This window comes from Vulpes vulpes, chromosome 4 (genome assembly GCF_048418805.1).
Source record: "Vulpes vulpes isolate BD-2025 chromosome 4, VulVul3, whole genome shotgun sequence".
Taxonomy (NCBI): Eukaryota; Metazoa; Chordata; class Mammalia; order Carnivora; family Canidae; genus Vulpes; species Vulpes vulpes.
Genome location: NC_132783.1, coordinates 23,004,084 through 23,068,341, shown reverse-complemented (window position 1 = coordinate 23,068,341; position 64,258 = coordinate 23,004,084). Strand labels below are relative to the sequence as shown.

Here is a 64,258-nt window from a genome sequence, read left to right as displayed (position 1 = left end):
GCTTATCTCATTGGACAAGCATATTCTCAATAGCCGGTATCTCTTTCTCCATATATGGAACACTAATCACATAGAGTTGAAAATCAGGAGGAAAATTAGCATTCTGTAAACACCAGTCACTTTCTTTCATGGTGCTTCACTTTATTTACTATAGAGATTTTATTGATATTGCCTGGAGTGACTTGCTCTTTTGTTGAGTTTATGGTTGATTTGTATCTCAACAGACTGTAAGTTCCATGAAAGCAGAGCCATTTTCTGTCACGTGTTCTTCTAGAGCCTGAGCCCCAAAGAGGTGTGCTTGGCACATAGTTTTGTTTTGTTTTTGTTGTTTTAGAGAGAGAGAGAAAGCTTATGCATGGGGGTGGGGCGGGGGGGGGGCAGAGAGAGGGAGAAAGAAAATCCACGCTCAGCATGGAGCCAATATGGGGCTCCATCTCATGACCCTGAGATTATGACCTGAGCCAAAATCAAGAGTAGGACACTTAACCAATTGACACTTAGCCCACCTGGCTGCCCCAAGGTATTCATGTATTTTAATAAACTCCAGGCACAGGACTAGACACATTGTGGACATTACCTCATTTAATTCTCAGAGTGATCTTGAAATGTAAATATATTAGCCCTTTTTCACAATGAGGAACCAAGGCTTAAAGGAATTAAGTAACTTCTGAAAAATCAAACAATTAGGAATTTAGGTGTGCTGTGTGTTCTGTTTGGGGACCATGTTACAAGAAATGTTCCCAAAGTAGGCCATGGCTATAAACAAGATGATATGGGGACTAAACAAAGTGGCCTTAAGTAACAACAGCATCAGACCATAAAAAAATTATTCCCTTTAAAACTTCTTTGTAATTAACTTTATTACATCAAGGACAAAGTCTCAAACTGGTGCCAGTTTGTATGTATTGCTCCCGCAGTAATTGCTACTCTCTTCTTCTCTCTCTCTGTCTCCTTATTTCACTTAAGGGCAGGGAAGAATATAAACCCAGATTTTGTTTGCAGTGTAGAAATCTTCTACAACTTACTTAAGGCAATTAGTTCTGGTTTCTGATTTGCACTAGTAACAGAGTTCCATCATCAATAAAATTTTAGATAAAAGCCTTAAATTTACTTAAGGAAAGTATTAATTAGATAAGAGTACAGGTGGGCAGCCCTGGTGGCTCAGCGGTTTAGCGCCGGCTTTGGCCCAGGTTGTGGTCCTGAAGACACAGGATCAAGTCCCACATTGGGCTCCCTGCATGGAGCCTGCTTCTCCCTCTGCCTGTGTCTCTGCCTCTCTCTCTCTCATAAATAAATAAATAAATAAATCTTTAAAATTCAAACAGGGATTTTGTAATTTCTCCAGAGAGGCAACTTTCACATACCCTCTGTTGAATCGGTCTGGAATGTTCTTCTCATTTGCCACTCTCTTCTTTAGCTGGCTAGGAGTTAACATTTAATACAATGCTTGCCCTAATCTTTTTATAGCCACTAACTGCGGCTCCCTGGAAGCTTCCACATTTTGTTTCTGATAAACCACATGTTAGACATTTGCCCAAACAAAACATAAAGAAAGTGTTTGAACTCAGCCTGTGCTATTTTTGCATACTTTTACTTTATAGACAAGTGCTACAATAAAGACAACGTGTAAGTTTAGGGAGATAGAGCATGTAAGACCCCCAGACTTATTGGCCTGTGTACAGAACAAAATGTTTAATCCTTCAGAATATCTATCTGGAGGAAGAATCATTCCTGAAATGTTATAGTTTCAGTTGTGTGCTGAGTGTGAAGCAGGCCCCTAGTGGCTGTAGCCATCTGGCTTTTGGAGAATCAACTGGACCTGAGAAACCGCAGAACTCTTTTCTTTAACTTGTTTTTTTTTTTAATTTTTTTATTATTATTTATTTACGATCGTCACAGAGAGAGAGAGAGAGAGAGAGAGAGAGGCAGAGACAGGCAGAGGGAGAAGCAGGCTCCATGCACCTGGAGCCCGACGTGGGATTCGATCCCGGGTCTCCAGAATCGCGCCCTGAGCCAAAGACAGGCGCCAAACCGCTGCGCCACCCAGGGTTCCCCTTTAACTTGGTTTTTAGTGGTAAAAGCCTGAGGCTGGATTGTTCAAATCTCCTTAGATTCTCAACATTCCAGAGTCCCCTTATTGTAAATTCCCTCTTGGGGCTTAAGCAATCATAAGTGGGTGTCTGTTACATATATACGAAAGAATCCAACTTTAAAACTGAAATTTTAAAACTTTTAAGGACATTAAACTGGTCACTAATATATTAGGCATCTGTATGTCTTAGTACATTTTTTTTTCACTATAAAAAACTCATCTACTCATTTCAAGAGCTAACAGGTAGGGTTAACTGCCTCTAAAAAGTATCAGTAAAGAAAAACACTCTTATTCAGTGAATTTATCAATGTAATGGGGCATATAAAACATGCACATACATAGCATTTCAGATTTCATTTTACCTTCACCAAAATTATGTTCTCATTAAAATGACCTAAATCTTTTGAATTAAAAGAACAGGAGTTTCTTAAAATATTCAATATTCTTCTGATATTAGTAATATATATATATATATATAATATATATAATAATTAGTAATATATATTAGTAATATATTACTATTAGTAATAGATAACATAAAATATATATTAATATATATATATATATATATATATATATATATATATATATATATATATAATGTTAACTCTAGGATTTTCGGCAGTAACATATTAGCCAGATTTTCAGGAATTTGTACTGGGAAGTCACAATAGCTGTTTTACTTCTTTTTGTAATGTATATCTTGAGAAATTTAGTACCTCTATACTTCCTGAAATTCTTCTCTATTACAATTATCCTTCCAACATACCACACACTTTCCTATGGCTTCATGTTTTTTTGATGCTATCTCTCCCCTCAAGTAAGTTTGCAAGGAAAACTTCTATTTATCTTGCAGAACCTGATTTAAATACCACCACCTCTGACAAGCATTCCCTATTTACTTTCTATCTCTACCTCTTGGAGTAGAAGCAATTTTTTACTTTCCGTTTATCTTTCATCATATCACTCTGTAAAACCATCTAGTATTTTTATGATCTGCTCTATTAGTAATTTCAGGTCTGTCATCCAAAGTTATCTAGAAGTCCCTTTATGGCAAAAAACAGGTCTTCTTCATAATTGTGTCTTTCTAGCACACTAGACAATTTCTGATTGTTTAGTACACGTTTGTTGTTGTAAACAAAGAAATTTCAGCTCAGAAAAATGTGATGAAAATTTCAGGTGATCCTAGAGTAATGGTTTTGAGAATTATTAAAAGGTTCTTAAGTACAATATTAAGGCTTTTTGTGGTTTAGATGTATTTTTTTTTCCATTTATGATTCTATTAAAGTTTTAAAAGTGTTTCAAAGTAGTTTTATCAATTTCTATTCCAAGCAACAGTGTATGAGAGTTCCAGTTGTTCCATATCTTACCAACACTGAGGGTTTTCAGATTATATTTATATATTTATATACACACACACACATTGCTTTTTAAACTATTTTGTTTTCTTTTTTTTCTTATCTTACAAACAGTAACAGTAGGAAATACTACTAGAAATAATCTTTTTCATGTGTGTATTCTATTTCATTATTAGCTCAGTACTATCACAAAAGCTACGAGAGAAGAATTAAGAAATCAGACAAGTTTCAACGTTATTGGTTGTTACATTCTGGTAAAAAATGTTATTAATCTAAATATATTTCTGAGACCATATACTTTATAGAAAAGTACTCATATATCACACACAACATGTTACTACCCTAAAGGAAAACTGATATAATCCTTATATAACATTTGTATATCATATCCAAATTAGGGTTTTACTTTCTTCCATTCTGATGTTGTCGGTTACTGATATAATTAACCATAGTAGTTCATCCTCAACAGGTAATACTGATTTCCTTTCCTGATTGCCCAAAAGCTCGGACATGAGGCAGAGGCCAAACACTGTTTTTTATAATAAGGTAGGGCAGTTTCACAGCCCCATGAAAAGGACTGTACCAGGAACTCTAATAATGCCTCAAGAAATGGACTCAAAATATAGCACAAAAGCAGCAGCTTTTATTTTTTAAGATTTAATTTATTTATTCATGAGAGACACACATAGAGAGGCAGAGACATAGGCAGAAGAAGAAGCAGGCTCCCTGTGGGGAACCCCATGTGGGGCCCGGTCCAGGACTCTGGGATCACTCCCTGAGTCAAATGCAGATGCTCAACCACTGAACCACCCAGGCATCCCATGGAGCAGCAGTTTGAAACACACCGAGGACAAACATTATATGTTCTCATTCATTTGAGGAATATAAATAATAGTGAAAGGGAATAGAAGGGAAGGGAGAAGAAATGAGTAGGAAATATCAAAAAGGGAGACAGAAAATGGAAGACTCCTAACTCTGGGAAACGAACTAGCGGTGGTGGAACGGCAGGAGGGTGGAGGGTGGGGGTAAATGGGTGGCAGGCACTGAGGGGGGCATTGACGGGATGAGCACTGGGTGTTATTATGTATGTTGGCAAATTGAACACCAATAAAAAATATATTTATTATTATAAAAAAAAAGAAAAAAATGAAACACACGGAGGAGATTGATTTCCTGATATCGCAACTTGTGCTGGGGGTGTAGGGATCTTCAGGAGCCTTCTCCAAGAACAAAAGAAATGATGGATGCAACGGCACTCCCCTACCCCTCAGCCTGTATATCTGGACAACTGCAGGATTCAGCATGAGTACTCTCCATTTAGCTTGCTAACACTCCATGCCTTACCCCAGTATTCTCCTGTGGACCTGTCCACTTCAACAAACCCTCAGCAGGAGTCAATCCAAAGCTGTGTCACAAGAGTGGCAGTGTGCAGGCAGCCCTAACAGGGACCAGCACCACTTCATAATGACTCCTGCCCTGGGGAGAGGGAAAGCAACCACACATACCAGTTTGACTGCAGCCGCAGCAGTGGGCTAGGGCCAGACATCTGTTCTGACTATAGGCTCCACCAACCAACCAAAGCTTCACAGGGCACAATGTAGGGAGCCTGCCCTGTAGTTCAGTGAGACTGAAGCTCTGGAAAACTGCTGGTCTGAGTAAACTCAAGCCCAAGGTGGGCCCCAGACTGACCTCTTAACAACACAGAGACCAAGCCCTAGCCACAACAGGCAAAGAGAACCATTGCAGACTACTGGACTAAAGACAAACACGAGTGAGCCTCAATAGTAGGGCACAGACAACCCACATAGGAGACACTTGAGAAGCATCAAGTTCTGGGGAACAGGGGACATTGCATTGCAAGGCACAACAGGACCTCTTTTTCAAAAGGTCACTATCGTTAAGGGCAGGATATGTAGCTGACATTCCAAGCACACAGAATCAGACACAGAGAATTAGACAAAATAAGGAGATAGAGGAATATGTCCCAAATAAAAGAACAGTACAGTATCAAAACAAGAGAGCTAAATGAAATGCAGATAATATGCCTGATAGAGAATTTAAAGAAATAGTCATAGAGATACTCACTAAATTTGAGTAAAGAGTGGAAAACCTCAATGGGACACTCAACAAGGAGATAGAGAACATAAAAAAGAACCAGTCAGAGATGAAGAACTCAGTAACTGAAATTAAAAACACACTGGATAGAAGAGAGGAAGCAGAACTCAAGGAGGCAGAAGAATGAGGTCAGTGACCTGGAAGGCAGAGCTACAGTAAGCAATCGAGCTGAATAAGTAGGAGAAAAAAATAATAATAATAAATGAAAATAGATTTAGGGAACTCAACAACAACATCAAGCATAGTAACATTTGCATACTAGGAATCCCAGAAGAAAGAGAAGAGGGGGTTGAAAATGTATTTGAAGATATAGTAGCTGAACGCTTCCCAAATCTGAAGAAGGAAACAGAAATCCAGATTTAAGAGGTACAGAGAGCCCCCAACAAAATCAACCCATGGAGGTCCACACCAGACACACAGCAATTAAAAACAGCAAAAAGTAGTGGGAAAAAGAATTTTAAAAGCAGCAAGAGAAAAGAAAATAGTCACAAACAAGGGAAACCCCATAACACTATAAGCTGATTTTATTTATTTTTTGTAATATGTTCTTATTCTTTATTGCAATAAAGATAAACCATGTATTCAAACAAAAATGTAGTAAAAGGCCTATCCAAAATGAAATTCTCCTATAGTTAAAATTCTTTTTTTATAATAAATTTATTTTTTATTGGTGTTCAATTTGCCAACATACAGAAAAACACCCAGTGCTCATCCCGTCAAGTGCCCCCCTCAGTGCCCGTCACCCATTCACCCCCACCCCCCGCCCTCCTCCCCTTCCACCACCCCTACTTCGTTTCCCAGAGTTAGGAGTCTTTATGCTCTGTCTCCCTTTCTGATATATCCCCCACATTTCTTCTCCCTTCCCTTATATTCCCTTTCACTATTATTTATATTCCCCAAATGAATGAGACCATATAATGTTTGTCCTTCTCCAATTGACTTACTGCACTCAGCATAATACCCTCCAGTTCCATCCACGTTGAAGCAAATGGTGGGTATTTGTCATTTCTAATGGCTGACTAATATGCCATTGTATACATAAACCACATCTTTATCCATTCATCTTTCGATGGACACCTAGGCTCCTTCCACAGTTTGGCTATTGTGGACATTGCTGCTATAAACATCAGTGTGAAGGTGTCCTGGCGTTTCATTATAAGCTGATTTTAGCAAAAATTTTGTGGGCCAGAAGGGAGTGACATGATATATATAAAGTGCTGAAAAAAACATCTGCAACCACGAATATTCTAACCAACAAGGCTATCATTCAGAATAAAAGGAGAGAATTAGTTTCCCAAACCAAAGTTAAGGGAATTCATCACACCTAAACTAACTTTACAAGGAATGTTGGAGGGGAGGCTTTGAGTGAAAAAGAAAGACCATAAGCAGGAGTAAGAAGAATAAGAAGCAAAAAGCAGTGAGTCTACAAAAACTAGTCAAGGGATTCATGAATTAAAAAGATGTAAAGTATGTCACCATACACATAAAATGTTTTGGAGAGAGTCAAAATTAAGTGCTTTTAGAATGGATTCAAACTTAAGGGGACCATCAACTTAAAATAGGCTGCTTTATGCATAAGATGTTATACGTAAACCTGATGGTAACCACAAATCAAAAACTGGCAACACATATGCAAAAAAGAAAGAGAAATGAATCCAAGTAATCCACTAAAGAAATCAGCAAACTGTGAGAGATAAGAGGTATGTTCTCTAATGTCCCTACTTTGTTGAAGGTTTTTATCATGAGTGTATGTTGTACTCTGTCGAACACATTACATCTACTGAAATTAGTGTTATTATTATTTTTTAAAGATTTTTATTTATTTATTCATGAGAGACACAGAGAGAAAGAGAGAGGCAGAGAGATAGGCAGCGGGAGAAGCGGGCTCCATGTAGGGAGCCCAACATGGGACTTGATCCCGGGTCTTCAGGACCACACCCTAGACTGAAGGCGGCGCTGAACCGCTGAGCACCTGGGCTGCCCTATTATTATTTTTTAAAGATTATTTATTTATTTATTCATGAGAGACACACGCACACAGATAGAGGCAGAGGCACAGGCAGAGGAAGAAGCGGGCTCTATGCAAGGAGCCTGACATGGGACTCGACCCCAGGTCTCCAGGATCATGCCCTGGGCTGAAGGCAGCGCTAAACTGCTGAGCCACCCAGGCTGCCCTCTACTGAAATTTTTACATGGGTTTCATCCTTTCTTTTATTGATGTGATGTATGATATTGATTGATATGTGAATATTAAACCACCAGCCTCCCTGGAATAATATCTTACTTGATTATGGTGAATGATTTTTTAATGTACTGTTGGATTCTGTTTGCTAATATTTTGTTAAGGATTTTGCATCTATATTCATCAGAAACAATGAATTGCCTGTAGTTCTCTTTCTTTTTCTTTCTCTTTCCTTTCTTTCTTTCTTTCTTTCTTTCTTTCTTTTTCTTTCTTTCTTTCTTTCTTCTTTCTTTCTTTCTTTCTTTCTTTCTTTTTTTCTTTTTGGTAGTGTCTTCATCTGGTTTTGGTAGTAGGGTAATACTGGCCTCATAAAATGAACTTGGAAGCTTTTCTTCCTCTCTTTTTTGGAACAGTTTGAGAAGAACAGGTATTAACTCTTTAAATGTTTGATAGAATTTGCCTGTGAAGCCATCTGGCCCTGGGTTTTGATTCAAATGCAGACCTTTTCCCAAAGTCCTTGCTCTTAACCTGTATCATATACCTAGACAAGAAGATGCTGTGGATAGCAGATATAAATGTTGTGAGACAGAAGAATATTCAAGCTTCACCCTTCGCATTCATATCTTCATCCAAGTCCATTATACTTAAATGAAAAGGCCCCATTTCAGATTTGTGAGGATCTTCTGGGGCTTCTTTTACCTATCAGTAAAATTTTCCTACAATGGTGGAGGTTTTGTTTTTGTTTTTGTTTTTTTTATTCAAAAGAAGTTAGAAATGGAAATGATAGAGAATAGTTTTCCCTCTCTGTCTAGACAAATGCATTTCTCTTAACAGCTCTCTTGAATCTTGGTGAAGATAGAGACTCTAGAGCGAGTAAAACTGCTACTCTTCCCAACACCTGCTCTCACTGTATGAGGACTAGGGATAATCAGAGAAGTAGATCTTAATGTGCATCATATGCTTCACTAGACTGGCATTGTTCCAGACAAATAAATTACTTGACTACAGAAGGTGCAGTTATAATGGAATTTCAACTAAGCAATAACAACGATAATGGCAAAAAATAACAATATTAATAACTATGGATTTGTGGGCTTTCTAAATTGTTCAGAAATGTGAGGTCCACAACTGATGTGTCTGCTGTCCAATGCTTGATTTGTGGTATAGATCAAAAACTTTTCCTTGGGTGGCTCAGTTGGTTAAGCATCTGCCTTTGGCTCAGGTCATGATCCCAAGACCGTGGGATGGAGCCCATCAGGCTCTCTGCTCAGTGGGGAACCTATTTCTCAGTCTCCCTGCTTACCACTCCACCAATTTGTGCGCTGTCTCTGTGTCAAATAAGTAAATAAAATCTTTTAAAAACATTTTCCTGGGGGATCCCTGGGTGGTTTTTTTTTTGTACAAAATTTTCAGTTTTATTATAAAAATGCCCACACAACAAAGATTGTCATAAGTCATTTCTTGGCTCTACTTGCATTCAGCACTTGCTCTTGAGCAGCTTTCTTTGCTTTTCCCATCTCGACAAGTTCCTTATATCGCTTCATGCAGTCCTTCTTTGTCCTGCCAGGCACTGCTTCTGCTATTTTTTCCCACCTTTCAGGTGTATTTACTGGGTACGTTTTTAAATCCTGTTCCAAAAGCTTCTGTTCTTCTGTTGTCCAAGGGGTGAAATCTGTGCACGGGCCTTCAAATCGTTCTGAAGGTGTCGCATTGTTGGCTTGAGGCACCACTCCATGCTCTTTTTTAAATTTATCAAAAGCCCTTTTGTTTATGTCATCTTTTTGAAGAGGGTCAAGTTTTTGAAGACTCTTTGCTTTGCCAATAACATCTTTGGCAGTTCTCTTGACTCCAGAAGAAGCGTGTATAGTCTTATCATTAGCGATAACTTCCCATCTTGAATTTGTTCCAGCAAGGAAGAGGTTCACAGCTTTAATTAGTAATTGCAAATCATCTTCTGACCAGTTTTTACTGCCATTTCCACTTCCACCAGTTCATTTCTCTGCATTCTTGGATGCTTGTCGCATTCGAGCCTCACCTTCCTCTTTCTCTTTTCTAATCTGCTCATTTATTTCTTCTGTTTTTTCCAGAGCAGCCTTTCTTACTTCCTTTGTAGATGATGTGAGTGTTTCATTCAAACACTGTAAACTTAGGCACTTAGCGCCTGCCTTCTGCCCAGGGCATGATCCTGGAGACCTGGGATGGAGTCCCATGTCGGGCTCCCTGCATGGAGCCTGCTTCTCCCTCTGCCTGTGTCTCTGCTTCTCTCTCTCTCTCTCTCTCTCTCTCTCTCTCTCTCTGTCTCTCATGAATAAATAAATAAATCTTAAAAAAAACTTTTCCTCGAAAAATCATGTGAAATTTACATACAGGGAAATTCACAGAACACAATTTTTTTATTGTCCATTTGGTCAGGGACTAATTGCCATATTAAAATCACCCTCTGTCAGCTATTTTTTTTTCTAATGTATATTGATTGGTTTCTTATTTAATCAGACTTACACATTTTATTTCCATTGAATATGGAATTCTAATTCCTTACTATTTAACCTTAACTCAAATCTTACCCTCTCTTTTAATAAATTAGGACATACCAATCTTGTAAAATATTATTTCTAATTATCGGTTAGTACATTCCACTCTCTTCTTTCATCTGACAGGTGAGACACACAATCACTCAATCTTCATGCAAAGATATATGACGATGTAATACAGTTTTACAGAATACTGTGTATGTTATTTCTATTACATAATTCATTTTAGTGTTTCCATCCATCAAAATATAGCGTTCATCTGAAACTTCTCTAATAATTCTTTTGCCTCTTATGTACAGAGATAGATAAATGAAGTGACTGTCTTACAACATGTAATAGGTTGACTTATTTGTTTGTATGTGGGGATTTATACAGTGATTTGTCTCCAAAGAGGAAGTGAAATAATTTTTTTAAATGGAAAACATAAAAATTTTAATGTGAAGACTACAGGGAAGGCTTTAATGAAGGAGAAGGCTGACATATTTTCCTGATAATGACAACACAGACATTGTTAAATTTCTTTGCGAGGACAATGAGAAAAAAGTTAGGAGGGTGCTTTTATAAAGTCATTGTTATTATTACTCAAGTCAATGAGCTGTTAAGTACAAGCTTAATTATGACCTATGTTCATCATCTTGATACTTAATAACGCACCAGATGCACTTTCCCTGCTTTGTCAATTGCCTGATCTGGGATCCCTGGGTGCCCAGCGGTTTAGCGCCTGCCTTTGGCCCAGGGATCCTGGAGACCCGGGATCGAATCCCACGTCGGGCTCCAGGTGCATGGAGCCTGCTTCTCCCTCTGCCTGTGTCTCTGCCTCTCTCTCTCTCTCTCTCTCTCTCTCTCTCTGTGACTATCATGAATAAAAAAAAAAATTGGCTGATCTATCAGTTGACTGAGCATTCCCTGCCAAATGTGACTGTCTTCCATCTCCAGAGGAGATAGCTGGTTTACCCACATCTAGACTTCATCGTTTTCTTCCCAAAATATTTGTTCCCTGAGACAGGTTCCATCGGAAATTAGGTCGGAAATTAGGTCGGAAATTTGTTGTTTACTCAAATTTGTTACTCAAATTTGTTCCATCGGAAATTAGGTCGGAAATTTGTTGTTGACCACATCTTAGGTCAGAAGAAACAAATGAAACAATATCTCATCTTGATAAATGATTGAGATACGGTCAGATGACATACTAATTTTAAAAGTGTGTTAATCCCACCTAAATATAGATGACGAATTAATTTAAACGTGGGCTAACCGGCCTGCTCTGCACTGCATCCAGGTGATGCCTTTGCTCTCAAGTTAACCTGATTGCGCAGAGGTGCCCTTGTTCCCTGACTTCATCCCCAAACCATCAGGATTATTTCAGTTTACCTTCTCCTTTTCCCAGAACATCCTGTTTGGAGTCATGCAAAGGGAGTGTTTGCTGCAAAGAAGCCTAATTCATAGTTAACATTGTCCTTATCATGGACATACTACGTAGGGGAATGCCTCTGCTGGAGGTCACCCACCAGGACCCACAAACCTGTGGCCCACACCCAGGCTGGCTGGGCTCCAGACAGGTTGATTTGGCTCCTTCCAGACCCAAGCCCAGGGCGCTGGGCGGTCGTGGTTCACCCAGGGTGGGGGCAAAGTGCCCAGGGTAGCAGCACTTCTTATTTTTGGTGGAAACTGCCCCTCGCTCTGGCTTTCAGGACCTGGGGGTGTGCGCACTCATCGCGACAGTCCCTCTCTTAAGTGAGGCACTCCGCGCCCCCCCCACCCCCAATCACCTCTGCGCGCCCCCCTGCAGCCCTTGCAGCGCCCAGCGCACCCCAATGGCGGCCACTGAGCTTCCTGCAAGCTCCCAGTTGCCTCCGTCGCCGCCTGGGAATCTGGGGCCCCAGGGGACTGCGAGCCCTGGTATCCGTGGGACACAGGGAGGACGCAGCCGCTGTGCCTGCCCCACCCGCCACCCCTGGGAGCGGGGAGGCCCGGAGAGGCGGGGCGCGGCCAGCAGCTGGCCTGGGGCAGGAGCAGCGCCGCCCACAGCCCGGGCCTGGAGCCCAGCGGAGGGGGAGCGGCGGGGGCAGAGCTCTCCTCCGCGGGGGAGGGCCCCCAGCGGGGGGCACAGCAGCACCAGGCAGCTGCCTGGAGGCCGCGGGGTCCTGGAGCGGGGGTGGGGGGGGCAGCTGCAGCGGGAACAGGCCTCCGTGGAAGCGTGGCTGGTGATCACCGGGACTTCACCTTCTCTTACTTTGTTAGGAAAGCCACCAGGTAAGGAGGGGACCCCCGGAGGACGCGCCGGGCGCTGAGTGGCCTGGGGCTCAGCTCGCCCCCTTCCTGAACCTCCCCCCTTCCTTCACCCTTAAAGGAGCTCTGTTCCCAGGCCCTTTGCTTTCCAAGGAGGGCTTTGGTCCCGCTGGGCCATAGAGATCTCGACTCCGCGGCAGGTACAGCCCAGACGCCAGGCGTGGGGTTCCATGCAACTTTCTCACAAAGTTAGATGCAACAGTGCACAGGCTGGACCCCCTCCCTCGACCCGCCCCCCACCCCCTGCCCTGGCATCCCCAGGGCAAGATTGTTCAGACACCCCGCTCAGAGGCCTCCCCCCCCTCTAGCCTCCGGGGCCCCCTAAATCTTAGCGCCCCTCAAACCGTGTTGGAGCCCTTCCCTGCAGCTCCTCCGGGAGCACCATTTCCAGCCTGGTCGCAGCGGCTCCGCTCCACCCCAGGCCCCTCGCCGGCCCTCAGGGGGGGCGGGGAAGCCGGCGGGGGAGAGCGCGGGGAGCCCTAAGGCAGCACCATGCCGGAGTCCTCCCGGAGTGAGTGGGGTCGCCTCCGCCCCCGCAGTCCCTCCTGGGCTCCGCGCTTCCTTCCACTCTCTGGCTGCGCCCAGGGCGGCGCTGGGGAGGGCGGCGGCGGCGGAGGGCAGGTGCCCTTTGGGGACCAAACAAGGTACTTCCCGAGCATCCCCCCTCCCACTTCCCTTGGGGGCGCGGGGCTGGGTGCGGGGTGGGGGCGTCGGGGTCAGCCGGGGGCGGGGGTGCTCCCCTGGAAGCGGACTGATAGGGTTCTCTGCCTTCATTCTCTTCGTGTAGTCCTACTTAGGGACCTCAGAAGCGGCTCTTGTTTTTCTGTTTGTTTGTTTTTTCACAAAAGGCTGTTTCTCCGAAAGCTTTGGTGTCCCTGTCATCCCTGTTGGGGTTTGGGGACAGAGCCGACCTCTTCGGGCAACTCTGATCTCCAGGGTTTCGTTACTCCCCGTCCTTGTAAAGTCTTTAAAAAAAGACTTTTTTTAAAGCTATGGTTATTAAAACGTATGTGTGTATATATTCTTATATACTATCTGTAAGAGTTCATGTTGAGTAAAAGTCAGAAAAGGAAAGTGTAAAATATTTAAAGAGTAGCACAGACCATTAATTGTAAGAGTTAAAAAGCACCAAAAGCTGTCAGTTTAAAGAATATAATCTAAGAGCTTGTGTGTAGTCAGGGGTTCTGGTTTGGGCTGATATTTGGTGGCATTAACTGGGTATTTAAGAGATTACTCAGTTGTTGATTATAAAAATTCCAAATTTCTAAACCCAGCGTGATTCATATGGTTGTGGTAAAAACTTATTGCAGACATTTTCACTTTAGAGCTAGGATTGTTTTTTTAACTAGAAGCTCACATTACTTTGCTTTTTTCCCTTTTGTTACACGCTGTAAGTGTAAAATGAGTCTGTGATTCAGAACCCCATGAAACAGATCGTTCTGTAGAAACATTTAACATTTTTTAAATTTAAAATAAATTTGGATTCACTTAGATTGGGCATCCGTGCCTGTAAACAGGCATGTTGATGGAATATTTCTACCTTATTTGATTTAATTGTTGTCATTTGACATTCATGCGTGCTTTTTTATCCTATCCCCAGACTGAATGATCTGTCCTCACAAGTAGTCCCTGAACAGGATGAAGGTTTCTGGCATTCCTAAATTCTTATTTATATACCTGTGAAGGGGATCCCTGGGTGGCTCAGAGTTCAGTGCCTGCCTTCTGCCCAGGGCATGATCCTGGAGACCTAGAATGGAGTCCCACGTCAGGCTCCCTGCATGGAGCCTGCTTCTCCCTCTGCCTGTGTCTCTGCACACACCCCCCCCCCCCCGGTCATGAGTAAATAAATAAAATTTTAAAAATACCTGTGAAAATTGGTTGACCTTGAAAGGAGTTCTGCTGCTATATTACATTGATTGTTATAACTTATCTTCAAACACAGAGCTAAGCACCTAGTTTAAAGAAAGCTACAAGCTTGGGGCATAGATGCTTTTTAGGAATCGCAGCCTCAAAGGAAAAAAAAAAGGAATCGCAGCCTCTTTATGTGAATTTGAGTGTCAATTGAAGAATTCATAACATAATCTATAGGCAGAAAAATTATTTTGAGACTTGCAAACTACAACGTATGGAAAATCCCACCCTCACTGTTCTACCTGCCTGTGTACATACCCTGTGAACTAAGGGCTCTAATCTTCATGCATTTGCAAATGAAGGCTTCTGGTGCCAGTGCCACTTTAACAGCTCTTCTTCTTGCCATCATACTAAAATAATGTTACCTTTCATTATTTACTAAACTTCTCTGCCAAGGAGGGTGATGTTTTACATCATTTAGTATTGTAGGAGTAGCATGGTTGACTTTTTATTGCTTTGTTTTGTACGAGGCAAAGAGAATATTCAGAATATTTGGCATTTAATGGAAATAGGAATTACTAAGTGAGGACAAGTTTTTATGACCGCTTGGATCAAAGTCCAGAAACAGAAGTCTTACACTTCCGTGTAGCTTTCAGCGATAGACTTTTTATTTGACACTGCAAAACTGTGCTGAATTAGTTCACATTCCTGGTCCTGTGTCTAGGATTTTTTTCACTTCTTTTCTTTTCTTCTCTCTTTCTTTGTTTCTGTCATAATTTTTCTCATCTCTAAAAGCTGTAATATTCTTATTTGCAAAATAGTTCTATTAAAATCAGATGAAATAAATTTAACACCAATAAAAGATAAATGTATTATAAAAAATTCAAATGAAATAAAATCAGATGATAGATATCAAATAAATATTGCCATCCACTTTTTCAAAAGATACTGTTTCTGTGAATATATAGGAATATAATTCCAATTATCAGATAAATGATTTGTGAGGCATATGTTATTAAGTTGTCACTAGTGTTGAAGATAATAAAACTCTATGGTTATTGACTCAGTCTGACTTCGGTCTTATTTATAATAATTTTATGGTGGTAATTCTGATGCGGTGATGACCTTTTCTTTTTGTATGGTTTATAAACAGCGTTCATATAGCCAGCTTTAAGCTGCTCTTTAGTACTCACCTCAAGATGTGCAGTTTTTAGTATTTTGAATATGCTGTGCAACAAAATTTTCTTTTTAGTAATTCCACCTAAATATTTAAAATATCCGAAACTGGCTTTTAAGTTTCAAAGGTAGAATTTGTACCTTCATCCTTATCTGAATACAGAGAAGGTTTCCTAAGGTTTGAAACACAAAATAACTTAGGACTTTGCTTGAACTTCCTACTGCATTTTAAGAATCCTCAAGAAAGATTTCTTCTGTAGTTGAAAAGGCTACACAGAACTGTTTGGTGTTTATTAGTTTATCCCCCAAACATTTTTCAACCTAATATTTTATTAAACCTGTAACTGTTATGTCGAATTAGATGTGTTCTTTGTTCTCAGAGCTGATTGTAGGATGACAGCCTCTTCCTAGGAGGAAAGTCTTCCATAAGGACCACTGGGCAATTAAACAAATCACTGAGTTGATTGATCGTGGAGGGTTCAAAACGACTAATTTCTGAATTTAGGATGCAGTCTAGTTACTGACTTTGCAGGACTTCCTATGAAATTAGTTTAGCTGGATAGATGCGGATTCAGTTGACCAGTGTTTACAGCTGATTGATGTGGTCGCGGTGATATCTGTTATATCAGGCTCTGAGTAAAAAGCGCCTGTGAGCTACATACCTAGGAATAAAAAATGAAGGAAGGCTTTCCAATATAGGAGTCATTCATTTGATATTTAGCTCTGTAATCTTATTTACCGACTTGGTATTCCCACTTAACTTGAACTATATATATATTTTTTACGATGTAAGTGCTTTATTCATTTTCTCTAACTGGTAGAAATTTACGCTTACTGCCAAGCAAATGTTTAAGGCAGGTAAAGCCAAGTACTCACTTGGCTTAAGTTTTGACACTGCAAAACTGTGCTGAATTAGTTAAGAACTTGAGTTCTTAAGAGTCATTTTGCTAAGTATTCTAAAAACCTTTTAAGAAGCTCTTAAGGATATCTATTTATTTCTCTGGTTTGTAGTTTGTACTGAACATGCTATTTAAAGTGTTATGTGCCATTGGTAGCTTCTGTTTTCCTCGAGACTTTTCCTCTGATTCTGAATTGTAAAGTCAACCTTTTGGAAATTACATTTTCTGAATAATTTTATTAAAACTAAACTTGGGACTGAAAAGATCCTCTTCTAGTATCATATCTCTAGTGATAACTATAAAAAATAGCCATCCTTATTTCTGCTCTCTGTACATATACCGAGGTATAAGAAAAGATCCGGATCTCTTAAGCTGATGAAATAATTAAAACACACACACACACACACACACACACACACACACACACACAGAATTTTTGCACTTTAGAGTTAGAGAGGATCATGAAATCCGGTGTTTCTCAGACTTAAGTAGTGTTCCCCTGCTAAAGACAGTCTTATTCATCTCTAGCATATTAGAAAGCATTTGGTCATAAGTAACATAAACCCTACTTGGATGCATATAAAATTGACTTACATGATTAAGTGCCTGGAGATTGGTTTGGTTATGAAATTGAGCTGATCAAATACCCGTCAAGATTCTGTTAGTCTGTATGTCTGTTTAATCTGTTTGTCCTTCCTTCAGTCCATCCATTCACCTCTTCTTCCTTCTTTCTTTCCTTCTGTCCATCTACCCTTCCATTTTTTGGTCTTATGCTGTGTTGGCTTTATTCTGTACGTTTTCTTTATAGGCTGGAAGCCTTTTTGGTGCAACTTTCGGTGGCTCTTAATATTCTGAAACTAGAGAAATACCTTGTTATTTGTGTCAGTCCTCTCAAAATTACTCTGGCCCTGCTTGGGTCATGTGCCAGCTCTGGACCAATCACTGTGTCCAGAAGAATAGGTTTATCCAAGGGGTGGATAAGCCACAATCTGAAATGCCTTTGGGGGAGAGGGAATTTCCTAAAAGAAAGCGATGTAGACACAGCAAGAAGTTCCAGATACCTACCATCTAGTGCCGGGCTTCCTTTTATTTAATGTTAGTTAAACGTGGAATTCTTAAGAGCTGGTATAATGCTGCCATAATTACAGCATTTTTCCAATTGTAATACCGAAATAAATTTGTGAGTTAATTACGAACTAAAATGGTACAACCCCAGCCAGATACAAGTTGACAGCATTTATTAAATCACCCTTTTAGAGTGAATCTGGCCCTGCCTGCCCAGTAAAGGGTCTGCTGAGGTCAGCTCACCTTTGCTACAGTTGCCTTAATGATGATTGACTTCTTCCCCTGGGTCTGCTCAGTCAGGAAGCTTTTATTCCAATAGCACAGCATACCAACTTTGGGTTTTCCTTGGTCTGAAAGCATATTTGCATATCAAGGTGGTCTCTTTTCAAGATTTCCCTTTGTTCTGCGACCACTAAACTGCAGTGTGATTGTGAACACAAATATATACCTGACTGCCAAAATTGCAGGACAGTGCTTGATTCCAAGGTGGTCATCCCAGTATTTTAAAGTATACTTCTTTCACCTTCTTTCTCTCCTCCTCCTCCTCCTCCTCCTCCTCCTCCTCCTCCTCCTCCTCCTCCTTCTTCTTCTTCTTCTTCTTCTTCTTCTTATTATTATTATTATTATTATTATCATCAGTGTGGAAACACAAAATTTAAGACACTTTCATAGAAAAATTACAGATCTCCACAACACACTTGTTTGGGGTCCCTCCAATTGGAGGTGCCCCCAAGTGCCAAACCAGCACAGTCTTTCCCATATCTCAGCTGCAAAACAAATCAGTTTACATATTTACAGCATAGACGTCAGTGACTATGTTTTCTTTCAGAGATAAGTAGGATTTCCTTTAAGGAATATTTTTCACACATGTGTTTGTGAGTGCACGGAAATTTACAGAACACATCTCTTTCAACTCTCAGTCAAGTGTGAATGTAAAACCACATGAAGCAGTTATGCATTTAATTTGTATCGGGTCCCAGTTAGCTTCTCAGATGTTTTCATAGCTGGAGAAAACTTGGAAATACTAGATAACTTCAGGCAGAGCGTTCATGTCCTTTCCATGCCAGATCCAAGAGAACTAATCACTGTAATATCGGAGTAGAGGTTATTTGAGGATATCACTTGGAGGTGCTCCGAATCTCCCCAGCTTCATTTAATAGCCTATTATAGTGTAGTCATCTTTTCTTTATCTAAAGCAGTACTCCTCAAAGGGGATGCTGTGGGGGTACCTAGGTGGTCTAGTTGGTTAAGTGTCCAGCTCTTGATTTTGGCTCTGGTCATGACCTGAGGGTTGTGAGATCAAGCCCCACCTTGGACTCCATCCTGGGCATGGACCCTGCTTAAGATTCTCTCTCTCTCCCTCTCACTTTTTTCCCTCCCCAGCTTCTCTCTCTCCCCCTCTCAAAAAGAAAAGGTGAGGGATGCTATTGGAGTTCGATGGTGGCTTTTTTATGTTGTTTTGAGACACTGTACAACACATTGCAGGATATTTAACATCCCAAGGCCCCAGACACTAATTGCCAGAGTGCCCCCATCATACTGACCCACATTTCCAAATGCCCCCAAGGACATACTATTACGTACATACTACTTGGTTAGAAGCCATTGTTCCAAACTCTTTCATATTGATTTCTACTGATGAATACTGTGTAAGGGCCCCAGATAGGACAAATCTTAGCTTCAAACCCTGGAGCTATCTCTTTCAAAGATTATGACCTTAGGTGCTTCATTTGCCTCCTCTGTAAAATGGGGATAGCATTTACTTTGTAGGGTTCTTAAGAAATTTAAAGGAAATAATGTATATTTTCTTCTCTCTCCTAGAATGAATTTCAGTAGTTTACTCTTTTATCTTTATCTTGAGAATCATCAACACCTTAAATATAATCACAGACAGTCATTGCTTTATTCTGGCAAGTGGGAATTAGAACAAATGAATGGTGATTTTATAGATTTTAAGAGTCCTTATTTTTTACATGAATGTTAATTAATGATTTGAACAGAACCATTTGTGAATTCTGTGAGGTACTGGAAAAGGAAGTGGAAGGGGAGCTCAGACCTCCCAGTGCTGTCCCCAGCATTGGAATTGGCCCAAATTAATAACCCTCAGCTTTAAAGTGAGAGAGGGTAGGGAATCAAAGCAGAGACATTCATTAGTGAGCTTAAAAATCTCTTTCAGGTCTCCTAACTCAGGGAAAAGAACTAGGGGTGGTGGAAGGGAAGGTGGGTGGGGGGTGAAGGTGACTGGGTGACAGACACTCAGGAGGGCACTTGAAAGGATGAGCCCTGGGTGTTATTCTATATGTTGGCAAATTGAACACCAATAAAAAAAAATTATGAATAAAAAAATCTCTGCTCTAAGCATTCTTTTTTTAGGCTTATTTGAGAGAGCAAGAGAGAGAGCATGCACACAAACAAAAGAATACAAGCAGGGGGAGCTGCAGAAGGAGGAGGGAGAAGCTGACTCTCCCCTGAGCAGGGAGCCTGATGCCCATGGTTCCTTGCTCTATCCCAGGACCCTGAGATCATGACTTGAGCCAGAGGCAGATGCTTAACCGACTAAGCCACCAGGTGCCCCAGCACTAAGCATTCTTGATTCTCACAAGGAGAGCAGAGTGTCAGATTCTCAGATTCAATAGTTTTCTTCTTTAACTACTTTCCAAATATATGAGTAGTGGATGCAGGTCAAATCATTCAAACAGTGTAACTCAAACTGTAAAATTAGGATTGAAGGGCAGGAAAAATATCTAATGTTATATTTATTTTTGTGAGTTATTTTTGTGGTTTTCCTACAGATCATTTTAGCAGATTTCCGTATAGGTGTTTAACCATCCCTTTCCAGACAAATAATTAGTATAATTTTTGTAATTCTGGTTTTAAAGTGATTAATTCACATGACTTATGGAAAAAAGCACTGGACAGAAAGAAAAAGGGATGACACTTTAATAGTAATCTTCAAAACTTGGGAATATGTTGTGTTTTGTGGATTACTCAGGTCCTGCAACTTTTTAATCTACTTGTCTGAAGCATCCTGCAAATCTCCCCAAATATTACTGCTCAAAAACCTGGTGCATAGCCCTCCTGGAGGCCCAAGCTTCAGCATACTTAGAGAATTTCCTCAATTGAGCCCCTTCGGTAGGAGCTATAACAGACCAACTTTAGTTTCCAAATCTGTATCAGAGTGTTAAAGTATTATGTTATCTAGTACTAAAAACCATTCTGCGATTTAGAATTATGATTATTGTGAAATATTGCAATTGTTTTCATTATAGTTATTTATTTTCTCACATTTGTTGTGAGTTTTATCTTTGATATTTTGAAAAAAGGTCCCCCAAATCTATAACTTATTTCTGCAAAAAAAATTAAGTTTTTGATAGTAATGGGAAAACAAGATATGTTCTTATATTTATTTTTCTCAACTAAATATTCAGCTCTTTATTTTTATACATTATTCAGAAAATTACATCATATATAGTGTAGTTATTATTAGTCTAGGGAGTCTTAATGGTTTTTCAGTACTAAATTGAGAGAAAACAAGCATTGAAAAGACCATTTTATTCCTTTAAGTGTTTCTGTACAGATATTAGTGCTTTTAAAACAGGAGCCTAAGAAGCAGCAGTGGCTAACATCTAGTTGTTCTGTACAAGCCTCTTGAATAATTTTTATTTTTACAAGAAATCACTTTTGAAGGTATACTCCATTTAATAATGTTTGATTAACTGAAAAGTAATATCTATCATGTATTAAAGACTGTATTAGGCATAAGGCTTGTCTGAGACTCTATGCTGTCACATTATATGTCTCATTTCCTTAAATTTTTAAAAAATACTTATTTATTTATTTATTCTACTTTACATTTTGTGGCTTTTTTATTTTCATGTATCTATTTTTTATTGGTGTTTAATTTGCCAACATATAGAATAACACCCACTGCTCACCCCGTCAAGAGCCCACCTCAGTGCCTGTCACTCAGTCACCCCTACCCCCCGCCCACTACCCCTTCCACCACCCCTAGTTCGTTTCCCAGAGTTAGGAGTCTCTCATGTTCTGTCTCCCTTCAGATATTTCCCAATTATTTTTCTCCTTTTCCCTTTATTCCCTTTCACTATTTTTTATATTCCCCAAATGAATGAGACCATATAATGTTTGTCCTTCTCTGATTGACTAATCTCACTCAGCATAATACCCTCCAGTTCCATCCACGTCGAAGCAAATGGTGGGTATTTGTCGTTTCTAATGGCTGAGTAACATTCCATTGTATACATAGACCACATCTTCTTTATCCATTCATCTTTCAATGGACACTGAGGCTCCATCCACAGTTTGGCTATTGTGGACATTGCTGCTAGAAACATCAGGGTGCAGGTGTCCCGGCGTTTCATTGCATCTGTATCTTTGGGGTAAATCCCCAGCAGTGCAATTGCTGGGTCTAGGGCAGATATATTTTTAACTCTGAGGAACCTCCACACAGTTTTCCAGAGTGGCTGCACCCTGGAATCCCCTATCTGCAGTTCATATTCCCACTAACAGTGCAGGTGGGTTCCCCTTTCTCCGCATCCTCTCCAACATTTGTGGCTTCCTGCTGCGTTAATTTCCCCATTCTCACTGGTGTGAGGTGGTATCTCATTGTGGTTTTGATTTGTATTTCCATGATGGCAAGTGATGCAGAGCATTTTCTCATGTGCGTGTTGGCCATGTCTATGTCTTCTTCTGTGAGATTTCTGTTCATGTCTTTTGCCCATTTCCTGATTGGATTGTTTGTTTCTTTGCTGTTGGGTTTAATAGTTCTTTATAGATCTTGGAAACTAGCCCTTTATCTGAGACATCATTTGCAAATACATTCTCCCATTCTGTAGGTTGTCTTTTACTTTTGTTGACTGTATCCTTTGCTGTGCAAAAGCTTCTTATCTTGATCAAGTCCCAATAGTTCATTTTTGCTTGTGTTTCTCTTGCAAAAGAAAAGAAAAGAGAAGAGAAGAGAAGAGAAGAGAAGAGAAGAAAGAGAAAGAGAATAAAATAAAAGAAAGAGAAAAAAAGAAAAGAAAAAAACGGGTGGGGGGTCAGAAACAAATCAAAAAACAAAAAAAAAACAAGGGGGAGTACCCTCTGATTCTGTGTACTGTAAATCCCTCGACCCCCCCTGGAACTTTCCAGTGCTGCTTGGTGAATAATTTGTTTTTCCCCTGTCCCCCTAGCTGGTCTCCTGGGGGAAGGGCCTGCTGTGCTGATTTTCAGGTGTTAGCACTTGGGGGAACTGCTCAGTCCCCTGCCTGCTGCAAGGCTCAGTGAAAGATGTTTAAACTGTTTATCAGGTGAGGCCACTGTGAGGCTCAGTGGGGGTTGTTTACCCCTTGAGGCCCCAGGAGGAGCAACCAGAGTAGTGGCAGCCAGCTCTCCAGCCCTACAGTCAGCTCCCGCAGTAACTCGGGAGCTCTCAGTCTGCAGGGGCCTGGAGACTCCGGGGCGGGGGCACTCATCTGCTCAGCTTGTGGCAGGAGCCTCCTTGTTGTCCTTGGCCCTCGCGGCTTCTACCTGTCAGCGAAGGAGGCCAGATACTGGGCTGTGTCCCCGGCGCCCTGGGCTCCCAGGCCTGTGCTGTTGGAATCCTGCTCCTGCCACGCAACCCCCTTCACGCGGAGCCGCAGCTGGAGCCCCTCCGAGCTACTCCCCGGTCTAGCCAAGTGCACTGCAGCCCTTTAGGCAGCTTGGCTCTGGGGTGTGGCGTGCTGTCCCCGGGGCGCAGGTGTCTGTTAGTGCCTCTGGGAGCCTGAGGGCATCCCCACCCTCCTGGGTCCTGCTCCAACTTCCTGTGAGCCCCTTTCCATCTGGGAAGATTGGTGAAGCTCCTGCTTCTCCGGGACGGAGCTTTCCTGTCCTGGGGACACCGTCCCCAGCCTTAGCCGGCTCCACATGGGGCCCCTTCCCCTTGGATGCTTTTTGTTTCTTTATTTCTTTTTCCCCGTCCTCCTACCTTGATAGATGCATGAAGTCTTCTCACTGTAGCGTTCCAGCTGTTCTCTCTTTAAATCTCAGGCCAAATTGGTAGATTTTGAGGATTATTTGAAGGTTATCTTGGTAATTTGGTGGGGAGAGGTGACTTGGGAACCCTACTCTTCCACCATCTTGCCCAGAATACTTTTCTGACATTCTTCAGCTACACATATTTAGGGCACTAATTACTTGTAATGAAAAACTGACTTAATTTTTCACATCAACTCTTTTAAGTTATTTAACTTCCTGTGTACTGTATTCTGAATGCTGTTCAGTTAAAGAGACTGCGATCTGTAAAAATATGTGTTTTCTATCTGCTTTTCAATCTGGAGATAGGGGATTCCATGGGTCGGGGTTATTGGATAATACCCCTGGAGAAGATATAAACAGGTAGGCCTCGGTGATATGTGTATACGTGTGTATAAGCCCAAAACAGCAAGAATTTTTAACAGAATCCTTTGAAAAATCACTAGGGGTGGTGAAAGGGGAGGAGCGAGGGGGTGGGGGTGATAGGGTGACGGGCACTGAGGGGGGCACTTGACGGGATGAGCACTGGGTGTTATTTTGTATGTTGGCAAATTCAACACCAATAAAAAATAAATTTATTATTTAAAAAAAAAGAATCCTTTGAGAAATCAATAGAAAAAGCCCTGTGCCCTTTGCTGAAAAACTATAAATCTCTACTGTCCTAGTGACTATCTTTGTTGATTTCTAAAAATGTGTCTCTCTTGGGTTTAAATCTGAGAACGGTGTGCTGTCAGAATTGATTACATGAGCAGACTTTTTTTTTCTTTGTGCTTCTAAGGATATCCTGAGATCTGTTTAATTGGACACTGAAGGCAGAGCATCTGGCCTAACTTCAGTTAAAAACAAAGGAAAAAATGCCTGTAATTTAATATAAACATATGGTGCCATCTGATTCTCCAAAGATATCCCTACCTTAAATATTAGTGCTTAAAACTAGCTTCTTTTTCTTTTCTTTTCCTTCCCCACCTTAGCTACATTTTTTTTTTTTATGTAACTGGCTTAGGAGGTCTGTGCAAATCAAACAGGGTTTGGGATCGAGATGGTTTTCACTGCAAGATGAGAATATTCACTCATTACAGGCCCCCAGACATGTGGGAGATGATCTTCAGTAGGACAGTAACCAATACACTTCATCTTCATGAAAATTCAAATAAAAGATGATGCTATTTGGAAGACAAGTTTTGACAGGAAAAAATTATATTTTGGCTGCAAAGGTTAGTTAGATGCAGGAAAATGATACTAAGAGGAATATCTTCCTTATTCCTTAGACTTTAAAAATGTTCAATTTATTACCTCAGGGTTTGGTATCAAATTAAAAATAGATAAATGGAGACTTTAATAGTAGCCATCTGTCTGGAGAGTTTTTATTTGGTTTGTCTGGAGAGAGGAAGGATGGCTTAGATTATCTTTGAATGTCTCTTAGATATTTCAAGAGGGGAATGCTGTGGGTAGGGTGGGAAGATACAAATCACATGAGCAGATGATCTTACAGCTTCAGGGAAGTGTTAAGACTGGGAAGGGGAACAAGGCACTTCAGAGTAGGAGGGAACAGGTAGCCTGCAGAGAGGAACTCAGAAGTCATTTGGTTCAGGGTGTTTTGAATAAAATAAATAGTGGTTCTGTTAATGAACAAAAAGAAGTATCTCAGCTATGAATATGTAAGCAACTCTACAGTACACTGCTGTCTATGATCTTGTTGCTATGAGAATATAAGTAATCCTGAATCGATATGTAAAATGGATGTATTGAAAGGGACAGGTTTCATCAGAAGTTTAATATAAAATTAAATGGTGCTTGTCTCCTAAGCTGTGATGTGGTGTGAGATGGTTACAGACAACCAGAGTGAATACATCTAATGGACCGGAAATAAGTCACTAATACTGAATACTTGGACCTGGTTGGAGGCAAAGGGCCTGGGAAAAAGCTGAAATATACAAAGAGCCAACGATGCCCCTGGCCGAGTGTCCTTACTCTAATAAGTCACAGAGAAATCTTTGTTACATTTCACATCTTTGAAGAAAGAATTCCAAATGTCAGACACATCTGATGTATATTGTACTTCCTACTGGGCAGCCAATGTATGACTCAGAGGTAGTTTCTGTGAGTAGTGCTGTCCTCTCCAACGGAGATATGTCCCTGACAGAGCCATTGGGGTTTCCCTACATAAAAAAAAAAAGTTGGATTGTGTGGATTCCAACAGTAATGGTGTTCTGGAAGAGAGTGTCTGTTTGTGTAAATGGAGGTCTCAGTCCTTGGATTCCCCAGAAGATTTATGTGGGGATCTGCACTCCAATAAAGATAGCCAGAAAGAATGTAGTAAATGCAAAGCGGTTCGTTAAAGCAAAAAAAGTGCACTTTCAAGGTGGAAGAATAGGCAGGTTCTGAGAGGTGGAACCGGCTCCTAGGTTGTTCTGGAATTGGGTATTACTGGGCCTCTCTGGGCTGGGAGGAGCTGTGATCTGCAGTGAGGTGGTCTCTTAATGGAGGCTGCCTCCAGTCATTTGGGAAACTCCTCCCACAAGTTGGGAGTAAGAGTTTGACCCTCTGAGGTTTGGCAGCCTTCTCTGTGGGGGGGGGGATAGAGTGTTGTAGCCATTATGCAAATACATTATAATGAGTCTAGGGGTTACCTTGGGGTAGGGGTGGAAGGGGAGAGAGCATGTTCTACACCTGAGGCATTTGATCTGCCCACCCCAAGGTCTTAGAAACTACAAAGGAGGCCATTGTCTTCCCAGGATTTTTTTTTTAATTTTTATTTATTTATGATAGTCACAGAGATAGAGAGAGAGGCAGAGACATAGGCAGAGGGAGAAGCAGGCTCCATGCACCGGGAGCCTGATGTGGGATTCGATCCCGGGTCTCCAGGATCGCGCCCTGGGCCAAAGGCAGGCGCCAAACCGCTGCGCCACCCAGGCATGCCTCTTCCCAGGATTTTAATGTGTAGCTTATTTATCACCAGCCTTGCCTCTGCTCCTCTCCCCATCATTTCCCTTTAAAGACTGGGGACCGTGCCTTAGGGTGTTCCTTCCACTGCTTCAGTCTCCCTTCTGCAAAACAGTCGCAGATTTTAAAATCTGATTCTAAGAAAATTTTTGTTTCAAGAATCTAATGGCATTGCTGCTCATTCTGCTTCATTTAGCTCTTTGTCAAGGTAAACAGTTTTGTTACTGTAGCTACAGAGGAACCGGGAAAGGAGACTTCATACCCAATTATCTAACGTGACTTATTTAATGATTTATTCACTGTCCTTAAAGAACAGTGAGTTGATGTCCTCTTTGAGGAGGGGCATGGAGAGTTCTTTCTATGTATCCCAGCAGTCTTTCTGGACACTTCTGACGTTACCCAATGGGCAGTGAGGGGTAAGCAGCAACATAGCACAGTTTTCAAGTGCCTCCCAAAGGAGATCTCAGTATGAGCTTTCCTAGTGAGAAGTTACAAATTCCCATGGCTTCTCACCTAAACATATGAGATATAAATAGTAGGTGTTTATAGTCCTGAGTTCTTCTTTTAGCAGTTACAATATCAAAAATTAAATTTCTGCTTCTCATGGAGGTCTCGCATTTTGTCAGCAAGATTTTTAAATGATTATTGAGGATCCTTTGGCATTTAAGAAAACAGGAATTGTTTGAGACACATGGCAGTGAATGGTATAAAGACAGAACAGGAAAACTGCATTTTTTCTGGACAATATATGCTAAAATCTTGACATATCAGTGTTTGGAGCTCATGTAGCAGATGTTTTGATGTAACAGTCTTTTGGAGGTAACTTGACCTCTGCAGATGGCTTCCTAGTCTGTACATCAGTATGTGGCTGGACCTGTGCAGTTTGTTTGATGTCCCTGCCCCTCATTTTCTTGGTTGCTTCTGTGCCACTCCCGGGGCCTTTCTAATTGCCTTCTATGTGCTGTTCTCTCTGGGTAGCAGCACTCTGTCTCCAGCCCTCCACTGGCCACTGGCCAGTCCCTACCTTCTTTAGAGCTCCTCTCAGGTCAGAGAGGCTGTATCATCTCTTCTGAGATTGCTCAGCTCCCCTCACTCTGCCTCCTTCTGCTCTGCTTGAGTTGTCTTCACAGCTCTTACCTTTACCTGAAGTGATATCCTATGCTTGTTTGTTCTTAAGTGCTGCAACGATGTCCAGTTCCAGCTGTCTTGTTCACTGAAAGATTCATAGTGCCTTAAGTTGTACCTGGCACATGGTAGGGACTCAGTGAATTATGTCCAGTGAATGCATGATTGTCCAAATGGATCATTGGGAAATTCAGACATTATTAGGCTCGTGGTGCTTTATTTTATTAAATGAAGTTTTGGAGATGTAGAATTTGTTTATCCCCACCCCAAGTCTGCAAAGGTGAATTTATATTCTTATATTTGTGTTACTTGGTATTAGAGATCTGAAGTGCTGATCACTCACTCCTTTCCTCCTCCCCTGGATTCCAATGGAATTTAAACACACAGTGAGTTGGATGGAGATTGATTTTTCCATTATTAAACTGAGCACCGCCTGATAACCTACAGCGTGGGGGCCTTGGAGAAGCTTGAGTTGAAGCAACTTGGTTTCCAGAATGTAAAATGAGCTACCCACTCCTTTGGCAGTTACCTCTCTCCCTCCAACTGAATGTTGAGTGGGTCTGACCAGGAAGCCTTATGGCATGAAACAAAAGACAGAGGGCGCACTGACCTCAACAAGCCATGAGCAGGCCATGAAAAGACAAAATGGAACCTATTTTATTTATCTACTATTTAGAAATGTGAAAATGTGGCTCAGTGGATGTCAGATTCTACTGGTTTCATTGGCAAGTTCTCCTCATATGGAAAAGATTCAGGAAACAGGTGGAGAGTGAAATTGAAAGGATTGCTCCAGCTCTGCCCCCCTCAAGTGGGAACCAAGCAGTATCCCCTTTTCAGTGGGAAAAGGGGGACAGGTTGCAATTATGGTTGTCCCCTGGGTGGTTGCAGTTGCAACACGTCTATTAAAACATACCAACTAACAAATAATTTGAACCAGAAAAGAGCTATCAACTCTGAGAGTTGCTGCAATTGTGAGTCGTCTAGACATCTGCCAAATAAAATAGTAGGTTCTATTTGTACGTATGTTTAAGGGGGAGAATGGATGTTAATCCAGCATCTATTCAACATCTGTCAATAAGAAATGTGTATCCTTATGAGAAAATATCATATCCTACTCTTGATATGTTTAGTATGACTAATACTAACTTCATGTCCAAACTCAGCAGCTTTTTATGTTTCAGGTTCGTGGGAGTAAGGGAGAAGTACTATACATTTTGGATGCTACCAACCCTCGACACTCCAACTGGCTTCGCTTTGTTCATGAGGCACCATCTCAGGAGCAGAAAAACTTGGCTGCCATTCAAGGAAGCTTATTTGCTTCTTATTTGTACTATGTACTGTGAGAGGAATGAACCAATTTATAACTGCACTCCCTGTTTTAAATTTATTCCCAATGACCTGCTTCAAATAACAGTAACTAACTCATAAAGCAGAGAAATCTCATGTATTCAGCATATGCAGAAAAGGGTTAAATCTAGTTGTAAATTGACACCAGATCATTCTCTTTATGAGAATTCTTGAGGGAATGAATTACATGCTCTGATAATGTCCTTGGCAGATCTTGTTTTCAAGTACTTTTGATTCATTCAGTGAACATTTATTGATAGTTTCTTTCCTTGATGGTTTATTTGGCTCATAGTGCAATATTCTGTGTTATTACTTGGGAAAGGCTTCATGGAGAAATTTTATTTGGGTATATCCTCATGACTAGATTTTGAGCTTCTCGAGGATAGTGTATTAGCCAGTGTTTCCCAGAGAAATAGAACTGATAGGATCTAGATATCTGTCTTTCTGTCTATCTATTTATATATATCTCTATCTATCGAAAGATTCATTCCAGGGAATTGGCTCACGTGGTTATGGAGGCTGGCCAAGTCCAGAATATGCAGAACAAGTGTCCCACTTTGAATCTAGAGGCCACAGGCTGACGTAGAAGAACCAGTGTCCCACTTTACACACCGTTAGGCTGGAAGAGCAGATATTCTAGTTTGAAGATCATCAAGCAGGAGAATCCTCTTATGTGGAGGAGGATCACCCTGTTGTTCTGTTCAGGTCTTCAACTGATAGGATGAGGCTCACCCACACTGGAGGACAATTTGCATTAGTCAAGTCCATCTATTTAAATGTTAATCGCATGCCAGAACACCCTCACAGAAACACCCAGAATGATGTTTGAACAACTATCTGGTGATCCTGTGGCCCAGTCAAGTTAATACATAAAATTAACCATCCTCAGTAGGAACCGTATTTTATTGAATTCCATATCCCTGTATCCTTGCCTAGTGCTGCACATTACATTGGGCTCTGACAGAAACTGTGAGTTGAACATAGCTGATTCCTCAGCAGAAATTCCGCCAAGATGAGAAAAAGTTAAGCAATAAGTTTTTAGAGGAGTCCTCTAATTAAAACTCCTTTATCAGATGGTTAACAGAATGAAGAAACATTGCAATTCACTGGGAAATTGGTTGATTGCATGTGAAAGCACAGCTCCTGGTACCTAAGCTGCAAAAAAAAAGCAAAGCTATGGTTGGCAGAAGTAAGAGAGAAGGGAAAGAATAAGGAAACTAATATTTTTTTAAGAATTTACCATGTGCGGGCAGGCCCAGTGGCTTAGCGGTTTAGCACTGCTTTCTGCCCAGGGCGTGATCCTGGGGACCCGGGATCAAGACCCATGTCAAACTCCCTGCATGGAGCCTGCTTCTCCGTCTGCCTCTCTCACTCTCTCTCTCTCTCTCTCTCTCTCTCTAATAAATAAATTAATAATCTTTAAAAACAAAGAATTTACCATGTTTATTGTTCTAGAAGCTTCATTGTACATCATGTCATTTACTCTGATCCGAAAGACTGTAAATTTAATAATTTGCTGAGAGTTATGCTGATTTCACTCCATTCTGAGTGTAAAGTCCACAGTCAGAAGAGGGAAAATGCACAGAATTAGGTTTTAAAGTAACCAGAAAGGATAGTCATCTAGAATATTCCATTTCCTGATGTTATTAGCTAACCATATTTTCTCCATACAGATAAGCATTGGATAACCAATGTAATTACTGTCTTTTTTTTGTCTGGATAAATGAGAGATGCCTCTTACAAAAGGCTAGATTGGGCTGGAAAATAGAATCTTTTTGGCAGCTGGAGATATTCAAGCCACTTTTTAGGTTATTCATGATATAAGTTGATCCAACCACAAATTTCAACTGATATTTTTAAATGTGCATACATTAATTTTTTCCAAGCATTTTGTATTTTTTATGGCTTCCTGATGCAGTCCTCTTCCAGCACCTCCAGCATGACCTCACAATTTTAATTTACAAACTCAGTTCAAGTGTCTCCTTGTGAATGTTACTGATATCAAAAAGCCTACATGTAGACTCATGGAATTTACTTTAGGCAAATCCACTGTTTTGTGTTCTTTCTTTATTCTGTGTTTTAGAGAATGTTATTCTGTTTAATCTACATTTTTTCCTTATGCTTAAATAGTAACTCTAACCTTTGCTCAGCTGCCTTTTGTTTGTGACCTTTCTTCCTATTGGTGGTTATGTCTGTATCATCGATAACACTCTACGTTTGCCCAGACTCCCAAAGGATTGGCTGCTCAGCTTTGAGTTCCCTTTAACTGTATATTTTGCTTGCAATGATCCCTTTAGGTAATGGAATACTATGTCGGTAAGTGTTTATCTCCACCTTTACCCACATCACTCCTCTAGGCCCTACTTATGTATTTCTTTATAAGGGAACCACCTGCACGTCTCTCTTGTTTAGTAGCCGGTGTTGCAAAGACTCACACAGTTCTCCCGGTCATTCGGTCATTCAGTGTGATACCTGTCTTCTGCTATGTCAGGTGCGCTTCCTTCCTTGAAATAGAGTAGGAATCTACAGAAGATGACTGTTGGCAACTTTGATACTCTCAGAAATTATTGTTCGATTTAATAGGAGGTGAAGTGGGGGTGCGACTGGAAGAGGATTCATAAACTAGAAGATCTGTGAAGTTTCATATTCAAATTAATTAGAATCTGTTCAGAGGCCAGTGTGAGAGCCTTTTGGTGCACAAGTGATGACAGTGTCTTTAATTCCTTTTAACATTATCTTGGCTTTTCCTTAGAGTGGGATCGAGTGCACTCTGTGTTCCTTGCCACAGAGCACAGTATGGATCTTTGTTCACTCCCTTGGCGGAACGTCTGTTTTCCTTGAATGCTAGCTGGAGTAGCAGACTGTTCAGGGTTCAGAATCACATCTGAGCTGGGAGCAGAGGACCCAGCTATAATGGGTCACAAGGCTGAGAGTGATGTCAGCCTTCTGATTTGGTGGAATAATCTCCTGAGGGTTGCATTCCAGAAACATCGAGCTGGTAGGAGAAGACCATAATGTTTCCTGCTTAACATTATGAATCACTTACATTCCAAATTGTATCTGAAATTTGGGGTATTCAGGAAATTTCTTGTTTGAGCTGTATGTCCCAGGATTGGAGTAAATGAGAAACATTTGTGGCTATGTGGCTTGCTTGGTGGAAAACATCAATAGTTGGTCCAATTTTTTTGGACAAGGGATTAAGAATTTGAAGTCTGTTTTGGCAGAGAATTGGAACTCCTTTTTGGAGACTTAGTTCACTGGTAGTTTTGCAATTTATTTGATTTTGGAAGATTTGCTTTGGAAATGATGATTTAAATATATGAATTATTGAAGGATCTCATAAGCAAAAAATTCTTCCTACATGCACACATTTCAGAACAATTCATTGAACTGTATGTTCAGACTTCTGAAAAGTATTTCCAACTGAACCAGAAAATTCTAAGTGTGAAAGATGTGGCTTAAAATGAACCAAAAGAATTCTTAGGCTCCATAAAAAATGGGTGATTCTTATGACTAAGTATTAATTTCTTTACACCAAAGGAAAAATGTAATATTGGAAGAAATATTTGACCTACTCAGATTTTACAGGCTTTTAAAAATTTCTGATCTTTTCATAGAAAATTATTTATGTACAGAATTACATCATTTAAAGTCAAGACTTTGATTCTTGGAATATTTTAGATATAGTGCTACATCTCATGTTCTTAAAGACATAGTTCCAGGCATCCCTTCCTGGGACTTTTTTGCAGCATAATATCAACATAAATGAAAAGGTGGCTTGGTGTTATAAGAAAAAGGAGCATATAGAAAACCTGGGTTTTTGGAACACCTCATGAGGGATGTCAGGTTGTGGGGATGGACTGAATATGTTGAGAGAGCACTAGGTATTGAGCCAAACTTGTGATGTCAACAAAGCTTTGTCCCAATTCTGATGTCAGTTTCGTTTTCCCATTAGCAGGAGAGCTATTTTATTACATATTATTTTCTCTCCTTTCTCTGCCTTGTGCAAGGCTGGGTAGTCTTAGGCAGTTTATCTTGGAGTCTTCTGGTGACACATGATATTTCAAAATGGTCAAGCCAAGAGATCAAATGTGGATTCCTGTGAGAGAAGCAACTTGATTGTTTCTAAAGCACAGACAAGACTTTCTCCATTGTCATGAAGACATTGAGATCCATGGGCTTATTAAATGTTGTTGATGCAGCATTCAGATCGCAGGGGCACCAACCTAGCAACCAAAAAAAAAAAAAAAATCAACTGGATTTTTCATTTATACCAAAAATTATAAAGACTTTTCTCTAATTCAGTTTCTTTTCTGTTTTTTAAATCAGATTTATATAAATTTTTTTTAATAATTTTTCTAGACTCTGTTACAGAATATTAGGGAGCAGCTATCTAATGATTTCTTTAGTAATACCATAATAATATCAGTTAAATATCTTGGAGATCTTTTAATGGATTATTTTATAGTAAAGTACATATTTGTCTTTCCTTAGTTAAAAGTTTAAAATAAGTACAATTAGAAGCAGTAGGTCCTATGAAATTTTAAGTACTAGCTCTACTGTGGCTACATATTACTATAGGAAGTTAAATTATTATATTACTTATAAATATATTATTTTAATTCAATTGGAGATTATCCGCAAGTCAAACGACTATTTTTAGAAATATCCTTAAGCTGTATAGATTGATAACTTTGAAATACATCATTTAATCCTTAATAATGATGATGGTGACGGCAGCTAGCACAGAATAGGTACTATGTGCCTATAAGTGGTCATGTGTATTAGAACCTTAATATGTACCATGAATATGTGAGGAAGGCACTAGAATTGTCCCCTCCTCTGTCAGGTGAGGTTGCTGATACAGAATCTAAGTAACTTGCCTGAGCCACACAGCCATTGAGTAGCTGGATAGGAACTGAGTCCAGGTAATTTGTCTTCCCTGTCCACCGTGTAAACCTCTGTGCTCTAATACCTTAGAGTTAATTTGCAAAAGAGTAAACACAGATTTTAAAAGCCTTCCATGCTTCTGAATTTACTATTTAGATAGTTTTGAAACTACTGAACATTTGCAAACAGTTTCATTTAAGAATATACATAGTTTAGAGTTATTTAGAACTCATGTTCCTTGATATTTTTAAGTTCTCAAAACATCCTGAATTCATTCAAAGGCATTGCACCTTCTTTTCTTTTATACAAAAGTCATGCGTAGGCAATATGTGTTTTAGCCTCTTTTTCCCTTTGGTGAGGGAAATTAGCTTTGTTGGAGGATGAGGAAAAGTTAGAGTCAGTGGACAAAACAAACACTTGATATAGAAGTAGAAAGAATGCAGAACTGAGCCCAGTTTGGATTCTGTTAAGAAAGGCAATTTAAAGGCCTAATTTCTGGCCCTGACCCTTGTTGGCTGAACACTTCACTTGATGCATTCATTCAACTGATAGCCCTCGAGCATCTGCTGTGGGCCAGGGCCTGTACAAAACTGAGCCCAGTTTGGATTCTGTTAAGAAAGGCAATAAATGCCTAATTTCTGACCCTTGTTGGCTGAACACTTCACTTGATGCATTCATTCAACTGATAGCCCTCGAGCATCTGCTGTGGGCCAGGGCCTGTACAGAACACTGGACATGTTATAGTTCAAAAGATAATCTAGTCACTGTTTCCATAGTGGTAAAAATAATCTTGGAACTCTTGTTTCTGTTGTGAATTAATGATGATAATACCTACCTCATTGGATTTTGTGAAGATTAAGTTAAATAAGATAACATAAGCAAAACACCTGGCCCCTATGTGTGCCATATAAGTTAGCAAGTATTTTTATCACCACTCTGCCATGTGTATAGTTTTTGTCTCTGTAGTTTTGTTTCTATATAAAACAGAGCAAAGTCTGTTTTATTTCTCTAACATCTCAAGGTAGCTGGTATAAATCCCAAGCATGCCAAAGACGTTTAAGTAAATAATCACCACTCAAGGAACAACGTGCTATGTGGATGACAGTCCTAACGGGCCTACTCCCAATGAAGACAGCAGCAGCCTAGTGCCCTGTTCCTGGGCTCCTCAGTTGGATGCACAGGGAAGCATGTGTTCACTTAGGCCACTTGAATATTGTTTACCGGGGCCATCGTACTGGCTATGGCTGGGTGGCCTGTCTTCTCTTTGGAAAGGTTGCTAGGACTTTATAAATGTAAGAAATGTCCTGTAGGGAAGATATCTTGTTGTGCTGTGCAGAGACCTTTATTAGATATGGTGGTTTGGCAGCTTTAGAGATAGGTTTAAGATCATTATTATTATGCTAAACCGCTTTCAGCTTTTTAAGAGAAGCAGGTTTTGTGCCAGCTGATTGTTTCTTAGTCAACCTTGTGCCTGCAGTCAGCTACCTTTCCGAATGGGGAATGCTGGATGTTAGTAGGTAGGGTCTTTAGAAATCATTTCAGTGAGCCTACACCTTCATAATTTGTAGGGCAGTAAAGCCTACCGCTGAGGCATCAACCAAGGAGAAGCTAGAGTGTTTGTTTCCTAACTGCGCTGCGGCCTTTGTTAACAGGATTGGTGATACTGAAAGTATGAAATAGAATTTAAAAAAGGAATTCTGTGAAATTCTTCTTTGGGAGGAAAAGTGCTGAGTCTTCAATTTTATATTTAAAGTTATTATTATTACTAATTGAAAATTAAATTCTATTTAATTTCTAATTTAACATTTTAAGTGAATTTGAAGCAGAATTGTTTAAGATTTTCCCAATACCTCTAGAATAGAAATCTAGAGTAATATATCCATGGGCCCACTTAGAGAAATGATTTACTTATATATGTGTTTTTGTCACTGAACTGAGTTCCTCAAGAACTGAACTGAGGAACACAGAACAGCTATGTTTATTTTCTCACTGCCCACCCTGGCAGTTGGGGCTCAGTGAATGCTGGGTGATCTGGCCTCCTCTGTTCCCTTTCGTTTCTCTCCTGATGCAGTACACCTCGTCCAGTGTGCCTTTTCAATTCGGAAGAAAGCTTATGTCTCTTTCCTTGGAAGTCACAGAAAGCAAATTCTTCCACTTGAACTCTGGTCTGCTGTTCATGTGCATGGAAGTATTTGGTCTGGCAAAGTGTTACATTTTTACCCTGGGATTGCTGAGTATGTACTGGTATGTGTGTACACATTTTGGTCTACTGTGTAAGTAGCTTATCTCTGAGCCACATAACTGTGTGGCCAACAGCATCTTGTTGTTAGGTCATAGATCTTTTTATGGTTATTACCACAGATAATCAGAGCCTTCGATTAAGATACCCCATTGACTAAGAACCTGGCAGTCCTGTCTGGACTACTCAGAAACCTGGATATAGAGCAGTGAAATGACTAAGGTTCATGCGAAGATGGTATTTGCTGCAGGGTTCTTTCAAATTATGCTTAACAAATGTAATAATGAAAGATTAGTATTCTAAAATTAATCCACATTGCATTAAATACACAGGTTTAAGAAGAGATATGGTAAAAACTAAAAAGGAGAAAGTTTACAATCTTTTGTTGCTAAAAACTATGATGAAAAGAAGAGGCATTCGAGTTAGATTCAGTAAGGCAAATAACATGAATACATCACTTATCACAAGAGGAAATTAAAAGAATATAACACTTTTAAGTGTTAAATCTAATATCTAGACAACTAAAATTAAACATACATATTGCTTGTTTCCAGACAGGATTTCTTTGTGTAGGAAGATAAAGAAGAAAATGCCTTTTTTTTTTTAAATTGGGGATATATTTTATGATGAGTATTAGATTATTTTTTAATGATTGGTATAAAAATAGTCAATAAGCTGCAAAGTGAAGTTAATTTAATGCACATAACATAAAACACTTGAATTAGCTAGATTTAGTTCTTTATGAAGGAAAGTTGTGTTTCTAGGGAGATTTTTATTCAAGAAAAATGTATTCCATCTAGTAACATGAGTGGATACTCATAAAAGATTCAGCCACTACTTAGCCATACAAAATAAAATGTGAAGTTCTACATTGCATCATTGAATTAATAAAATATTCAAAAGAAGGTTTAAAATTTGTCTTGTAATATAAATTTTTATGATTTATATTTATACTTTATATAATTCAGTGAATGTAACCTGCACAATAAAGATGTATTCAGCTAAGTATATTAAATTATGAGAATTTGAGAAACAAGCTCACAGAACCTTAAGAAAAATGTTTCTTAGAACCTTAGGAAAAATGTTTCCTAGAACTTTAGTCATCCTTCATTGTGCCTTAGCCCTCTTTGGAAATCTCACATGATCCAAAAAAGACTGCTCAGGAAGGGAGACAGAACATGAAGACTCCTAACTCTGGGAAATGAACTAGGGGTGGTGGAAGGGGAGGTGGGCGGGGGGGGGGGCGGTGACTGGGTGCTGGGCACTGAGGGGGGCACTTGATGGGATGAGCACTGGGTGTTATTCTGTATGTTGGCAAATTCAACACCAATAAAAAATAAATTTATTATTAAAAAAATCAAAAATAAAAGAAATCCTGTGCCTAAAAAAAAAAAAAAAAAAAGACTGCTTGGAGAAAAGAAAAAGGAAGATAAGTTACTGAGTTGTAGGCCACTGTTTGTGGTGCTTTATTGCATCAAGAGGGTACAGAGTTGAATAGAAGAGGAGTTCTAACTCCTAACTCTGGGAAACGAACTAGGGGTGGTGGAAGGGGAGGTGGGCGTGGGGTGGGGGTGACTGAGTGGCAGGCACTGAGGTGAGCACTTGACAGGATGAGTCTGGGTGTTATTCTGTATGTTTACAAATTGAACACCAATAAAAAATAAACTTAAAAAAAGGAGAGGAGTTCTAAAATGTGGCCTTCCCTTTTTTGGAGTTTGTTTTTTTTTTTCTTTTTTTTAAACTTTATTTTATTTTAATTTATTTATGATAGTCACAGAGAGAGAGAGAGAGAGAGAGAGAGAGGCAGAGGGAGAAGCAGGCTCCATGCACTGGGAGCCCGACGTGGGATTCGATCCTGGGTCTCCAGGATCGTGCCCTGGGCCAAAGGCAGGCGCTAAACCGCTGCGCCACCCAGGGATCCCAGGAGTTTGTTTAACAAGAGTCTAAAAAGTAATTAAATATATTATTATCATGGCTGACTTATGTCAAAACTATAACACTATTATTCTTTTTTTTTTTAATTAATTTTTATTGGTGTTCAATTTACCAACATACAGAAAAACACCCAGTGCTCATCCCGTCAAGTGTCCACCTCAGTGCCCGTCACCCATTCCCCTCCAACACCCGCCCTCCTCCCCCCTTCCACCACCCCTAGTTCGTTTCCCCGAGTTAGGAGTATTATTCTTAATTAAATGCATAATCAACTGACTGATGTGTCTATTATTTCTTAGGTTGGTATTTACTTTTTTATTTTTTTTAATTTTTAGATGAAGAACAAAATTTTATTCTAAAAATAGTTCTCAGTGACAATTAAATACCAAAACCTGGTCATTATAATAAAAGGAAAAAAGAGTTAAAGGAATTTGCTTTAAATTTTTCTCCTTAAAAATACAAAATTCTCACGAATATATTGTCAACTCCCATTTACCTGAATGGGAGTGATTCATGTTTTGGATTATCTAAAGTCCTGGATTGGATTCTCACGCATCTTCAAGTGAATACATTTCTCAGCGGGAACAGAAGCGAGTATTTGCCGCAGTGAACAGGACTAGGTAATGAGTTTATGCCCGTGAAATGTGCACTAGGGGAGCAGTGGTTGGCCTGGGAAGTGAGCGATGCAGCTTCCACACGGAGAAGACAGGCCTCAGGCCACCGGAAAGGTATTCAGGGACATGAAGTGGTTCCCTATCCTCAGAGTGCTCAGAATCCGGCTGCCTACGGGGTTCTTTTTTTTTTTAATTTTTATTTATTTATGATAGTCACAGAGAGATAGAGAGGCAGAGACACAGGCAGAGGGAGAAGCAGGCTCCATGCACCGGGAGCCCAACGTGGGATTCGATCCCGGGTCTCCAGGATCGCACCCTGGGCCAAAGGCAGGCGCCAAACTGATGCGCCACCCAGGGATCCCCTGCCTCTGGGGTTCTAATGGACCTCAAGCCGGGAAGCACAAAGAACACAAGAGATGAAAAAGGTAAAATTGAAAACACCCCCCACCCGCATCCTCATTCTACAAAGAAATGGAAACGGTGGGGGTTCCTACCAGGCAAGTATGTGGTCTGTTACCAACTCTGCCCACCCAGGCTTTCTTGGATTCCTTCTACAATACACATCTCAGGCCTGCGGCGTTACCTGGTCCTCAGCAGACTAGGCCTTAATGCACAGTGCGTAGACGTGATGCTTTTACATAGAAATTCCTAGCATCCTCTGAAACACAAAAGCTGATCACAAGTCACATTTAAATCCTTTGCAGTGCAGACGAGGGACATTAGGACATATTAGTGCATTTCTGGATTAGCAGAAATTTACTAAGATAGCAACACTCTGTCGGATGGTCATATAGTCAGATTAAGTACCATTTTTTCACCAAACATGAACGAGTTTTGGCTGCTTGTAACAGGAACTACATTGACTGGCCCTGGGGTCCCTACAACATGGGGCTTTCTCTAATACCATAATACAGCCATGTGCCTGCCCCTAGGAGACCAGTGGCCTGAAGAATAATAAAAGCTTATCTTTAAAAGCCTTAAAAATGTACTCCAAAGCTTTTGTAGTATAAAAATGCTATGTCCCCAATCTGAGTAAAATCAACAGTGCACAAAAATGCAGCATTTGGTATGTAGGTGGGAGCCTGAGGGGTTGTGTAGGTAGTGCTGCCCTACGGCCCCTGGATGGACTGGCACAGCCTTAGCTTGTGGGGTGGGTTTGGAAATCACAGCAGGAACTTAGGTTAGGGAAGTTTACAGGACATTCAGCGATTCTAGGAGCAGAAAGCTTTACACCTCTTAAAAATATTCACTAAACAGAAAATAACTGTTCCATATGAAATAGAGCGATTTCTGGTAGTGACACTAGTCTCACATCAGCAAAAACCTAACCAAATCTTTAAAACACTGTTCAGTGTTCCAATTTAGTGAAATACACAGAGGAAAAAAATACTTAGATTACCTCTCATTGAAAGTTCAGGCTCTCCCTAGCAGGGCAAAGCCCAGATATCATTGCTAGTTTGACTGGGCCCTGGGGGCAGTGCACCCGGCACAACGCTTTAAAGTTATGCTTGCGAGCTGGTGAACTCCTATAATTTTTGCTGTGTGGTGTTTCTGTCAGCATCCTGAGAGCCTTATTTGTATGTGGGGGGGGGCACAGCACCCATGGGGGACCATGTCTGCCGATCACTCCCCTGCTGTGACCAGTGCCATACAAGGAAAGGGCAGGCCTTGTCTTACTGTGTATTTCTTAAAAGTGACTATAACCATTGCATTAACTCTATGTTCCAAATACTCCTTTAGAAAACCCAAACCAAACCCGTTTTCCCTTTAGGAACCAGGAGGACGCTCCACATGTTTATATAGCACATTGTATATTATGTGCATGGCCGAATCACCGAAATGATCTGACAGGGCTGTATCCGTCTTCTTCCACTGGTCCTGGACCTCCTTAGATGATGGCATCATGTTCACCAATGGTTCGTGATCGAACGCCTCTTCTGGAATAATACCTTCTGCCTCCGATGTAAGGAACCGACGGGACACCCAGTGTCAGCACAATACCGCCCAGAGAGCTGCCAGTATCCACTCTGGATCCTGGATTTCCTTTAGAGCTAATAGCTGGTGTGATTGTGACTGATAAGAAAAGGCCGCGGCTGAACTGTCGTGGGGATGGTCTCCGAGGCCAGTGTCGCCTGGGTTGTGTTCTGGGACCCTGAGCTGCTGGAGATCCTGTTGGCCCAGCCCCCAGCTGCTGGGATTCTGGCTGTAGCCACGCGTCTTGGAGATGGAGATGGCGGTTGGTCAGCGGGTTCCAGGAGCTGCTGGTGGCCTGGCTCCTAGAGCTGGAGGTCACAGAAGTGACATTCCCTGTTGGTGGTTTCCTGAGGCATCGAATTCTCTGCATGCAGAGATCCGTGCAGGCACGCGCTGTCCACAGGCGCCTGGAGCAGCGCCAGCAGGAGCAGCAGCGCCCAGGCCACGTCCCAGGCCCCTTGTTCAGGGGCAGGACACACAGCCTCAGGGTCCCGCCCCAGCTCAGCTGCCTCCTTCAGGCAGGATTGAATGGGCGATTGATTTAATTCATCTCAGTGGGCAGAGATGACAGTGACATTTCCTTGTGTCTTTCCCTTTGGTGAACTAAGTCCTGTGATGTATGGCTGTGCACAGTTAGGGGTGGGTTACATGTCTGTCTGTCTATCGGTTTGCTTTCCTTCTTTCTTTCTCCTTCCTTCCTTCCTTCCTTCCTTCCTTCCTTCCTTCCCTCCTTCCTTCCTTCCTCACTCCCTCCCTCCCTCCCTCCCTCCCTCACTCCCTCCCATTCTTTTTGTTTTTCAGAAAGGAAAAGCAAAGAAAAAGGAGCATGGTCATTCTTGCTGACAGTTTCCCTGAGTCTTCCTCTAGCAACAGCATGGAACCAAGCAGGCTTTGGAGAGCTTTCCCTCCCCGACTTAGTTCCATGGGCCCATTTGTAGACTTTGGAATGTAGTGTGTTTGTAAACAGCTTTCCTGATCTTTCTTCATTTTTTTCTCTATTAAATTTAAATGCACATTATTGGGTATTTATATGCTATATTAAACTTTTATAAATATATTTTGCTTTGTTTCAATTCATGGTAGGACCAATGCCATATTGTACACAAAAGTGACATTTAATAATCCCTTGAAATACTTTGTACCTTGCCACACGTAAGATTTTTAATTCTGTTGACACCATCTGAATCCCATAGGAAACCCTATGGTAATTTTAACCCTAGAATGTCAGTAAACAACTGGAAAGATAATGTAAATAACACTGACACATCAGCTCCTGACAGCACACACTCACACTCACTCATCGGTGCACTCATTCTGTTTTCGTCCTCCCGGCATAGAGAAGTGTCTGTCCCCTCCTCTTTCTGAAGAACAAGCCTGTGTACCCCCTCTGATGAACACTTAGGACGTAGAGCATCCCCTCTCTTCATTTGATATTCACCCTCTGACACTGATGATCATTGTCATTGATATTAAACATTCAGACTTTTTCTTTTCAAAATTGTTCCCTCTTGATTCTACATCCCCTTTCGTCAGGGATCCCCTCTTTGCTTGGATATTCTAGGTCTCCAGTTTTCTCACCTCCAATGTGCTCCTCTGCCCGCACTGAGATGGCTTCTGCCCTGAGCTTTCTAGTGACTCTCTCAGGCCACCATGCACTTTGTGTCACTAAAGCACTGCAGGCTTTTTGGAGCTCCTTCTGCTGATCTGCCCAGTGGCATTAGGGGTTGTTGACAGATGACAGATACCTCCCTCTTAAAGCACTCTCTTCCTTGACTTCACTGAACCATCTCCTAGCCACTCATTTTTTTGTTCTATTTTTTTTGCAGCTTATACGCTTTTTACCCAGCTATTAAATGTCTGAGTGCCTTCCACTTGCTCTACATTTGCATTTTCTCTTTTTCCTTTGCTAGATTCCTCTGTTCAGTCATCACAGGGCCAAGAAACCATCCTTGAACTCCAGATGAGATTAGCTCTCTCCATTATATACTCCAGTAGCACCATGTTCATCATTGTCCTTGCATTCATCAGGTTATTTTCCATTTCTTTGGTGGTTGATTAATGGCTTATCCCTACCTAGTCTGTAAGCTCTTTGAGGTTGGGTACTGTGCCTGCTTTATTTATTTCACTGTGTTATACTTAGTCCTAGCATTACTCTTGCACATACAGGCTCATTTTTTTTTCTCAAAAGAATTGTTTATCTATATAAGAAGTATTTCTTTCTTCATTAAAATAAAAAGAAGTAAAATTAAAAATGGTTGATATTGAATGACTATTGCTCTGAACTTATCTGAAGGCTATTTAATGTTACATTTTGGTCAAGGTTAACATGTTTTCATTGACTAGAAGGTGTATCAAGAGTCCTTTAGTTTTTCATCAGATAGATTCTATTGTAGCAATATAACAGACATCTGAAATTTCAAGTTTGATTGTATTAGTCTGGGCTCTCCGGAAAAGCAGAATCAATAGGATGTGTGTGTGTGTGTGTGTGTGTGTGTGTATATATATATATATATATATCTCAGTGTAAGAATTGGCTAAGGTGGTTATGGAGGCTGACAAGTTCTGAGATCCGCAGGGTAAGCCAGCAAGCTGGAGACCAAAGGGAGCTGGTGCTGTACTAGTTTGAGTCTGAAGGCCTAAGAACCAGGAGAACTGAGGGTATAGCTCAGGTCAAAGACTCTCAAGCTCGAGACACAACCAGTGTTTCAACTTAGGTCCAAAGGCAGAAGAAAGCTAATGTCCCAGTTTGGAGGCAGTCAGGCAGGAGGAATTCTCAGGGGAGGGTTAGTCTTTTGTTCTGTTTGGGCCTTGAGCTGATTGGATGAGGCCCACCCATGTTGTGGCTAGCAAGTTCCTATAGTCAGTCAATGAATTCACATCTTAATCTCATTTGAATATATTCTCATGGATACACTCAGAATAATGTTTGACCAGATATCTGACACCCTATGATTCAGTCAGGTTGATACATAAAATATACCATCATATTGATCAAATGAACAAAATTTATTATAGATTTCTACTTTTTAGTCTTTTTTTTTTCTATTTCATTAGGGTGAGGAGGTTGCCTTATAATTTTCTTCAAATGCTGCAATTGACAAGGCATATTTAGATTTTTTTAAAAGATTTTTTTTATTTATTAGAAACAGCAAGAGAGAGAGAACATGAAGGCAGGTAAAGGCCGAGGGAGAAGCAAGCACCCTACTGAGCAAAGAACCTGATGCAGGGCTGGATCCCCGGACTCCAGGATCACGAGCTGAGCCAAAGGCAGGGCATGTTGAATCTGTGCCTGACTTTTCAGTCACTCCACACATCGAAGCTGCTCTTTCAGTCTCCTTTTCTACAACTTGTCTGCAATACCCAGTGTTCTAGCTAGGTTTGTTGCTTACCATAATCTAAGCTACGCTTGGTAATACTGTGACTTTGCTGACATTGTTTGCCCTATTTTAATAAACCCACTCCCTCTCAATCTTGTCTTGTCCCAAACTTTCCTAGTTTTCAAGGTTCAGAGTGAATCTCAAACACTGTTGTGAAACTGCCTCTGAGACTTCCATAGCTGCTGCTCTCCATGCAATTGTCTTGGCCCCTTTTACTTTTTATGGTAATTTAACCAGTTCCTATTCTGTTTCCACCAAAAGCATGTCAAGTCCTACAGAGCAGAAACTGGTATTGACTTTCTTGTGAGTGGTGGGGGGTGGGGGGGTCCTGCAGGATGGTGCACATGATGTGCTACAATAAATGCATTGAATGAACACTCGGTTTCTCTCATAGGTTTTTGAATTGACTTTTGGTATGTGAGTGGAGTGTGCTTGGCCTGATTCTGGTTCTCTTTCCAGGAAGCACATCTGCTTATCTACTCTGTCCTCTTATTTCCAGTCGGTTAAAATACTCTCAATTATTGGTTAACTTTTGATTTCTTAAGAATTTGTTGGGAATGGGAACTTGATTCCTCAGTCCTTTTTCTAGCAAGTTCCACTTTCCTGAATGACATTCTTGCCTTTATCATCTTATTAATTTACAGGAAAATGCCAGTTATTTTTCTTAGTTTTTAGTCCATTGGGTTCTTTGTGTCTGGCCCTCATGAGCAAGGTGTTGAGTCAGGTACTGAGATTTCTACATAGATGAATATGATGTAGTGCGTGCCCTCTGGGAGCAAGGAATCTTTGGGGAAGGGAGGAGGCAAGGGGAAGGAGAAATCTGTGTTTAGTGAAGTCTCCTGCCATTGAGAATAATATATATTTGGGGAATGATAATTTATATGTAATTTGAGGATATAATCCCTTCCCCCATGGAGTTTGCAGCCCAGTTGGGGGATGCATCTAAATAAATACAGATCAGGGTGGGAAATACTTTGATAGGGATAGCAAAGTTGGTTAGGGAGGCATGTGTGGGGAATCTGTTGCTCAAACTTGGTTATATAATAATTTGGTTGAAATTCTCTTTTCTGATGTGATATGGACCGGTACGTGGTCAGGTAATAGAAAAAGTTTGTGCTAGCAGGGAAAATAGAACTGATATTTCAACCATTTAATTTTAGTTTAAGTTTTGTAAGTATACATTGATTCTTTTTTAAAATAATAAATTTATTTTTTATTGGTGTTCAATTTACCAACATACAGAATAACACCCAGTGCTCATGCCGTCAAGTGCCCCCCTCAGTGCCCGTCACACATTCACCCCCACCCCCCACCCTCCTTCCCTTCCATCACCCCTAGTTCATTTCCCAGAGTTAGGAGTCTTTATGTTCTGTCTCCCTTTCTGATATTTCCCACACATTACTTCTCCCTTCCCTTATATTCCCTTTCACTATTATTTATATTCCCTAAATATATTCCCTAAATGAATGAGAACACATTGATTCTTTAATTTTTAAAACTATGGGCAGCCTGGGTGGCTCAGCAGTTTAGTGCCACCTTCAGCCCAGGGCGTGATAGTGGAGACCCGGGATCCAGTCCCACGTCGGGCTCCCTGCATGGAGCCTACTTCTCCCTCTGCCTGTGTCTCTGTCTCTGTCTCTATCTCATGAATTAATAAACAAAATCTTTTAAAAAAAATAAAATTTATGAACAAAGCCTTCATGATTCTGAGCATAGGTTTTCTCAGTAGAGTTTGCAACCATATATATTTTTTATAACCACTCCTTATAGTATTCAGTTTTGCTATTTTTATTTTTTTTTATTTTTTATTTTTTTTAGTTTTGATATTTTTAAAGTAATATGAGTAAAGCCTCCTTCTTGTAAAGCAAGTGGAGTATAAACTCCTTCCAGACTTATGATTTTCCCCCATCTTTTATAATTGCTTTCGTTCTGTAACTTTTTTTGTTTTTTTCCTCTTTTTTTTCCTTCTGTAACTTGACAATTCTTTTTACAGATTTACCTTTGAGTGTTTTTTAAAAATATACAGCTGATTTTCTTAGAAACAAATGAATTTTTTTCTAACTCGTATATCTTTGGTTTATGTAATATTTGGTTAAGTTATCGATTAAAATATCTTGTACAAGTGTTATAAACATATGTGGGAACACACACAAGGGACTCTCGCGACACAAGCATGCTAGTCAAGGGCTGAGGACAGAGGTGTGCCCGTAAAGCAGAGAGCAGGCTGCCAACTGAGAAGACTTTGCTTTGGACGTCATTCAGCTGACTTGATGCCGTGTCAGGTAAATCTGGGAATGAGTTAAGTGGAGGTCAGTTAAAAAACTTCTGATGTAAAATAGAGCAAAAATGCTCTGGGAACACAATATGCTCTCTAATTGCTTGCCTATAAAATAGCCACTCTGTTCTCTGTGACATAATCTTATTCTAAAGTTTCTTGGCCTGTCGAGATTGGTAATTTATCTAAGTAAAATAGTTGAGGTATACCTTTTTTTTCCTGTGAAAAGTACCTGTTTCCTAGGATCAGATCACATGTTTTCTGTGTAACAGATTTTTCTTTTTATTCTTCTTGTCTTTTCTGTTGACTTTTTTTCCATGTCAGATTTTTTTTTTGTAAGATACTTTAAAGATTACTGTCTTTGCCTGAGCCCCTCAGAGAAACATAGCATATATGTTAGTGATTTGTGGTTGTTGTTTTTTATTTATGGACTTAGTTTTTTTTGTCTAATATAGTATCCCATTCCTAGGAATCCTATTAAATTGTTTCCTTGCTGTGTGGCTGATTATTAGCTGTGATTAGAAACCATCAGAGACCATTTTAGTGTCACCTGGATGGCTCAGTTGGTGAAGCATTTGACTCCTGATTTCACCTCAGGTCATGATCTCATGGATTGTGGGATCCAGCCCTGAGTAGGATTCCACACTCAGCAGGGAATCTGCTTCTCTCCTTCTTGCTCTCCCTCTTCCCCTCCATTGTTTTCTCTCTCACAAATAAATAAATAAATCTTTTTTAAAAGAAAAGAAAAGAAAAGAAACATTTACATTTGTTTGAAACTTCACTTTTTAATAGGACCCGATGAGTGTGCCGTAAATATGAAATTAACTTATTTTGCACAGTTCACTCTTTTGAATACACCTGTCATTTTTCTGCTTCACATAAATTTCCTTGATTAAAAGATGCTTCATTTTTACCAAGGGAATAATTTAAAAAGTATTATTTTGCTTAAGTCATTGTATCAGTCAACTTTTGCCAAGAAGACTGCTCAAACAAATAACCTTAAAGTCTTAGCGGTTTCTAGCAACAAAGATTTAGCTCTTGTCCATGCAAGTGTGGGGTACAGGAGGCTGTGACTCTTTCCAGCATTTGGTTCCACTTGATGTGTAAGGGAACAACACTTACAAGAGACATGCATTTTCTGGCAGAAGGGAAAGAACAGTCCCCCAAACATGACGACTCTTAAAGCATTCTCTTGGACATGATTCACTTTGCTTCCAGTCACATTTCATGTGTCAGTACAAGTCATTTGGTCAAGCCTGATACAGTACACACCTCATACACACACACCACTCTGGGCTAGATCACAACTTGGTACAGTGCCCCCTCCTGGGATGGGAGTAAATAAATAGGAATGCAATGCTCTGTTACAGTCAGGTCTTTTTTTAGGTTTTAATAATAAATTTATTTTTCATTGGTGTTCAATTTGCCAACATACAGAAAACACCCAGTGTTCATTTTAAAGATTTTTTGTTTTGTTAGAGGAGTATTAAGGATATATTTTGTGAATTTTATTGTGGAAATAATTTTTTCCTGATATTTTTCAGCTTTATATTTTGAACTCTGTAGAACTGATGTTAATATACAGGTTGAGATTGAATTAGGATCTTTGTAAGGAAGAATTAAGTGAAAGGACATTACATATGGAATTCTTACTTCCTACTTCATTATATTTTATTTTCTCCACCTTTATCACTTGTCTCCTACTTCTATTGATAATTGAGCGGGAGTTCAAACTTTTTTCGTCCATACTGGTATAGTTTCAGTTTGTAACTTTAGGAATTTTGAAGACTATTTCCTATTGTATTGATTAGTCATTAGTCAATTTGGCTGGATAATCTGACGCTATCTACTACCATTTCAATACACTAAATTATGCCTTTGCCAATTTCATAGTCATGTTTTGTTTTTTTTTTTTTTAACAGCATCCACATGTGGACAACAGTCTCCCAGCAAGTAAAGAGAAACCAAGTTAAGTCACAGACAGGTGCAGCTGAAATACCAAATCACGCATGGCCTTTTCTAGAGTTATATTTACTTGTGCACAGTGGGGACTATATTTCCTTACAAAACAAGAGATAGTTACATTTGCTGTTTTGAAATAGCAGAACTGAACCTCAAATGCATGAGAATATGAAATCTTAGTGGGGTATGGTACTTGAAAAGGGACAGTGGGCAACTTGTCAGAGAAATTGGAGATTTGTGAGTGATGCTGGATGTTGGAAGGAGATAGGAAGTTTGAAAAGTAGATACATCTAGATATCCAGGAGTAAATGTTTTGTGATAGTGATGGAATCAGAAAGAATTAGACTGGAAGGCATTGTGAGTTTATTTGGTCCTAGCTATTGCCACAATACAGAAGCAGTTCCATTGGTAAAAGCTTATCAAATGGTGGCTTACATTATCCTGTGTAATTTCAGAGAAGTCCCCTCCCCCAATCTTCCAAGATTGTGTATTCCAGTTTTTCACTGTCATATCCCACTTAAGTGTGTTTCTTAATTCCATACCAACTGTCCTTTTCAAAGGGTGAGGTCTGAGAGGGGCAGCAATGATCACATCATCCTGTATATGCATTTCTCTTTAACGTCATTAAAGCTCTTGGGAAAGATGTTATTTCACCTGTGATTGAATCTAGTTCTGAAAGGGATGAGATTACAAAGTCTACCTACACCATTTTACAGATTAAGTGAAAGAGTTTCAAAGATGATGAGACTCGCCCAAGGTGAAAGGGCCCAAATGGGAAAGCCAAAGCCAGAAGAACAATCTTGTCTCCTAATTAAGTGTTCTTACTTTGTATATGACATATAAGTGGCTATTTCATGAGTATATTAATATCAGATGTACATAACAGAATATAAGTTTTCTTCCTGCACATAACATTGAGGTAGCATAGTTAATAATAGGTGTCTGGCCAAAGAAAGGAAATTGTTTTGTGAGTCATTGAAAAGTAAGCATAAGAAATAAAAGAAATATATGAGGACAAATTCCATTTAGCTGTCAAACGCATTGGGTTGTTTTAGCCTCCTTTAAGAAATGTTTTATCCAGGAAAATTGAAAGCTATATATAGATTAACTCATTCTATTTCACTCCTGAGTTCACTACGCCTGTTCTTCTCATGGTTCTAGTTATAGGCTGGCTCTAGGATTTGCTAAGTGTGAGCTTTACAATTGTTTATCATCACTTAGTCTCAACTCTCCCATTGGTAAAATGTGCACAGCTTGGAGGTGTTCTTCTGGGAGATGGACCCAGATTTTTTTGAATTTTTTTAATAAATTAATTTTTATTGGTGTTCAATTTACCAACATACAGAAAAACACCCAGTGCTCATCCCGTCAAGTGTCCCCCTCAGTGCCCGTCACCCATATCCCCCCACCCCCCGCCCTCCTCCCCTTCCACCACCCCTAGTTCGTTTCCCAGAGTTAGGAGTCTTTATGTTCTGTCTCCCTTCCTGATATTTTTTGAATTTTTTAATCCAGAATTACTCTTTTAGGTAGGTGCTATTGATCCTATTTTGTAGATAAGGTAATAAATGAAGTTAAGATAACCTTTCCTGAGGATACATTGCTAATAAGTTGTATACCAGAATCCCAAGTCAGGTCTATCTGATTCCAAGGCAGAGTCTCTCCACCCAGTGTACTTGGAAATGCACTTGACTTTTTCATCCATCTCTCAGAAGGTGAAAGCCTGATAAAGTACGTGATATTTTTAGACAATTGCCAAGTGCTATATCAATGTGAGGTATTGTTGTTTCTTTTATGTGTTCTTAGCCACTTATTGGAAAATAGCAGTACGATCCAAGGCATAAATAAGTTTTCTATTTTCTGCTTTATGGATGAGGAAATTGAGGCCCATGGGATAAGGAAGGATATCTACATAGGCAGAAAGTAAGAGAGTAGTGTCAGTTCCTAGTCTAGTTCTAAAGCCCATCGTCCAGTCTTTCTCCTTATTCTTCTCTAGACCTGAGTTTTTATTCTGGCATAGGGGCTGATTCCATCACTATGTACTGATTCCTGTGTTGGAACTTCCCAATCAGCTAAGACACTAGCGAGGTAAGAGTAGGTTACTAGTAAGGAAAGAGGTAATGACACTGATGATAGTATTTTTTAAAGACTATATGCATGCAGGTAATCATTCAAACTTCATGACAGTTGGATATAACACTATATGGCAACCCTTCCATACTTTATGAATTCAGAAACGGTCATTGTGGTGCATTAGGATTTTGGCAGAGCACCCGCCTCAAGAGAATACTCTGTAGCAGCTCTACCATAAGGCACTATCTCCAGTTTTCCTGTTGAATCATTCCAGCCAGGTTACTTACTACATTTTTCTGGGCTTGTTTATCTTCATTTCCTAAGTTTGTTTGAAAAACCCTAACAACTAGGACATTCAGAGAAGCTCTTGTATGTGCAAATTTGCCTGTAAATCTGAATTCTCTATGAGATGTTACTACCAAAATGTTGAATCTAATAAAACTGTAAGCCACCATGATTTTTGTGTGTCATTCAGAGATACAGATCAACATTCTCCTGTACTTTACTTTTTTGAATCAATTATCAGTCCAAAGGAAGAGCTTTGCAAGTAGTTTGTTACTAAAATGATTTATTTTTTGGATTTAGGTACACATGATGATTCTCTCAATTCTTTGAACCTCTCAGTTGCCTGTTCTTTTTTCTCTTTCTGGACCAGGGTTTTGGAAATTCATTTAAGGTTTGTTTGTAGTTCCCTGTCGTATAACATGAAAGTTCTAACTTAATTTTAATATTCTAGTTTAAATTTAATATTAATAATTAGATCACCGATAGCATATTGTTCTCTAGATGCAGAAATGACACCATTACCTAATAAACTTCTTTTTGCTGCATTTACAGGCCTCCACAAGATGTTACTGCATTGGGCAAATTGATGATGTGGAATTCACTTTTAGAAAGTTAGATAATTAGCCTTTCCTTTGATATATATGACTGTCTCTATTTGTAATATATATTTTATGTATATTTTATGTATATGTATTTTGTTTGCCAGGTAACTGAATATTGTCAGATTCCTTTTTCAGTATCTAGATCAGTTGGAAATTTAAAAAAAACATCAATGGTAACTTTGAATTGGCACGTGGTACTCAATGTATCTTAAAATGATTTTTTCTTAATCACTATTAGAAACAAATGAATAGGGCACCCTGGGTGGCTCAGCAGTTTAGCCTCTGCCTTTGGCCAGGGCCTGATCGTGGAGACCCAGGATCGAGTCCCACATTGGGATCCCTGCATGGAAAGCCATAAACTACCAGAACTGGAACAGGAAGAAATAGCAAATCTGAACAGGCCAATAACCAGGGAGGAAATTGAAGCAGTCATCACAAACCTTCCAAGACACAAAAGTCCAGGGCAAGATGGCTTCCCTGGGGAATTGTATCAAACGTTTAAAAAAGAAACCATACCTATTCTACTAAAGCTGTTTGGAAAGATAGAAAGAGATGGAGTACTTCCAAATTTGTTCTATGAGGCCAACATCACCTTAATTCCGAAACCAGATAAATACCCCACCAAAAAGGAGAATTATAGACCAATATCCCTGATGAACATGGAGGCAAAAATTCTCAACAAGATACTAGCCAATAGGATCCAACAACACATTAAGAAAATTATTCACCATGACCAAGTAGGATTTATCCCTGGGACACAAGGCTGGTTCAACACTTGTAAAACAATCAGTGTGACTCATCATATCAGCAAGAGAAAAACCAAGAACCATATGACCCTCTCATTAGATGCAGAGAAAGCATTTGACAAAATACAGCATCCATTCCTGATCAAAACACTTCAGAGTGTTGAGATAGAGGGAACTTTCCTCGACATCTTAAAAGCCATCTACGAAAAGCCCACAGCAAATATCATTCTCCATGGGGAAGCACTGGGAGCCTTTCCCCTAAGATCAGGAACAAGACAGGGATGTCCACTCTCACCACTGCTATTCAACATAGTACTGGAAGTCCTAGCCTCAGCAATCAGACAACAAAAAGATATTAAAGGCATTCAAATGGCAAAGAAGAAGTCAAACTCTCCCTCTTCACCGATGACATGATAATCTACACAGAAAACCCAAAAGCCTCCACCCCAAGATTGTTAGAACTCATACAGGAATTTGGTAGCGTGGCAGGATACAAAATCAATGCCCAGAAATCAATGGCATTTCTATCCACTTATAATGAGACTGAAGAAAGAGAAATTAAGGAGTCAATCCCATTTACAATTGCACCCAAAATCATAAGATATCTAGGAATAAACCTAACCAAAGAGGTAAAAGATCTATACCCTAAAAACTATAGAACACTTCTGAAAGAAATTGAGGAAGACACAAAGAGATGGAAAAATAGTCCATGCTCATGGATTGGCAGAATTAACATTGTGAAAATGTCAATGCTACCCAGGGCAATTTACACGTTTAATGCAATCCCTATCAAAGTACCATGGACTTTCCTCAGAGAGTTAGAACAAATTATTTTCAGATTTGTGTGGAATCAGAAAAGACCCCGAATAGCCAGGGGAATTTTAAAAACGAGAACCATATCTGGGGGCATAACAATGCCAGATTTCAGGTTGTACTACAAAGCTGTGGTCATCAGGACAGTGTGGTATCGGCACAAAAACAGACACATAGATCAATGGAACAGAATAGAGAATCCAGAAGTGGACCCTCAACTTTATGGTCAACTAATATTCGATAAAATAGGAAAGACTATCCATTGGAAGAAAGACAGTCTCTTCAATAAATGGTGTTGAGAAAATTGGAGATCCACATGCAGAAGAATGAAACTAGACCACTCTCTTGCACCATACACAAAGATAAACTCAAAATGGATGAAAGATCTAAATGGAGACAAGATTCCATCAAAATCCTAGAGGAGAACACAGGCAACACCCTTTTCGAACTTGGCCACAGTAACTTCTTGCAAGATACATCCACAAAGGCAAAAGAAACAAAAGCAAAAATGAACTATTGGGACTTCATCAAGATAAGAAGCTTTTGCACAGCAATGGATACAGTCAACAAAACTAAAAGACAACCTACAGAGTGGGAGAAGATATTTGCAAATGACGTATCAGATAAAGGGCTAGTTTCCAAGATCTATAAAGAACTTCTTAAACTCAACACCAAAGAAACAAACAATCCAATCATGAAATGGGCAAAAGACATGAAGAGAAATCTCACAGAGGAAGACATGGACATGGCCAACATGCACATGAGACAATGCTCTGCATCACTTGCCATCAGGGAAATACAAATCAAAACCACAATGAGATCCCACCTCACACCAGTGAGAATGGGGAAAATTAACAAGGCAGGAAACAACAAATGTTGGAGAGGATGCGGAGAAAAGGGAACCCTCTTACACTGTTGGTGGGAATATGTACTGGTGCAGCCACTCTGGAAACTGTGTGGAGTTCCTCAAAGTGTTAAAAATAGACCTGCCCTACGACCCAGCAATTGCACTGTTAGGGATTTACCCTAAAGATTCAGATGCAATGAAACGCCAGGACACCTGCACCCTGATATTTCTAGCAGCAATGTCCACAATAGCCAAACTGTGGAAGGAGCTCGGTCTCCATCGAAAGATGAATGGATAAAGAAGATGTGGTCTATGTATACAATGGAATATTACTCAGCCATTAGAAACGACAAATACCCACCATTTGCTTCAACATGGATGGAACTGGAGGGTATTATGCTGAGTGAAATAAGTCAGAGAAGAACAAAAATAATATGTTCTCATTCTTTTGAGGAATATAGATAATAGTGAAAGGGAGTAGAAGGCAAAGGAGAAGAAATGGGTAGGAAATATCAGAAAGGGATACAGAACATAAAGACTCCTAACTCTGGGAAATGAACTAGGGGTGGTGGAAGGGGAGGAGGGCGGGGGGTGGGGGCGAATGGGTGACGGGCACTGAGGGGGACACTTGACGGGATGAGCACTGGGTGTTTTTCTGTATGTTGGTAAGTTGAACACCAATAAAAATTAATTTATTAAAAAAAGAAAAAATTTATTTCTCACAAACAGAGCATGTTGCAGCATTAAACAAATCTTCCTCATTTCTCACATTTGCATAATGACTTTCTCGGATCTAATCCCCAAATATGTTAACATCAGTCTTAAATTCCCGTTCTGTTAGGTGATACTCCTACGTCTATATCCTGACACTGTTGCACAGTGATGTTCAGAATTCACAATCAGGGTTTGCTAAACCTGCCTGTATCTCTAACTGCTACCCCAAAGTTCTTATCAATATTTTTCCCTACTTGAAAGTGTCTCCCCACTGAGGACATCGCTTCCCCTAAAGTCCTGTCAATTGAAGGCTATGTCCTCCATTGCCCTCTTCCCACAAATGCCTGGAACGCAGAAGGCAAGAGGTGGGGAGAGGTGGGTGGGGGTGGGGGCATAGTTGTTCCTCTGGAGGCTCAGGAATTGTAACAAGACCTGTAATCATTGCTGTGACCAGGCTCTCTCCCTCCTCCTTTCTAAAATTTCATGTTTTTTACAATAATCTTGAGGAATTACCCATATGTATTGCACTCACTATATTCCTCCCTACTTATAAGCCTTTTATTACTCCTTTGTGTTTCCTCTTATTCCTTGAAGACTTACACCACAATTCTTATCAAAATCCTTGATAATTTTTTTATCTACATTGATGACTTTTGATCCTGGTGTCTCACTCAGTGACTCCATGTCCTTCTCTCCAGTGGATTTGGCTCTCAGCATGCTTCAGCTACTCACATAATCATGCCTATGTTTGTAATTACTAATTTCCACTGCCTTAAGAACCCAGCTCACCAATCACCAGCTCCTATCTTTCCAGCTTACTTCTTCTAGTACTCTAATTCCAAAAATGCCACAGACCCACTTGGACTTTCGGTCCATCATTTCTACTGCATTTTCGATGTTCTTTATGACCTCATCCTTGTGCCTTCCTTTTCAATATTACTAGCTTAAATTCCATGGAAGGTTTAATTTCTTTCAGGCATGTACCTGTAACTCCGTTATGCAATGCTCCCTTCAGAGCATTTGCTTGAATAATCACAATCCTAGTTTAAAACAAATTTCCTCCTCCTTGGGATCTGAACTCACAAAGTTTCATGCAGCTAAAGAAAAACACATACCATGTGAGTTCTGTGATCATTTGAGTCTCACCACAAGTAGGACTTTAATGGCACCCAATATATTTTTCCTATTCTGTTCACTCTTCTGCATTCCTGGAAGACTAGGCCAGACCTCTTCTCAAATTAATAATGCATCCTCACCGATCCTTACTGAGTCTATGACTTCTTATTCTTCTCCATTTCTCAGAGAAAACAAACAAATAGAAAGAAATAAGAGATGTTCCATAAACTCCTGCCACCATATTTGCTCCCCCCCTTTTAGGTTAGAAAAGGATTTGGGCACAAGATTGTCTTTTCAAAATTTTGTTTTGTTTAAAAAATACCCATATGCAGAATGGATACTTATCTCTTATTTATATAAATCTAGTATCTAAAACTTACAGGTCGAGATTCCAGTGTAAGTGCTAAATAAATGAAAGACTTCATCAATGAAGGATCAGTGAGCTAAAAATTAAAAGTTGAGAGGTAAATATTTGTCAAAGAAAGAATGCATGTCACTCTTATTTGCATTCTATTTAATCATTTATCCATAATACAAATATCCATTAACCCCTGTTGTGTCTATGAAAGTACTGAGTAAATATTTTCTGGGTGAATAAGTGAATCCATTGATAGGGAATCAGGAGGAGGAGTTTCTAAAACATAGCACAAAATTCCAGGAAACTTTTATTTGATTTTTTTAATTTGAATTCAATTTGCTGGAGTGTCTGGGTGGGCTCAGGTCATGATCCTGGGACGCTGGGATTGAGCCCGACATCAGGGATTCCTGCTCAAGCAAGGAGCCTGCTTCTCACTCTCTGCCTCTTCCCTCTGCTCATTCTCTCTCTCTCTCAGTAAATAAATAAATAAAATCTTAAAAATAAACAAATTAAATTTGCAACATCTAGTATAACACCCAATGCTCATCACATCCCATGCCCTCCTTAATCCCCATCACCCTGTTACCCTATCCTCCCCACCCACTTTCCTTCAGCAACACTCAGTTTGTTTCCCAGAGTTAAAGAGTCTCTCATCATTTGACCAGGAAACCTTTAATAAAATAGTTAAATAATCCTTTTTCTAAGAGAGCTATTCCAACACAAGATTATGAATTATTAGTAATTATTTCCCCAAATGAAGATGATTCTATCAGTGGTATCAATGGTACTACAGAATTTACTGTATTAGATGAGATCTTTTTTTTTCATTTAAAAATAGTTATAATAGCCATTTTTCAGAATGATGTGCAAATATATTTTATCTTATAAGAAACTGGCCATTTATACAGTCAAAAAATCTAAATATAATCTAATATAAAAACACTGTGTCATTCATTTTTCTCTTATATAAATGGTATATTTTTAAAAAGTGGTTATATAAAATATGTGGTTAGAATAATTCTTAAAGAAAAAACTGGGTCATAGAACTAGAAGACAATATAGGAGAACACCTAGATAATCTTGGGTATGGTGATGCCTTTTTGATATAACACAAGACACAACCCATGAAAGAAATAATTGATAAGCTGAACTTCATTAAAATGAAAAGCTTTTGCTCAATGAAATTCAATGTCAAGGGAATTAGAAGACAAGGTATAGACCAGGAGAAAATATTTGCAACCAATTAAATAATGGGCCAAAGACCTTAAAATATATACAGATATAAAACAAGCATATGAAAAATAGTCCACATTATATGCCCACAGAAAAATGCAGAAGATACCACAAAATACCTAGTAGAATTCCTAAAATCTGGAACACTGGCAACACTAATTGCTGGTGAGGATGTGAACCAATGGGAACATGCTCATACACTGCTGATGAGATGCAAAATGGTCTAGCCATATTGGAAAGCAATTTGACAGGTTCTTATAAAACTAAACGCACCATTTGATCCAGCAACCACTCTTCCTGGCATTTACTCAGAAAAGTTTTAAATGTGTCCACACAAAAACATACACATAGATCTTTAAGTCATAATTGCCAAAACTTGGTAACAACCAAGATATCCATCATTTTTTAATTTTTTTATTCTTTTTCAGTAGGTAAATGGAAAAATAACTATGGTACATCTGACAAGGGAATTTTATTCAGTGCTAAGAGGAAATCAGCTTTCAAGCCATGAAAAGACACAGAGAGACCCTAAGTACATATTACGAAGTGAATGACACCAGTTGAAAAGACTATAGACTGCGTGATTATGACTAAATGATATTCTGGAAAAAGTAAAAATATGGAAATAGTAAAAATGTCAACAGTGGCAGAAGAAAGGATAAATGTACAGAGCACATGTTTAGGGCAGTGGAACTACTCTATATGATTTTAGAATGATGGATAAGTGTCATTATATGATTGTCTAAGCCCACGGAATGCACAACAGCAAGCACTAACCTCGAGGTTAATTCTGGACTCTGGGTGATTTTGATGTTCAATGTAGATTCATCATTGGTAACAAATGCACTACCTAGTGAGTGATGCTGATAATGCAGGAGGCCACGTGTGTGTGTCAGTGGGCAATGTGTGGAAAATCTCCATGATCCTCCCAGTCCTGCTGTGAAGCTTACATTGCTCTAAAAAATAAAGTTTAAAAAAAGAATATATTTTTCAATTGCAGTTTAAGTCTGAAATGTTTTCATAATTTAAACCCAACACCGATCACCTTTTTTTCCACTAAAAGTTGAGACAAACAACTAACAAATGTGTTAGAACACATTTTTATATTATAGACATGAGACCCAATCTCAGCAAATAAAAGGCACTTAGTTGAGTTGATGATTACAACTAGCCCCATCTGCCCCATTCATGGAATGAATTACAAGTATGCTATAAAAATACATTTTTCTATAGAAGATTTATTTCCTTAAACAGCAATTTTTAAAATTTGGGACTAGTTTCCAACCAGACATTAAGAATGAACATCTCAATTTATCACCAGTTAACGTGAATGCATTACATTTGGAGAATATGTAATATCCTTATTATAGATGAGTTATATGAAGATTGCTTCCAAAGGGAAAAATGTGTTGTAGATTCTTTATATTGTCCTGTTACCAGTTTGATTCCTAGATTCAAAACAATGGATTATAAAATACATTACCACTTTTTTAAAAAAGTAACTAAGAAACTTAACTTTGATAAAATATTCAAAAGGAAATGCACTGTGCCCTTAAATCAGCATATATGCTTTGCCACTCTTGACAATGATGAACACATAGCACAGCTAAATAAAATATCATTTCCAGCAAATACCTGAATCATAGAACTCCCTATGGGATTTTCTTTCTCAGGGAGTAAAATTTAATAGTCAAAACTTTCCAAACAGAGCAAGGTGCTCTAAAAACAAAGTTTTACAAATTTTACAAGTACTACAGTTAGTTTTTTTATACAGATTAATTAGTAGTATATTAAATCTAACTGATACATGGATGACTACTGACAAACTATGATTTAAGGAATTGTGTCAGGGTAACCCCCCTAAGGAAGCAACTTGCTTTGGGTTTTTGTGAACAAGATCCAGGACTCTGGCAGAAAAAAACCCACAAAGGCTGAAGGGGCTGCTGTTAATACTTCAAATGACCAGCATGTCTCCCAAAGGAGTGGAAGGATGGGAAGGGAAGAAAAACGACCAGGGTCCACAATCCCTTTGAATCACCTCCTTAAAACCCTTCCATCACATATCTGGTTTTGACGAGCTCTATGTCAGGTGAGGTGCAGAAAAACAGGATAGAAATGGGGATGGGAGGAAAGCTAACAAAACTACCATAAAAGTAAAAGAGAAAGAAATACCATAGGATATCATCAAGGGGAGACGGCATCAAACATCAGCAGGCATGTCCGCCCACTGGATTCTGTTCAACAGCACACCTTTAAATACTAAGGTCATATGTTGGATGTGGGAGTGTAACAGGTCTCCTTCAAGGTAGGTCTCTGGGCCTGTCTTTATAGATGCATAAGCACATCCAAGGACACTGGGTAATAAGATTTTCTTCTCTATTATCAGGCAATTTCAGTATCAAGTGATTTGCTTGTTTGATTATATTGATTTTGCATCTTAGCAGCAGGTAGAAAGAATCAGTGTGAAAAGGTCAGCATGTCAAGGGAAGAACTGCAAATCTTAGACTAATCGTTATAGTAATGAAAAATACTCAAAGTCAGTGACACTGACATACTAAAGCCAGTTGAGCTTTGTCTACCCCATTTTTGTCCAGCCCAATGCATTTTAATTACTGACTTACCTTTGTAGTACATTGCCAGCTGGAATCTTACTTAACAACTCTATGTATCTTGTTCTACTTCATAACTAACATTTTGTTTTTTAATCTTGTGTTTTGTAGGTGCACAAATTACATTAGTGTACACGTGCATTTGGAGAGTTCTTTTTATGAAATTATCACTATTTGTTCTTTTAGGTTTGACTCTGTTGAATGCAAGGCTACATTCGTTAAAAGGTCCATAGTTTGGGGCAAAATCTGAACCATCCTAGCTACAAATCCCCAAAAGCCCCTCTCATTACCCTAATGAAGAATGTGAATATGTATCAGTCAAGGTCCAAGCAGAGCAGATGGCATATTCAAAAGATTAACTGAAAGAAACGTAACTAAGGGGCTATTAAGGGAATAACCAAGGTCAAGTTAAATACCACATTTCCAGCAAAAGCAAGAAACCCCACCACCTACCCTTAGGCCCAAAGTACATGGAAAGGGCAAAGCAGGATGGTGGTCTAGCCAAACGGAAGCTAGACCCGTGTGAGAGCAGCCTTTACACAGAACCTGAGGCCAAAGGGTGAGAATGCTTCCTTCCATGAAGAAAGGGAACAAATGCTTCAGCCTCTCAGCTGCCATGCTTGGACTCTCTTCCCCCCAAACCCACTAGGAAGCCAGGCAGCAAGGGAGTGTGGGTAACACAGGTTGAGGGATCTCCTCGGACATGGAGCAGAGAGGAAACATGAAGTGCATGACTTTGATACAGCAAATGCAAGTGATAAAAAGAGGAGAAAATGTCATGTTGAATTATTTTCAAGAGATTAAAAAAAATAATAGGTAAATTTTCATTTTCCCGGTAATGACGGACTAGCTCGTAGCAATCTATATAATATCCTCTCAAAACGAAGCAAAAAACTAAGGAAAAAACTAGAAATTATTCAAGCAAGCAGACAATAAAAATCAACCATCTATTTAAAGGCAATGAAAAATTAGCAAGTAAGTGTGTGCTTGAAAGGTGATTATGGCAGGAGAAGAGATGCTCACAGGGGAAGACTTGGTGCCACACGTCGCTCTTCATGACAAGCAAACATCCATTTCTAAGATGAGAGGGAATAGCTGAGAAGCTGAGCAGGATGGCTGCTAAGGGACGGAGACCATAAATGGAGTTTCTCCACATTTCTGAAGACTGGTAGGTGCAACCCAGACGCCAAGGATGCTAAGCCCGCCATGCCTGAGTAACAAGATCTCCCTGCAAGTGAGACTTGGGCAAGGGAGCACCGCTGCCTCCTCCAGGAACCCAGCGACCCCGAGGCCATGCAGGCCAGAGGGCTGGGGCCCTGCAGCAGTGGGCAGCTCCAGCACCAGGACGGCACACAGGGCTTGCCACTGAGTAGGGCCCCTTACAAATTCCCAAGAATTTCATGTAGGACTTCTGAAAACAAGTAACCACAGGAGTAAGGGAGAAGCAGAAATACACCAGGACTTAAAAGCACTAAACTCAGCCTTGATCGAGCTTGACCTGACTTGTACTAAGATGATACGTCCATATGCTGACTACAGGCTGAAGATAATGTATCATCTAGAGCTCTGAGAGTTTTTCATATTAATTAAGTCTCCGACTTCATAAGATGTTAATAGACACGGCAAGAGATACAGCTAAGAGCAAAAAACAGCAGTAGAAGTAGACTCAGTGCTGATTCAGATGTTGGAATTCTCAGACACAAATGACAAAATAATGACAACTAAGGTGCTCAGGAAAGAGCTGGTAATCTGTTAAATTTCACCAGAGAACTAGAGGCTATGAAAATGGTCTAATGTAAACTCTAGGCATAAAAAATACAGTAATGAAATTATGAACTCAAAGGTCTTATTAAACATAATATTGGCAAATGTCAGCCTACGGTCCAAGTGCAGAATACTTGATAATGGATTTTGTATTGGAACAGGTCATAGCCACGTGGTTACATAATGTGTCTGACTCTCTGTGTATTAGGATGCCCAGTTTTCTACCTGTATGTCCTAAGCATAAGATATTTCTTATCTAGTCTTTTACAAAAAAAAAAAAAAGTCACTCATCCATGGATTAGGTAAAGAAGAATGGAGGATTGGAATAAAGTTCAGGAGAAAATATCCAGACTAGAGCACCAGAAGAGCTTTTACATGTGAACAAAGAGAAGGAAGAAAAAGATAAAATGTGTGTATATGGAATAACGTCTAATTTATGTAATTGCAAATGAAGCAACACAGAAGAGAGAAGGTGATGCTAACATAATACTTGAAGAAATAATGGCTGAGATTTTCTAAAAATGATAAAATGCATCATCTATAGATTCAAGAATGATAGATCCCAGGCAGGTAAACACAAAGAAGCAAACTAGCATAAGACATATGAATCTGAGCATATTAAAATATAAGTTAAAAAGAAATTAGAAACTGAAAAGCAGCCAGGGGTGGGAGCATTAAGAGAAGTTTAGCCTTCATGGAGTAACAATAAAATTGACAGTTAAGTATTATCATCTTAAATGATGAAAGCCAGAAGGCAATGGAATAACCTTTAAATTCCAGAAAGAACATGACTGCCAAACAGAATTCTATATCTGTATCTTTTGGACTGAAGAATAGAAATCAATATCTCCAACCAAAATAAGATGGAGTGAATTCATCAGCAGCACACTCTCATTTGAAAGAGTTACGAAAATTACTTTTTCCAGGACAAAAATACGATAACAGAGAGAAACACTAAAATCATTAAGGTATAGAGTAATGGAAAGAAAAAATGTGTGGGCAAATATAAGTAAATTATGACCCTAAAAGCAGAAACAATAGCTCATGGAGTATAAAATGCATGTAAAATTAAAATACACGAACTACATAGAGCCTATGATCCAGAACTCCATCCCTAAAGTCCATGCGGAGGGCACTTACACACACAACCAAAAAGACAGGGATAATCAGGTTCATTAAAATAATAATTTTTCTCATCATTGAAAACAAGGTAAATGCACCTTCAGAGAATTTCTTCTAATTACAGGTAAGATGTCCAGAACAGCAAGAGACCATCATTGCACTTTAAGAGCGAGAAGGAGTCAAACTGTAAAAGCCTTTGTGTTTTTAAGCCCATTTTAGAGGCAAAGGTCTCAGGAAGGCTCAAGGTGTCAACTGACATGAAGAGAGACATTTCCCAGGGCAAAGGGGCTGGGACTGGGGAGAAGGGCTGGTCACTGTGAGCAAGCTCCCCCAGGGATGGGGAAGAGGGTGGGGTCACAGGAGCACCCTCCTCTGGGGATGGAGAGGAGGGAGGGCAGGTCACAGGAGCACCCTCCCCTGGGGATGGAGAGGAGGACTGGGTCACGGGAGCACCCTACCCCAGGGATGGAGAGGAGGGCCAGTCACAGGAGTACCCTCCCACCCACCAGGCCCTCCCGGGGCCCTGTCCTGTGTCCTGCCCCTGGAGCATCCTGGTGTGGAGGTGGAGGGCTGGCTAGTCCGGGGGCCAGGCTGAAGGACCCTTGGGGACCCTCCCCCGCAGAGTGTCAGGGGTCCAGGGCCACCCTGAAGCCTGGCTGTGTCCTGGTTCCCACAGGAAGGGAGACACAGGCCTAGGGCAGGCACTGTTGGGCCAGAGCCAGTAGCCAAAGCCTTCGTGCAGAGCAGGGGGACCGGGAGGAGGTGGGTGGGGTGCCCCCGACCCCCGGACATCACAGCACCCCCTCACCTGCACCCTGAGCTGCCCACACCGTGCTTTCCGGGAGCTGGGCCTGGCTGCACCACCGGCCTGGCCACAGGGGGACCTGGCCCCGAGGTGCAGCGGCCTGGCTCCCAACTTTCTGGACGCTGCTGAGTGGGGACATATCTGGGTGTGAAGTGTCCTTTTTGCATCTATGTGATCACAGTTTGTCGGACACATTGATGGGTGGAATGAGCTGCTCAAAGGGGTCTTAAGGCCTGCAGGACGGGAGGCGTGTCTGGAGTGGGTTTAAAGGCTCGAGTCGGAGCATCTCCGTAATCCCCTATAAAGGCAGCAGGATTATGTCCTTGCTTTTCTTTTGGTTGCTGCACTCTCAGATTGCAGAGAATGCCCATAACTAAAGTTTGTTCTTAATTAAGTAAATTCATTCTAACCAGACCCAGAAATCCCGTGCGACTCCCTTTGAAAGGCTGCGGTACGGGGGCCGTGTTCCTGTGAGTGGCTCAACCTTCAGAGACTGTCCCCCCGTGACCGAATCCCCATCGTGCCTGCTTATGCAGCTTTCTCCTTGTTACAACCCCATCACGGAGCCAGGTGCCACCCTAGTTAAGCCTCAAAAAGACAAATCGCTCATCTTTTATTTACCGGTAACTTTTGTCAAATCCTCGTCGGGGTGGCTTTATGTCCTGTTTCACAAGTACATCAAACTCTTTCTCTTTTTCCTTCCAACCTGGAAAGATCCACTCGGCATTCACCGCCCAGGAGGCAGAAATGCAGGTTTCTCTGTGCTGTCTTCTTACTTGCATCCTTTTTTTCTTAAATAATAAATTTATTTTTATTGGTGTTCAATTTGCCAACATATAGAATAACACCCAGTGCTCATCTGGTCAGGTGCCCCCCTCAGTGCCCGTCACCCGTTCACCCCCACCCTCTGCCTTCCTCCCCTT

General features: G+C 40.2%; 1 long non-coding RNA gene across 2 annotated transcripts; it reads left to right on the top strand.

Annotated features, from left to right (window-relative positions):
• Window positions 1-12,435: 12,435 nt before the first annotated feature.
• On the top strand, window positions 12,436-58,034 carry LOC140598533 (uncharacterized). Of its 2 annotated transcripts, none has more exons than XR_012000971.1 (4): window positions 12,436-12,531; window positions 40,435-41,276; window positions 48,212-50,997; window positions 57,464-58,034. It is a non-coding gene; the product is annotated as an uncharacterized lncRNA (long non-coding RNA). The 2 variants fall into 2 exon arrangements; XR_012000970.1 differs by lacking the exon at window positions 57,464-58,034 and adding an exon at window positions 51,159-51,217.
• Window positions 58,035-64,258: the final 6,224 nt, after the last annotated feature.